This window comes from Miscanthus floridulus, chromosome 10, assembly GCF_019320115.1.
Source record: "Miscanthus floridulus cultivar M001 chromosome 10, ASM1932011v1, whole genome shotgun sequence".
Classification (NCBI taxonomy): Eukaryota; Viridiplantae; Streptophyta; class Magnoliopsida; order Poales; family Poaceae; genus Miscanthus; species Miscanthus floridulus.
Window position 1 is genome coordinate 109872928 of NC_089589.1, and position 72089 is coordinate 109945016.

The window sequence follows — 72089 nt, forward strand, 5'->3', positions numbered from 1 at the left end:
TAAGCAGTTATTCGATCCTGACCTAACAGGGTAAAAAGGTAATAAGGTAGGCAAGGATAGTAATAAATGCATCAACGGTTTCAATCAACTCCTACAACTTAATGCAACAATATATAAGTTGTATATAGAAAGAATTGCTTTTAATAATTAGGAGACTTATAATGCTCCGGGGCTTGCCTGGGATCCGACACAAGTCAGTTCAGTTAGCTTGCACCATCCTGGTGACATCACAGGTCCTAACACTTGCTTAGTCCTTCCATCTTCGGGATAGATCCTCCATACACCGTCTTTGGGTTCGGCTCCAACATCACGTCCTTCACGTGGTTCATCTAGCGTACCTAGATGAGATGCAATATGCAAGTGCATAAATATGAAGAATAGTACCATGAGACACATCACAAAATAGCAAGCAAGACAAGCATAGTTTACACTAACACACTTAAGTACTTTGCGATGCTTAACTTAAACATCACACAATCTATCATGCTAAGATGGCAAAGAAGACAACAACACCAATCATGACACAAGTTTCCCCAGATCTCAAGTGCTCTAACTCAGTCATCATTCAAGGCATACGTCACACTTAACAATATACAAGCAAGCACTATAATTGGAATCTGCCAATTTCTGGACATGCAAACAGCAGCTCCAAGATTTAGCTATAACTGGAGTTACTCAAATCCAAATGACTTGCAAGAAGACATTATGGAAAGCTTATGAAATTTTCTACAATTCATCTTTAATCATCTTAGCATGATTCTCAAGTTAACTAAGTTAAATATATCCATTTACAAAAACTGGTCCACAATTGATAGAAAACAGTCATTTCTGAAACCCAACTTTAAACAGCTGTAACTCTTAAACTACTTGGCCAAATGACACCAAATTTTAATAGAAGCTAGATACATGAATTATCTACAACTTTTGTATAAACAAGTTTCACAACAAAGCATATTATCATAAAGAACTTTGCTAAGTTCCCAGATCTGTCCATAAACCACATCGGCAAGAAAATAATTATTAACTTATGTTGCAAATACATAATTGGGCAAAACCAACTTTACCAACATTTCACACATGACTAAAGAACACCAGAAAACCTAGTGTCCATGACCAAATAAATTCTTTTAATGCATTTCTTAATTTATTTTAGATAACAAGGTGACTTAATGAACATATACCAAAAGTGCACAATAACTTCTACAAAAATTACAGTGGCTCACATATCCTCTCAATAGTCTACTGTATAAATTTCACTCCATTTGGATATGTATAGCAACCTCTATGAAAAAGACAAGTTGCTAAAGCAAGAATTCATGTGAGAGCAAGATAAACCAATAACTCACTCATACTTCATCCAATACTCATGAAATTTTTACCACACATCAACTATCACATGAGTAGCATGCCACAAAAATTTCACTTCATTTGGAGCCCTAGATCTACAGTTATGAAAAATAACAAATTCAACTAGCAGTACAACCTTACTGCACAAATCTATTTTTACCGCAAAATATTTAAACTAAAACATGCCATATTATAGATCCACTGCATAGACAATTTCACAAGGATTCCAAAAAGTCCTCATTTACTATTTTACGAATTTTCTACGATTTACTATGAATTTCCAAAGTTCCTGCAAAATAATTACAAACCAGTCCTTACGGCACTATTCATATGAGTCTATGACATTGCAGCTAGGCCCTTGACTTTCGTCGAATTGTCGCGCGAGGTCCCTGACGCGAATTTGGAGCAGAGGATCGCCGGGGATCGCTGCTCCGGCCGGAGGAGGCCATGTCGTCGGCGGCTGAGGGGCGGGGGAGCACCGGTGGGTCCACGCGCATCCGTAGGTGGCCGCAGCTTGCTCCGAGGAGGCCCGACGCGGCCTGGCCACGCACGCCAGCGGCCTGGACGATGGCGGGAGGCGGCAGCTTACCGGCGGCGGTGCTCCGGTGGCCGATGGCTTGGGTGAGCGTGCACGCGAGGTGCAGCACGACGAGGCAAAGGCGGTGGTGCACGTGGCTGTGGCCATGGGGGCTTGGAGCGGCGAGGACGCTGCGGCGGCCGGAGCTTCCACGGCGGCCATGGTGGACATGCACGGCGTTCGCAAGCTCTAGAGCGAAGGAGGGCGAGCGAGGGCAGCGAGTGAGAGCAGGGAGGAGTGGGGAGCGTCTGGGATAGCTCGGCCTCCACTATGGAGCAGCAGGGGCACGGCAGGGCGGCCGGGACACGTGGCGAGGAGGTGGGCGCGTGGTGCTTGCGCCTGGTCGCCACGGAGGCAAAACGTCGAGCACATGGCGTGCAGCGAAGTGGACAAGGTGGGATGCTATTTTGGGCTAGCTCGGGTCCGAATTAGACTTTGGGCCCAAAAGCAAAGTTGTCAATCTCGGCCTACTCTACATTTCATATTAAGAGTGCACAGCCATTAGAGCTACAGATTAGGAAATAATCAAGTGCCAATATGACATTATCAAAGTATCGGCAACAATTAACAATCTTTCCATAATGATGGGCAAAATGAAGTCCGACAAGTGCCATCTTCTTGCCTGCTCTTCTCCACCACATAAGCTCCAACTTTTGTCTTTGGACCAAGTTGAGTTGCTTAATGAATTTTGGAGAACGTGGAATGCCAACGTCGTTGCTTAGCGAAACTGACTTAGAATAATTCTAAGTGTTGAAATCAGCAGCAGGTTCCAACTTCGAGCCTCTGTTTGACTTATTTCCAAGTTGATCTAGCTCTTGGTCCAAAAACAAAGTTTGTTCTACATGATATGTACTACAACTTTCATTTAAGGTCCAACCTCAAAAATGGTATAGAACCTACTGTTCTACTTTGACCAAAGTAGGATCACGATGAAGCTTAAATTATCCTTTTTGATCCATTGGAGCGTTTTCTTGGCATTTGCTCAACATGAACCTTTCATGACTTTTGTTGTAGAGTTCATCTAGAGTCATTTGGGCATGGTTGCAAGATTTGGTTGACATCTCATGTTCTCATTCACTTAATAGTGCAATTTAAGCACTTAGCAAAGTCAGTCCAATAAGGATATAACTTATCATTTCATGTGACTTTTTGATTCCAAACTTCACGAAACTTTTCCATGGACCAATATAGATGGGTATTGATGTGAGACTCACAAAGATATTCCAATAACACCACCCAAGCATATATCTTGAAAAGGGGTCTATAGGCGAGCAAAGGTGCAATATCCAAGTTTAGGTTGGGGCTCGTTTCTATAGGTTTGACATTGACATCTTCATCATCACTTAATATACCATGTTTTAGCTCAAACCCATTGCTTAACCGGTGGCAAACACCTGGGGTGTTACAGCCCTTCCCCCTTAAAGGAATCGTGTCCCAAGATTCGATGCGAAAGACTTTTAAGGGAAGAGAAACATGTCATCCAGTTTCCAACATCAGTGATAGCATTAGGCTACTTGACTTCGGAGCATCAGAGAGGCTAATTTGGTCATGACACTTTCTGATCTTGCTCTTCGTCGTAAGCTGTTGTCTGAAGAATTTCCTTCTTCGGCCTTCATGAAGTATTGTTACTTTGGGAGGAATCCAAGATAGCAATGTCCTATGTACTTCGTCCTCGATGTATGAAGAGTGATACAAACGTAGACTAAATACTTGCAGCATCTACTTCCCAAGTGGATATAGCACAGACCATATGGGCTTTGCACTAGACCGTAGTCGGTTGACGGATATTCCTTGCAACGGTGCTATATTTGCTCCCAAGGTTTGAAAAGCAGTTCTCTATTAAAGTGGCTTGAGCACAACTTCTCATAAAGGATGTGATCATAACGGGTAAACGTCCTTTGAGGGTATGAAAAGCTAGTTAACCAATATCCAAACTGGTTGTAGCGGTGCAATCACTCAAATATCAACTGATGGAAGGCTACATAATGTTCCATGTGCGCAGTGCTCTTTCTTTGATAACAATATTGTATGGTCTGAGTCTGCTGAGTGAGTGGTAAACATAGTAGCTGACTCTATCGGCTCAACATTCTCGATGATCATTCCTTAGGGAGCCTTCGTATCCAAGTTGCAACAGTGATCTGGGTTGAATCTGATGCAACCTCTTGGGTAAAAACACATATAAGGTACCAAAGGCATGTCAGCATTGGAGAACCATTGATGCAGAAGGATGTTAGCGAGGCTTGGAGGACAACACAAGTTGCAAGTAATTCACAAAACTAGGGACTAGTTCACTACCAAGCAGGTTGAGTACAATTTGCCTTCGTGGTGCAGTTGCACAGCAAGTTGGGTTGACTTGCATCGTAGCAAAACCAGCTTTCTTGAACTATATTTGACCCCGAGGCTTCCATTCTTAGGCCAATCAATATCTCAAAAACCATAATATGAAAATCTGCGGTCTGACACCTTTCCAATTGCTTTCGAATTGCAAGGGCACAATTTTGACTTCTAGAACACTTTGACTGCTTATGCATTGCTGATCTAAGAGGGCAAAAGTAAGGCACATAGGGGTGCAATTAGTCTTCTCAAGGGTATGGAGGGTTGTCTAATCAGCAATATACCTACAAGTTGTAATTCCTTGGCATGAATTACAAACACCACCGTCTAATGCAAGTGATGATCGCAGTCACCGTGAAATTGCAGATTCTATACCCTTTTGTTTTCTATTCATATCTCACAAACTACTGCTCCAATATGCACAAAATTTGGTGGGCGGGTAGATCCATGGGTCTTCTAACTACTCACCAAAAATCAACTCAACCAGACACCATTGACCATCCAAACAATTTCATCTACCAAAACTGCTCTGTTCTGAAATGGCAGCAAACCGAGCCTGACAAGATATCTCTCAAATCCGATGTTTTACTCAACCAATACTCAAACCAACTTAAGACATTGAAGGGCCCTAAGCAAGGAATGAGATCACCAAGTTTGGGGTCAATCCAGCTCGTTTGAGTCACTAACCACCGGCTTGAAGATAACCGGTTTAGTGCCACAAAATCTGGACAGATTTTGTGTCCTCCCTTTTCTTTGCTCCACACGTTGAGGTGTGTGTTTGGCACTCTCTAACCTTTCTCATAGCAGCAGCAGTCTTTCTCTAGCTGAGGATGGAGGCTAGAGTTTTCCTTACATGCTTCTCTGGTAACACTTCAACCATCGTTCTAGACACCAACTTGACTATGCACAAGCATTGGACTTGTGGGCTGTTTTCGCATGGCACAAAACATTATTCCACAGGTAGGGCATTTCTACATTGACAAGGAACCATTCCTATATATCCTTCGGCTCTTCATCCAATAGAGTCCGGGCACATGTGTTAGTGGCACCTTGGGGCATAAAGATGCTGACTAAAGCTAGGGACGTGCTTTCGCTAGCTCCTACCTAGCCGACACAACGTCTTGTACTATATACGTGATTGTCCATGATGGAATTGACTTGATAGCACATTTGGAGAAGAAGTAGCACTTGCATTGCAGGGCCAGGTTTGCTGTTTCCTTGATCAATATTGTTCTGTGAGATCTGGCCTTCATAGTTACCAAATAGTCATTACTTAACTGAAGACTAACTTTCCTACTGGTAACAAATCAGTTGTCCCTCAACACTAAAAAGGTTCCAAATCTTCACTCTTGATAATAAAAATTTTAGTCGAAGCCTACAGATGGTCGCCATTGAAGTCAGCAGAAAGGGGTCACACCAAAGGAGGTCGGTTCGTCTACGTCATCCTTATGCACCTAAAGATTGAGAACTTGGACAGGAATCTCATATATACCAGGTGACCTATTACAGCACATAATCTCCTGGTCCATTTATCATCCAACTGATAACTTGTTCAACCTTAAGTGTGGTGCACCTTTCTGATCCAATGAAAATGACATAAGTTGCTCACTAGATGATCGACATCATTACAGGGACAGTCACGTCGAGTAGAGTCACTTGTCTACCCTCTTGCAGTCTGTTTAGGTTCCTATTAGTGACCTGCTCTTCAAAGGTTAACCATTGGACAACTTCACAAGGGAGTCCTATTGCATCTAGTTCGACATATAGATCTCTTGACATGATAAGGAGAGATAACCAAGGAAGAGCTCACATGAAAATAACACATCGGTGCCGTTCGGCAATGGATCACGACTAGAAACCTCAATACCAGCGCGTGCCGAGCAGCACAACCTTGTGTGCGCGCCCACAGGAGGCTCTCGGTTTCGTCGCGGCACCATAGATCGCTAATCGTGGCACCATTACTGAACATATAACCTATAAGAAATCTCACATGGCACAAATTGGGTTGCATAGGAGCAAGCACTATGCGAAGGAGGGATAGCAAACAAAGGTAGTCACAAGGTTAGGAGTCAACAAGCAGGGGATCCGAAAATCAAAACACAACGCAAGAGAGCATAGCTTAATTGCCAAAGACAACTGAGCAGGGGACTTCTTGCCAAATTTCCATATACGTCTTGTGTCCACCAAGTGATTACCAAAACTTGGACGTGGTTCTAGGATAGCGCTCTTCAACACTCGTATGCTTACCGAGGACAAAAGGGGTGATAACTATGGCACTAATTAGATAACAAGCATACATACCCACCACTTGGCTAAACTAGAGGACATTATAGGTTAAGCATGTAACCACAATTATTTCTAGCAAGGCTAAGCACACACTTTTCTCAAGCACTTCCTATTCAAGCAACATGGAACAAGGCATTCTTGTTTAACTCCACACAAGGAAGATAGTGCAATACATCGATCACAAGTTACTTAGTGCTTAGAACAAAGGAAGGGAAGCATATTTATGCACAAGCACAATCATGATGCATGCTCGTCCTATTCGTCCTCACGAAATTGCCAGCCTAAGGTGGCAATCACGTCCTATGTCGGTGGCATGACACGTACTCTCTCGATATATAGCTAGTCGTCAGCTATATTCCATCTACGCATTCGTGGTTAGCATACCTGCAGGCAAATTCATTGCAGCCCATCCCCACAAGAGATAAATAAGCGCACAATGAAACAGTGAACTAAGATACTCTCCATATATACATCCCCAGATGTATATACTTCGATATCCATAGCTACCCGATACATATACCCGCAATTAAGTACCTTCATATATACATGTGTGTAACATGTAAATATTCTAGTAGCCACAGCTAACTCTCCCCTAGACCGACAGTTGGACGGTCATACTCTCACAACTCACACTTACCTAGGCGTAGAGGCAATTGATCCATACAGTACCACTCAAGCGAATGGCATCCATACAATAGCACACCGTATGGACGACGAAAGAAAAATTGCAATAAAGCACATCCCTCAAAGTTAGTACTTAGATAGCCACCTAATAGTCCTTAACTGGGCATAAAGGAAGATGTCGCTAGCATAGTTTTACAAATAAGTTTTGACAAATTTGCCTGTAGCTAAAGTTTTAGTTAAAATAGACTTTTTAAAACCAAAACTTGGCTTTTAAAACTATGTACCTGACAGTATTATGCTTAATCTCGCTCTGATACCAGCTGTGACAGAACCGCTCAATTTATACAAGATCAAGTACGGTTGTCCCCGCTAACACATCGACACACCCATACTTTCACTCATATAAACCCGGTAGTCCGCCGAGTGTCCCGAAAGACCTCGGTAAATCAACATCACAACCAAGATCGCGTGATTAAGCAAATACACATCACATACATCGAGTTGCAACGGAAATAATATTACAAAGGGGTTAACAAATAATAGTACAAGTATGGGTTTCAAAACCGCTTAGTGAAAACAACATAGCTTTCAAATGATTACATTAATATAAGTTCCAAATATATTGCTAGCTTAGTGACATCATCCGACAAAAGCATATAGATGAGAAGTAAGTATAGAATCACCGAGCCCACCGGCGGTTAGCCACCATCATCAACAGGTCGAGAACATCACCTGCAACAAGGTGGGATAAACCCTGAGTACTCGAATGTACTCAGCCAGACTTACCCGTCGGAAACCAAAACAAATGACACCAAGGATCATGCAAGGCTTTCTTTAGTGGGCTAGCTGACTTGTTTGCGAAAAGCATAAGCTATCATGAAGAAACCATTTTAAGTACTTTGCATCATCTTTATTATGACCTATCCATCTAGGTAAGCACCTGTACTATAGCAATCACTTGATTAACCAATAACATCCAGTTACCAATTTAGATTTAGCATATCCCATACCATCCAGATAACCATCATTGTTCCATAATAATTACTACGATGCAGTAACTCGAGTCAAGTGCTCACTATCTAGGAGCGATGGCGATTCGAATCGATTCCTAACCAGCTGGTGATTTATTCCTTACACAAACCTCACTCACCCGCTAAAGTGAGATATTGATCACCGAGTCAACTTTCCAGGAATCTCGAGTTTACCAGGAACCACATGTACCCGGGGGCCGACCGACTACACTTTGGTCTTATCATCTCGCCCCCGTGTCCTACCACACCTGCTCCGGCACAGTGTGCTGCGGGCAATCTACTCGGCCCAAAAAATCTCCCAGCTTCGCGGTCGGAAGGTACTTTATCCGGCCAGCTAAATGTAAGGCATGCGTTCAACATGACTCGAGGCCCAACAACGGTCGGTCCTTAATCGACACAGACGGAAACTAACAGCACCCTAGAACCCTGTCTGGTTGCCTCCAACTTTTTCCGTCCGGTCTCCAATTATCCATCACACATGGTTAATTCCAGGATATCATTCTTTCCATAGCTAAATTCTTCCAGTAACCACCTATAATGTAGGTGACCGGATATCTCCGATCGCTACTGGTCTAAGCAAGGCTAAGCAGTTATTCGATCCTGACCTAACAGGGTAAAAAGGTAATAATGTAGGCAAGGATAGTAATAAATGCATCAACGGTTTCAATCAACTCCTACAACTTAATGCAACAATATATAACTCGTATATAGAAAGAATTGCTTTTAATAATTAGGAGACTTATAATGCTCCGGGGCTTGCCTGGGATCCGACACAAGTCAGTTCAGTTAGCTTGCACCATCCTGGTGACATCACAGGTCCTAACACTTGCTTAGTCCTTCCATCTTCGGGATAGATCCTCCATACACCGTCTTTGGGTTCGGCTCCAACATCACGTCCTTCACGTGGTTCATCTAGCGTACCTAGATGAGATGCAATATGCAAGTGCATAAATATGAAGAATAGTACCATGAGACACACCACAAAATAGCAAGCAAGACAAGCATAGTTTACACTAACACACTTAAGTACTTTGCGATGCTTAACTTAAACATCACACAATCTATCATGCTAAGATGGCAAAGAAGATGACAACACCAATCATGACACAAATTTCCCCAGATCTCAAGTGCTCTAACTCAGTCATCATTCAAGGCATACGTCACACTTAACAATATACAAGCAAGCACTATAACTGGAATCTGCCAATTTCTGAACATGCAAACAGCAGCTCCAAGATTTAGCTATAACTGGAGTTACACAAATCCAAATGACTTGCAAGAAGACATTATGGAAAGCTTATGAAATTTTCTACAATTCATCTTTAATCATCTTAGCATGATTCTCAAGTTAACTAAGTCAAATATATCCATTTACAAAAACTGGTCCACAATTGACAGAAAACAGCCATTTCTGAAACCCAACTTTAAACAGCTGTAACTCTTAAACTACTTGGCCAAATGACACCAAATTTTAATAGAAGCTAGATACATGAATTATCTACAACTTTTGTATAAACAAGTTTCACAACAAAGCACATTATCATGAAGAACTTTGCTAAGTTCCCAGATCTGTCCATAAACCACATCGGCAAGAAAATAATTATTAACTTATGTTGCAAATACATAATTGGGCAAAACCAACTTTACCAACATTTCACACATGACTAAAGAACACCAGAAAACCTAGTGTCCATGACCAAATAAATTCTTTTAATGCATTTCTTAATTTATTTTAGATAACAAGGTGACTTAATGAACATATACCAAAAGTGCACAATAACTTCTACAAAAATTACAGTGGCTCACATATCCTCTCAATAGTCTACTGTACAAATTTCACTCTATTTGGATATGTATAGCAACCCGTAGGTGGCCGCAGCTTGCTCCGAGGAGGCCCGACGCGGTCTGGCCACGCACGCCGGCGGCCTAGACGACGGCGGGAGGCGGCAGCTTACCAGCGGCGGTGCTCCGGTGGCCGATGGCTTGGGCGAGCGTGCGCGCGAGGTGCAGCACGACGAGGCAAAGACGGTGGTGCACGTGGCTGTGGCCATGGGGGCTTGGAGCGGCGAGGACGCTGCAGCGGCCGAAGCTTCCACGGCGGCCATGGTGGACATGCACGGCGTTCGCAAGCTCTAGAGCGAAGGAGGGCGAGCGAGGGCAGCAAGTGAGAGCAGGGAGGAGTGGGGAGCGTCTGGGATAGCTCGGCCTCCACTATGGAGCAGCAGGGGCGCGGCAGGGCGGCCGGGACACGCGGCGAGGAGGTGGGCGCGTGGTGCTTGCGCCTGGTCGCCACGGAGGCAAAACGTCGAGCACGTGGCGTGCAACGAAGTGGACAAGGTGGGACGTCGTTTTGGGCTAGCTCGGGTCCGAATTAGACTTTGGGCCCAAAAGCAAAGTTGTCAATCTCGGCCTACTCTACATTTCATATTAAGAGTGCACAGCCATTAGAGCTACAGATTAGGAAATAATCAAGTGCCAATATGACATTGTCAAAGTATCGGCAACAATTAACAATCTTTCCATAATGATGGGCAAAATGAAGTCCAACAAGTGCCATCTTCTTGCCTGCTCTTCTCCACCACATAAGCTCCAACTTTTGTCTTTGGACCAAGTTGAGTTGCTTAATGAATTTTGGAGAACGTGGAATGCCAACGTCGTTGCTTAGCGAAACTGACTTAGAATAATTCTAAGTGTTGAAATTAGCAGCAGGTTCCAATTTCGAGCCTCTGTTTGACTTATTTCCAAGTTGATCTAGCTCTTGGTCCAAAAACAAAGTTTGTTCTACATGATATGTACTACAACTTTCATTTAAGGTCCAACCTCAAAAATGGTATAGAACCTACTGTTCTACTTTGACCAAAGTAGGATCACGATGAAGCTTAAATTATCCTTTTTGATCCATTGGAGCATTTTCTTGGCATTTGCTCAACATGAACCTTTCATGACTTTTGTTGTAGAGTTCATCTAGAGTCATTTGGGCATGGTTGCAAGATTTGGTTGACATCTCATGTTCTCATTCACTTAATAGTGCAATTTAAGCACTTAGCAAAGTCAGTCCAATAAGGATATAACTTATCATTTCATGTGACTTTTTGATTCCAAACTTCACGAAACTTTTCCATGGACCAATATAGATGGGTATTGATGTGAGACTCACAAAGATATTCCAATAACACCACCCAAGCATATATCTTGAAAAGGGGTCTATAGGCGAGCAAAGGTGCAATATCCAAGTTTAGGTTGGGGCTCGTTTCTATAGGTTTGACATTGACATCTTCATCATCTCTTAATATACCATGTTTTAGCTCAAACCCATTGCTTAACCGGTGGCAAACACCTGGGGTGTTACACGTTGTCTCAACAGACCTCTGATAGCGTACACAAGTTTCCAACAACTTAACAGGTCTGTCGGGTGCTTCCTCCAAGAATGGAGGGCGGCCAAAGACCGTTACTCTAAGGTAACTAGGGAGAAAAGTTAGCTTGAGATCCGCCTCGAGGCCTCTCAAGACGCCCTCTATGGCAGAACCTCCTAAGAAATTGGGCCCACGTGCATCTATCGTTGTCTCAACAGACCTCTGATAGCGTACACAAGTTCCCAACAACTTAACAGGTCTGTCGGGTGTCCTCGGGAAACCTGAATCATCCACGAATCTTTTTCGAACAGGATCCCAATCACAGTCATTGTAGATTACAACAGTTTTCAATATACATATCAGAGATTATAAAGCGGAATACTTAAGTTTTAATATTACAAACCAGTTGTTTCAAACTTACAAAACCATAAGTGTCATACAACCATAGTAGCGGGATAATATTACATTAACATTATTTTTCACACAAACTAGTGCCTTGTCCAAAGGCCATTCATCATTCCTCATCGTCATCGACTTCAAACACTGACATGCAGCAGGGACCAAAACAAGCCTGCGCATGCGACTCACCTGCAACAAGGGTTAACAAACTCTGAGTACAAAAGTACTCAACAAGACTGACCCGACGTAAAAGAGGGTGAAGGACTTTAGAGATGCAGGTGTTGGGTCAAGGTAAGGATGTAGCAAGATTCAAAAGTTCTTTGCTAAAAGCTTACTATTCTTGATCCTATTTTTGAGTTTTACCCCTAAGTACTTTAGTTCATTATCTCAAACTAAGTGTTCATATCCCATATTCCAATCCTTCTCATTCCATTCCTTTTTCTCATATTTTAGTAATTCACCAGTCCTGCATTGCTTCTGTAATGAATCGAGTCTTTATATCCACGGAGCACCGGCAATTCGAATTGATTCAAGTCCCAGCTGGGGATTCCTTATCACACGACATGTGTAGAACTTAATCTTGCATATATCAACCTCGCTACCGGATCCTCCTATACTAAGCCGTCTCCACGCCACCCGAGAGCACAGCACACCTCAAATCCGGCCACATTCCAGCCACGAGGGTACACGCTACTCCCGCCATCTCTCCACTCCCAGTGCGTGGGCATTCGTCTTAGTATCGGATTAGCCAAAGTAGGCTTACTGGAGTATGTGACTAGTACTACAAAGTGTCTCGTTCAGAAGATCCACAATGAGTGGCCTTTAAGCGACATAGTCAGCAACATTACCCAACATTCAAGATAAGTCACCCGACTAGTCTCTAGTTCGTTCTACCTTCTTTCTTTCTTTGGCCAGGATGCCATCTTTGATTGTATCGAAACTTTTACTTTGAAAGCCTACCATAAAGCATACTAAGCATTCTATGCCTTTGTAAATGAAATCATCTTCACGAATGGTAAACAATTAACAAGGTAGGCAATGCATCAAGTAGGTAATATTTGAATTAATCAACTTAATGCAATAAGTAACATAGGTGATAAACTTTTCAAAGTAAACAAGGTAATGGTTTAATGCATAAACCGGGGCTTGCCTTCATTGACGATCTTGGGTTCTGGATCAGTACCACAAATATCGAATCTCGAGGCAACCGGGGATTCTTGCACAACTTGCTCAACTAGAATCGTTTCACTCTCGGATTCTACATGAAATAATAACATATGCTTCAACATGATGATAATGTAAACATGATGCTTTCATGGTGCATGAAATATAATAACACATTGAATACAACTTTCCTTCACGGTACAGTTGCAAGCCAACAAAACCAATTGACACTAACATCTAGGGTTTCGACAAGTTAACTTACTAATGACCTTTGTTATCACATGAAATGTCATTAAGATTTACTAATTATAAGTTAGGTATGAGCTCAAATAACTAATTAAGGTGCCAAAGATCATCATATGTTACTGACCCAAGGTCAACAATAAATTCCAAAGTCAAACAAACCCTAAATGATTAAGCATTAACTAAGTAAATAATTAATTAAATAATTAAGCCTAAATTAGGTATAAAATCAACTTTGTTCAATTAAGCTCAAAATTTTATGCAAGCTTCCTTATGACAAATTAGTGTACCAAAATAAATTTTATAATTTTTGGAGTTATACAGTGGCCTACAAAAATTATGGAAATTGCATTTATCAATTAATTGACTGAATTTTTTGAACATTAAAAATTTATTCAAATTTCAAGTTTCATATTTTTAAACCATAATGGAACATGTACAGAAGCTACACATAAATTTTTAGAATTTTTAGAGCTGTAATTATTTTCCTATAAATTTCCAAAGTTGCTGCACTATTCAAAATTCAGAAATTAACAAAATCTCACTGTTCTCTCTCTCTCACTGACAGCCAGACCCCGCTCGTCAGCGACATAAATAGGACACACGGCGGCGCTGTCGACTCCGGTCGACCAAAACGTGCTGGCGGTGAGGCTCCGGTGAGGCGGACCGTACCTGCATGACCAACACTACCTCGCGAATCTATCCCAGCCCTCAAAACAACAGCAGGCGCACCGGAGGAAGCTCCACGCCGGCCATGGCGGCCACGGGCACGGCGGCAAGACACTCCCCGATGTGACTGGCTCCGACAGGGAAAACGACCGTGCATACGAGCAATAGGATGACACTGGGAAGCTAAACCACAAGACGAATCGACGAGAGGCTCACCGGAGTGGCTTGACCACGGTGAGATGATCGTGGCGGAGCTCCGGCCAGTCATGGGGAAGAACGCGCTGCGCTGGGCGATTCCGGCCAACCCAAGCGATGCGAGCAAGCCAAATAGGAGCGCTAGGTCGAGGCCATCACGCTGGCTTAGCTAGGCATGACGGGAAGGGTTCGATGGCGGCTACGGCGAGCGGCGGAGCTGAGCGGTGGCGGAACAGAGCAGAGAAGAAAGGAAGGACGACGGCGGTGGGTGCTCCTATTTATAGAAGGGAAGGAGGCGTCCGGCGTCGACAGCTCCTGAACAAGGTCGCCACGGAGACAGCGGTGTGTCACCGCGCGAGAAAGCGGTGAAGACGGTCGACGGCAAGCAGCTGCGTGGCGCCGGCGGCTTCAATTTGATTTTTTTAATTATTTACAGAATTGCCACTGCGCTTATTTTGCAAATTACTCACAAATTTTCCAAAGAAGTTGAAAATCTCCAAAAATGAAAGTTTCTCAACTTTTCAAACTCTACAACTTTGCTTTAATGAACATTTTCAAATTCTGCCTCCATTTTGAAATTTGAATTTAGGGTGCATTAGAGCATTTGAATCATTTCAAAATTACTCCAAATTTTATATGTAAACTTTAAAAACTTTGAATACCAAAGTTGATCCTTATAAAATAAGATTCAACTTTTCTTTTTGCCACACCCCCAAATTCCAAATGGATTTTGAAATAGACAAAAGGGGCAAAAAGGACTTTTATGATTTGAATTTGAATTCAAATTTGATTTGTTTACCTTTTTACTTAACTTTGATTTTTTACCAGTAACATGGCTCATTAGGGTTATTTGAGTCAATTGACACATGGTCTCACATGATCACATGAAATTTGACCCTTGTGGACATGATATTTATTTAGAGTTTTGGATCACATACATCACATAAAATAACAACTTATGAAATAAAGCTTATTTAGTGAATGCATTCAAAATTTTCTACTTTATGAATGCTTTGCAATGCATATGATGACATATCAAGTTTTAATGCTAGGTCAAAACACCAGAGGTGTTACACCCTCCTCACCACCGAGGAAGAAACCAACGTCGCCCGAGCGTGGTTGGCTGAGTCCGATGCCTTGGTGGGAGGTAAGATGGATTCCAAGAAAACCTCTATTATTTTTTTTCTACCTTTATCTTGATAGTTTCTTTATTTCTATGATTGCCAGCCCTGATGGTGCAGTTGGAGAACCTCCAACTAGTGGCGAACGCGGCTATGGTGGCTATCAACGCCCGTGGCCCCTTACTCAACAACTGCCTGCACGACGTCCTAGCGCGTGTCTAGGAGATTGCCCTCCACAACGTCTGCCGTGGCGCGGCAGTAGTCCTAGCCGCAGCATAGGTCTAGACTGGACATGATCTTCGCACCATGGAACTGGGCTTCCCGATGGCCGACGACCCCAACATGCATGAGGAGTTGATCGAGGACTTCGACGATGCGGCTGCGGCCATCGTGGACATTACATCCGCCTAGGATGTGATTAATAAAGTTTTTGATTAGTTTGTACTTGGAACAAACTATCAATGAATAAAATTCCTGCTTCTCTTTATGAATGCATTTCTTCTGAATCTGCTGAAATATAAGTCTGATTGTTTTTGTGTGTGTTTTTGCTCTATAGTCGATACATATCATATCGGCTTTTCCCCTTAGGGTTGATTTTTGAACTAAAGGCCATACCCTTCTGGTACCAGCCATTAGAGCCGACGACTAAACAAATTGGCTATCAAGTATTAATCCAAACACTAGGATAATACTTCTTTAGGAATTTTCCATTGATTGTCCTATCAAACTCCTCTTCCCCTTCTAGCATTTCCAAAATATAAGCATTGCTAGGTGCACACTATTTAATCCGATAAGGACCTTCCCAATTAGGCGACCATTTACCAAACCTGTTGTCTTTAGACCAAATCAGTAATCTTACTTTCCAAACTAACTCTCCTTCGCAAAACTGTTTGTTCTTGACTTTTTTATTATAATGCTTTACAACCCTTAATTTATTGGCCTCAATATTTTCAAGAGTGCGCAGCCGATGACAACTTAAGTCCTCCAAATCATTCATCTTAAGGCTTTTATAGACTTTGGCTGTCAAATCATTTTGCAATGTAACACATCTTGATCTAGTCTGAATCTCCCAAGGAAGAATAGCATTATGCCCATATACTAACTTATAAGGTGATGATTTAATCGATCCATGGAAAGCCATCCTATATGCCCAAAATGCTTCATTAAGTGTTAGGTACCACTTTCTTGGTTGCTCTTTAATTTTCTTCTTAATTAACTTAATCAAAATGTGATTAGATGCCTCTGCCTGGCCATTAGTTTGAGCATAATAAGGAGAAGAATTTAATAATTTAATTCCTATACTGACAGCAAAATCTCCGAATTCCTCTCTCATGGACCATAAAACCCAAAAATTGTCCATCTGACACTCCAAAGGCATACTTATTAGGATCCATCTTTAAACCATGTTTTCTTGTGCACTCCAAAGTCTCTCATAGATCCGCTAGATATTCTTTGTACCCTTTGGATTTCACCACCACATCATCAATATAGATTTCAACAATCTTGCCGATCAACTTATGGAAAATATAATTCATCGCCCTTTGATAAGTTGCACTAGCATTCTCCTACGTCCGATCGACACACCAGACGCGTCCGATCCAACATGTTAGAGAGAGCCATTGGTGGCAATGACTAGTTTGAATGGGCCATGTGGCGATCAGGTAACAATCAAATGTAGACAACTAGACGTGTCCAGTCACCACCGGACGCGTCCGGTGCACATGACCTGCATGTCTGGTCATCCCGAAAAATGCTCAGTGAAGGGGTAACGGCTATTTTTCCCATGGGGCTATAAATAGAAGTGGTGGTCTGCCTTTGGCCAATAGCTGAGCACACTAGAGCCTTGGTGGCTTATGTGGTAGTGCTTGGGAGCCCTCTAACCGACTTGAGCTTCATAGTATTCATCCGATCGAGTGAGTGAGTGATTCTAGTGTGATTGCATCATGAGGTTGCATTGAGTAGCATTAGGTGGTCGTCTTGCAAGCCAGTGGTGCTTGTTACTCTTGGAGGTTGCCACCTCCTAGATGGCTTGGTGGTGGTCTCCGTTGAAGCCCACAAGAAGCTTGTGCGGTGCTCTGAAGAAGAGCTTTGTGAGGGGCATTATGCTCGCCTCGTGGGAGCCACGAAGAGCAACTCTAGTTGAGCATGTCATTGAGCTACCCTCACTTTCAGGGTAGGTTCTTGCAGTGCTCGACGTGTGGGCTTGGCGGGTGATGCCAATTTGCCGTCGAACCACCAAGTGAGCGGTCGACACAACGGGGACGTAACGTGTTGGCAAGCACGTGAACCTCGGGAGAAAATCATCGTGTCAACAGTGTTCTTCCTGTTGGTTTGTAATCCCCTTACACAAGTTTGTAGTTACTTTCATATACATTGTGCTTGTATAGTTGCTCTTGTAATTAGTTAGCTTGTGTAGCTCACTAGTTACCTTCTTGCTTGTGAAGCATAGAAGTAGGTCCCTTGCGTGGCTAATTTGGTTTGTGTAACCTTGTTAGTCACATTGCTTAGTTTGTGTAGCTAAGTAATTTGCGCTCTATAATTTAGTTTGTGTAGCCTTATTATTGAGCATTGCTAGTGAGCTTAGGTAGCATTGTGCTTTTGCTTACTAGCATGTGTAGGAGCTCCCTCGTTGCTTAAAGTACTAGTGGCATAGGTTTGTGACCTTGCTCCTAGAATTGGATAGGTGAGCTCTAGCTAGCCCAGCACCTTTGTTGCCTAATTAGGATCTTTATAAGGTGCTTATATACTTTGATAGAGGGGTGTTGTCTTGGCTAGACTGATTGTTTTAAATTCCGTATTTGTTTCGCTTAGCCGGCGCGATTAAATTTAGAAATGACTATTCACCCCACTCTAGTCGCCATCTCGACCCTACAGTATGTTCCTGGTTCCTTTTTATTGGGGGACAGACATATCACTGCCAGTTTTAAAACAAAACCGATATTGATGGTGTCCATCACTATCGGTTTTCTAATGAAAGCGACAGTGATGTAACCCTATCACTGTCGGTTTGGTATGAAAACCGACAGTGATGTAGCTGACAGCACGTACTTCTATGCATGCATCCATGCTGCAATAAAGGTCATTACTTACAAAAAAATAGTAATCCTATGATCTTTATTTAATGCTCAAATAATGTCCAAAAATTTTGTATCAATTGCATTATTTCATATATGGGTACAAAAACACCGTCGTCCACCCAAAAAATGCTTCATAATTAATTATTAGGGCACCATATATATGTAAAATATCCATACATGCATTGCCATTTGAAGACACAAACATCGATATATATATATTTTGGTTACAGAAATACAACATAAAATAAAAGAAACCTTAAAATAAAATTACATATATGATAATAAAGACATGACAATAAAATTAAATATACGATAACAAAAACCTATTTCTATCTAGATTAATGTTACAATCTAAGTGTACAAACACATTATAAGATAACCATCTTAGAAGCATTCTTCTAGCACCCAAGTAGGGTCAAATAGCCATCAGAGAATGCCGGAGATGGCTGATGAGCTACGCCTTCGGGAGACAAATGGAGAGGTTGTTGAATGCCTCTCCGCATAGACAATCCAGAGCACATCAGACGATTGCTGAGCATCGATGAATCCATGCCGCTCTGGTCAGACAGTCTAGAGCACACCGCATAGGATGACTCTGTCAACCTCGTGGCATCCCCAAGCTTCGGCATTGCTCTATCTTCAGAAATATTCTTCTAGTACCTTTGGTGTGCACCATCCTTGCGGATGACCATGCTTATTAAAATTTGTATGTGGAGGGCTTTCTCCCACAGAGAGGCCATAGATGTGTATACTAGCTAGAGAAAACGAAGTGAGAAATAAGCAGCAAGAGGGTGGCAAGACTTGGCTGTTGAGAGGCTCCCGGCCGAGGGCCATTTTATAGGGGCTAGCAGTCGTGGTACATTTTTTTTGAAATAAAGCTATCGGGGTAGGTGGGAGCAGTGCTCCTGCTATGGTGGTCAGCGGGAGCACTGTTAGCTTGTGAGGAGAATCTAGACATCACTGTCAGTTACAGTGAAGGTGGCCTTCTGTGCTGGTTATGGGAACCGACAGTGATGGGCCCTGCCATGCTGACACCTAGCAGCTGGGTTGCCTGCCGTCGCAGCATTTTATAAAAAATATAATTTTTTTTGCTGCGCCTAGGATTTGAACCCAGGTCTCGGGGTTCTTAGTTTGGAGTCGTAACCACTATGCTAAAATAGGGATTATGTTAGAATTAGTTGTATGTTTTCTTTTATCCCGTAGTAAAGCACTACTACTACATAATAAATATAAAATCAAAAAAGTTTGGCCCTCCTGAGATTCGAGCTTGGGTCGCGGTGTCGAGAGTGTGTGGCCTTAACCGCTGAGCTAGGATAGGGAGTTCGATTAGATTGGTTTTATTTTCTCTTTTATCCTGTCATAACACACTATTAAAAAATAAATTAAAAATCAAAAAAGTTTGGCCCGCCTAGGATTCGAGCACAGGTCTCGGAGTATAAAATGCGCGGTCTTAACCACTAAGCTTGGATAGGGAGTTGGGTTAGTTTGCTTTTCTTTTTTATTTTTTAATAGAAATAATGTAATAAGTTTATATTAAAAAATTAGACAAAAATTTATGTCTTGATTATTTAATTCTATGATAATTAATTAATGGTCTATAATTATTAAATAATAGTGTTTGTGAACATCATCTCAATATTTGATTACATAGTCAATAATTTAATTATGGAGATGCGCACAAAATATAAATTAGATATTCAATGCGAATTATTGACACAACGTCTGAATAATGATTGCATAGTTAATAATAATCTAACTATCTTCGTCGGGTCCAACAATGAGGGCCTCAGCGTGATCACGCCAGACGTAAGCAGGTTTGTCACCCTCTTCAAGGATAGGTTGGGGTACGTTCGCCCCAAATGCAGGCATTTTCTGATAGCCCCTATAGTCTTCTTCATCCGTCACTCTATCGACACCGACAATCTTCCTTTTTCCTTCTAGGACTACTTTTAGCTTTCCTTTTGTCTTATTGTCTCCTGCATTGAAGATTTGCATAACGTCTTTTGCAAGGACTAAGGGGTTGTCTCTGTATGCGGTCTTGGTGAGATGAACGGAAGTAAACCATTCTCTGTTGGTGGTGATTTCCTCAGGCCAGACCCACTAGCGGTGAAAAAGAGTTGCCTTCAACCGATCGTAGTCTAGCTCATATATCTCCTCTATGAAACCATAGTACGTCGCCTACATGTTGCCTTTTTTTGTTGTGAGCATCGAAACGAACACCACTGTTTTTTATGTGCTCTTTCCATCTTGCTTTTTTCTGTAAAATGTAAATCCATTGATCTCATACCCTTGGTACTTAAGCAATGTACTCAAAGGTCCCTTGGCTAAGATATCCAGCGGATTACCCAATGTTGTTCCGATCAAGCAGCATCGCAACCAGCTGATAAATTCCTCCTTATGTTTTTTATCAAGCCAAGCTCGCGACCTGCTCGAATACAAAATTTGCAGCGATTGCCTATGCTCGTCAATGTATGGCATCACATCCTCTGCTTGCAGGAGAATAGCAAACTATGCCTATCTGAAAGAAATAGGGTCGTCTACTATGATAGATTTCTCCCCGATCATTCCTTTGCCACCTAGTCTTCCCTCATGATGAGATTCTAGAACTATGACCCTATTAATGTCTAGATTATATGTGCATAACTCAATGGCCTCCTCCATTGACCATCCTTCAACCATGCCCCATTTTGGCCCGAATCTGTTCCTAACATACCTCCTAAAAACTTTCATCAACCTTTCAAAAGGGAACATCTGATGCAGGTACATTGGGCCAAGGGCTCTAATTTGGTCAACAAGATGAACGAGTAGATGCACTAAGATATCAAAGTAAGTCAGTGAGAAATGCATCTCAAGCCTAACGAGAGTTTTGGCTATGTCCCACTGCAGCTGGTCCAGCGTGGACACAACAATGACTTTTTTGAGATCGTGTTGAAGAACGAGCACAGCTTTATGATTGGGGCACCGACCTTTGGGGGAGGATACCACACAGGGAATAGGGAGCAGCTAAGTCATAATGACATGACAGTCATGGGCCTTCATATAGCCATAGTTGAACTTCAGTTCTCTCATGTTCACTAGCCTCTTTGGGTTCGCACAGTAGCCCATCGGGAATTTGAGTTCATTGAAGAAAGAAATAAGCACACACTTTTGTTCCTTCTTCAGGGTCCACGATGCAACCGGAAGTTCGAACTAGCCATCCTCTAGCCCCATGGGATGCAGCTCCTTCTTGATTCCCAAGTGTTGCATGTCTAGACATGTGGCTAGTGAATCCTTCGATGTCCCCCTGGTGTCAATCAAGGTGTTAAGCATATTACCGCACACGTTTTTCGTAATGTGCATGGGATCAAGACAGTGGCATACACTCAACACTGGCTAGTAAGGTAGTTTCTAGAAAACCAATTTTTTCTTCCTGACACTCCCATCAGGCGCTGCTACTATATTGTCCGCCTTCCCAAGGACAACCTCTAGTTTGTTGACTTCTCGAAGTATTGCATGCCCGTCTCGATATTTTGGAGGTAAGCATTTCTCAATAGTCCCATCAAAATCTTTTCTATTCCTGTGGTAAGGGTGATCCTTAGATAGGAACCTACGGTGTCCCATATAAACTATCTTTGAGTTCTTCGGTAGATGTACGGCATCGGTGTCATTCAAGCACTCGACACATCCAGTATAGCCTTTTGTCTTCTCTCCAGACGAACAACCTCGACCTGGTAGGTTGGTGATTATAGTGATAAGTATTGCCTTGATCGTGACATGTTCCTTTTTGTACTCGTCCCAAACATCCTTCACACCCTTTTCAAACATCTCCACTAGTTCATCGATCACTGGTTTCAGAAATACATCGATGTCATTCTCAGGTTGTCTTGGCCCTTGTATTAGTAGTGGCATCTAGAGGTATGACTGCTTTATACAGAGCCAAGGTGGAAGGTTTGTATCTACAGAGCTTCACTAGTCACGTGCTATGATTGCTTCTAACCTGGTCAAAAGGATTCATCCCATTTGTGCTCAAACCAAACCAAAGGTGCCTTACCTCTCCACCGATGTTCTTATAGAACATAGTATTGATTGTCCTCTAGTCCTTCCCATCGGCGGGGTGCCTCATTATTGTATCTTTCTTATGCTCTTCGCCATGCCAGCACAACATCTTGGCTGACTTTGCACATGCAAACATCCTATGCACCCGGGGAGCTATAGAGAAATACGAAACGACCTTAATAGGACCTCCTCTGGTCTTGGTACCCTCATGTGACGGCCCTTCCTTGTACCATGGAGCTTCACACTTGGGGCACATATCCAAGTCTTTGTATTCGTCTCCATGGTACAATATGCAATCATTGGAGCATGCGTGGATTTTTTAAACCTCGAGGCCGATGGCGCAAATCATTTGCTTGGCCAGGTATGTCTTTTCTGGCAACTCATTTTTTCTAGGAGCATTTTCCTTATTATACCTAACAACTGATCGAAGCCTTTATCGCTCAATCCGTTTGTCGATTTGAACTCTAACAGCATTATGTCGGCTTCCAATTTGTTCATTGGACAATTCTTATACAATGGTGTTTTGCCATCTTGTCTTATTTTCTCTAGCTTTCTTAGTTGTCTTTCACTAAGACATCTAGTCTCTACATTATGTAACAGCTGAGAAATGCCATCGTTATCCTCGGTGTCATCAGCTAGCGTGTTCCTAAACATATCATTAACTATGGTCATAGTTCCATATTGGCACTGGGTTCCTCGTCAGCATCGTGGATGGCTACGTTAGGCATGGCCATGTCATCATCGTTTTCCTGCGGAACATTCACACCAACCTCGCTATGCATAGTCCATATCATATAATTTGGCATGAACCCCCTGGTAATCAAGTGCATTTGTACAGACTCAATTTGAGCCCATTTCCTTTGATTCATGCAATCTTTGCATGGGCAGAAGACAAGGTTCCCATTCCTAGCTTGAGCTTTGGCATTGGTGATAAACTTGTTGACACCATGCATGTACCACTTGTCCATTCGGGACAGATGCATCCACTCTTGATCCATCTCTGCATAAAAAAATATTAAGACATTAATTATAGAGAAATTAATAAGAAGTCGAGCTTCATGAACAACAATTGTAGCTTGAAATTACTATTTATTCTACACTTATTTAATTTAGTCACCCCATTTTTGGAAAATATTATTGTACACTAATTATTGGAAAATTAAAATTGGTAGCCCCGGCCATATAAATTGAAAATTGTAGCCCCATAAAAAACAATTATTGCACAATAATGAAGAACAATTATTCTACTCGATGCCACATAAAAATGGACACACTAATTTTTTAAAAAAGACTAAAATTGGAGACATGAGCATGAACAACAATGTAGCTCCAAACAATGTGTTGGTAGGTGACACATGGATTAATTTGCTCACCAAAATTGTAAAAGAATCTACTCTACTCTTATCAAGAATTAATTATAGCATCACATACTAACAATGATCTTGACCACCATGTAATTAGCTAGGATTTTAAATGTGTTCAAAGACACCAACCTTTTGGATGATGGATTCACCACAATTTGCTTGGAAGCCTCGCACAAAGTCCAATTGAAAAAGTGCTCTCTAGAATGGAGAAAGAACTAGAATGAGAATCAGGCAATCTAGCCATCAAAACAACACTAATTAACCTACAAAATCAAAGGAGTGGATGCTTGTTATTAACATTAAAGCAAAAAAGATCAAGCCATTCTTCCAAATCCAAGAGCTAGCTTCACGGTGAAGAGCAACCGCAACAATAGAGGGAGTATCCCAAACGCGCGCCTCTATGCTCAGGATGGAAGAGAGGAGGAAGGAGAGGATGGTGCCGGCTTTTTGTACTGCTATTTATCTCCGTTGGTTTTTGGCTTGAACCGACAGTGATAGCACCAAATCACTGTCGACTATTGGTTAGAACCGTCAGTGATAAGTGTCTGCCAATTCACTGCCGGTGCAAGCCACAAATCGACAGTGATGTTGTCCTTCGCTGCCGGTTTTAGCCCAGCCCCAATCATTTTCTCATTTTCAAGCTCAGAACCGGCAGTTAAGGTACATCACTGCCAGTTCTCATGAATTCGGCAGTGATGAGGCTAGCAGTTATCTCCAAATCTATAGTAGTGCACCGTCACCTTCGCTTCCACCTTCACCATACCCGGTGGCTACGACCAAGGGCATCACCCTTGACAGTCACAACAGCGCATTCAAGATTTTTGTAGTCTCGAATAGCGTCGCCATGTGCAACTCCATCATCATCATCTTCTTGCTCATCTAGGCAAGGTAGGAGAACATGATTCTACGGCTCCACTACCTCGTGTGGAACCAAAAGCTGACCATCCTCACCTACCTCGCTATGCTCGTCTCGCTCATGACCGTCGTCTATATCACCGTGGCGCCGACAACGCCGTGGCCTGCCTATGCTATCATAGCCATCGGCATTTGCAGCCCAGGCCTCTTCTTTGTCATATCATGGATGGGGAAGGCGATGATGATCAATGTCCGCTAGAAACTAGTCATCAACATATATATGTGCAATGTGCTAGCACCATGCCGTGACTATGTATGAATTCAACCAAAACAAATGCAACTTATTCTAACAAGCATTTATGAATTTTTTATTGCATTGTCCTCTCTTGTCATTCGAAGAATATGAGAATCATGTATGGCTTACCTCCTTCAATATTGCTTAGACTCATATTTGTTTGAGTAAATTTCACTGGCGGTCCTTAAACATGTCCCAAATTTTTATTGGTGTCCCAGTACTTGCAAATTGCAAACTCAACTTCCTCAAGTTGCATTATTGTACCATTTTGGTTCATCTACCCGGCACCTCACCGTCCTCACCCTCACCACATTGCATATGCCTACCTCACTCATGCCCATGCAATAGCTACAGAGGAAACTTTATACGAGGCTCTTATGCTCATCTGGATGGAGGAAAGCGCAGAGCAACTCTAGTGGATTGGAGGCTCGTGGAGTGACTTGCATTGTGATCGGCTGGCTCATAGTCTAGTGCTCACATCAAAGCCTGCCTTGTGAGATAGTTGAGGTAGCGGAGGAGCGATGATCCTTGAACTCACGATGATGTGAAATAACTAATCAATAAGTCACCGAACCATGAGATATATCGTGTGCCATCCCCCTTGTTGTTTTGCCCACTCTCTACTTGTGCATTTACATTATGTTGTTCTTTTCAATAGAGTAGAGTTCCTAGCTTGTTCACTAGTATGCTTATCTTGAGTAGTTGATCTTTGCTAGTGTTGTTGTTGTTCAATTCTAGTTGTTCTACCTTCTTGTTTGAGCATTACTAGAATTGTGTGGGCGTGCTCCTTGATTGCTTGTCACCCTTAGTAGCTTTATCTTTCATCTCTTCTTAGGGTGCAAGTGATCTTATGCTTTGGGGTGAAGTCATGTCTAGACTATTAGTCTTATTTCTGCATTCTTATTTAGCTAGGCTTCATAATTAGTTTTAAAAATGACTATTCAACCCCCTCTCAAGTCATCCTCCTCATCCATCGGTGGGGAACCATTGTGAGGAGATAGAGAGAACGAGAATAAGCATGAGATCCTACATCATAGGGGAGTTGAAGGAGTGTGGTGGTGAGAATGGCAGTGTTTGGTGTAACTGCCATAAGGCTGGGGGACAACAACGTGGTGATGAGGTGTGGTGTATGAGCGGTCGAGTGGAAGGGAGGAGGGCTATGGTGGTGGCTCGTACCATCATATGGGACTTGCGTAGGGAAAGCATGACACAGATAGCCAAGCGGTGTGGTAGGTCCTAGAAAGCTAGGTTTCACTACCAAAATGGTGGAATTCTCCTAGTGTTTTTAAATAGTAATAAAACACTGCCACTAGTCATGCACATGGGAATCCTCACTAGGAGACATTTAATAGGGAAAGTTTATACTAAAAATTGAAAGGTAAAACACTAGAAGTCCACCACACTAGGAGAAGTTCAAAATGCTGGTTGTGTTTGCACATCTCGTTGATCCCTTGTTACATGTCCCAATCCCAGTGTGCTACACCCCTATGGATGGATGAATGCGGTTTAGTGTGATGTGGCCACACGGGTGCAATGGACATGTGAAACATAGTGTGGGGGTGCATGGGAGAGGAGGTGGACCATGATGGTATAGTAGTGCAAGTTTAGGGAGTTGGCAGTGTATTTTGTAAGTACTAGGATTGAGATGAGAACATGGGACAAGTTTAAGGAGCTGAAAGTGCATGCTTAGGGAGCCATGTGTGCAAATTGTAAGTACCAGGACCAGAAGGAGAACTTGGGACAAGGTTAGAGATAAAAATGTGGAATTTTGTAAGTATCATACCTGGATGAAAACTCAGAAGAAGTTCAAGAACCGTGTCAGTGTTTCGAGTAAACAGCAACGAGTAAATTTGTATTATTGTGCATTGGACCCGGATGGTGTGCTAAAAGACACAAGGTTTATACTGGTTCGAGCAGAATGTCCCTACATCCAGTTTGTGGCTGTTGCTCGTGTTATTAGCACTGAAAGGTTCGTAGCAGGGGTTACAAATGAGCGAGAGAGGGACAGGTCCCAAGTATCTAATGGAAAGGTTGAAAGGATGCTAAGAGCTTTGTTGTTGCTTAGCTATGTGTTATCTGATGCATGGTGTATTCTATTGATCAATCCCCCTAGTGGGGTGCCCTGCCTTCCCTTTTTATAGACCAAGGGGAAGTAGGGATTACAGACAGGAGAAAGAAGAAAAACCAGAGGCAAAGAAGGTCCTTCGAAGGTGTCGGTCTTCCTTTTCCTCTGAGCGAGCCCTACTGACATGGCAGACGGTGCCAGGGATAGCTCCATGCTAGGTGTCCACCCACTGATGATGCAATGATCTAGCTTGTTCAGCAAGTGGTCACGTCCCATCCCACCCCGACGGGTGGGGCGACGGACCAGGGTGTTGATTCGCCACCCTACGGGGAGCAGACAATGCAGTGACCACACGTCTGTCACTATAGAGGATGTGAGTCTCCTCCTAGACCATAGTGGTTGTTGTATTCTTCTGTCAGGATCCGCGCCCAAGGGCAAATGGCAGCGCCCACAATACTATAAAACAAATATTGGTGCCCACAACACTATTTAGGCTCTAACATGTCCGGAAGGGATTTAAAGCGCCCATCTTGTCATATCATGTTGGTACTTTCCTATAGGCATGCAGGGTATGGTCCTCGGTATTGCGATTGACTTGAGTGTCCAGCATTATCTACGCACGTAGTTATGAAGGAGCGGCACGTAGACGTCGGGCGAGGTGGAGCCAGTCCCTAGGGGTCGGGCGAGGTGGAGCCAGCCCCTAGACATCGAGCGAGGTGGAGTCAGCCCCCAAATGTTGGGTGAGGTAGAGCCTGCCCTCACTCAGACATCGGGCGAGGTGGAGCCAGCCCCCGGGGGTCGGGCAAGGCAGAGCTAGCCCCCGGACATCGGGCGAGGCAGAGTCAGCTTGGGGTAGGGCCCATGGTCCTGGTGGACGGGCAAGGAGTGACCTGGTAAGTGGTGTAGTCGTGCTCTTGATTGTGTGGATGATTCGACGTTTGACGGGCGTTAGCTCCTCCTCTTTGGGTACCCTAATATTGGTCCCCGATAGTAGCCCCTGAGCCCCCGGGCGATTCGAGCATAATTGCCTGGGGGATTTTTGACTTGCCAGCGGGTGCGTGTAAGCGCACCCGGTGGGTGTAGCCCCTGAACCTGTGGAGGAGTAGGATACTCCTTCATAGGGTTTTCCAAAAGAGAGGATTCTGAGAGCCCTGGCCTTCCATTGTTGCCCACAACATGCCCTGAAGATGTGATTTCTTCTTCGCCGAGGTCGGACCCTATGCGGGTATGGTCATGAGACTTGGTTGTTGTTCAGCCGGATAGCCCAACTGGGATCCTAACATCCCATTCATGGGGATCTAGTCAGTGTCAGCCTAGCTGAGACTCGATTGCAGGTCGAGACTCCCATGAAGCTTGTGCGCCTGAGTTTTGGCCAATCGTGGGCCCATCCTTTATCGTAAGAGTGCCTTGGGACAGCCGTCGAAACCATTGATGGGCTAGCCTTCAAACTCCTGGGCCTAGATGGGATGGAAGAATGTGTTTTAACCTGTATCCTTTTGCTAGTAAAGAGTCCTAGTCTGCCCAGGGAGGCGAAATATCCAGCGCGACTTTGGAGGGAAAGGATAGGGATTGGGGGTGCATATCCCATGTCGTGACGTGGTGATAGATCATGGCAGGTCAGAGATCTAGGCAGAAAGTTGCCTTCCTCGTGTCCGTCGCCCCTATAAAACAAAAGGGTTTGTCCCTAGGGTTTCGTACATTGCCTCCTTGCCTTTGCATCTACAACCTCCGCCGCCAATCACCTAAGCCTCTCGCATCCGCATCTCAGCCATTGTCGAATTTGCCTCCACTCTCCCCAATCCTCCAATGGAGCCATGGTGCCGCTTCGATATCACCCTCCAGCGCCTGGAGGGCCTCGTTCATCGTGGTCTTCTTTGCGCTTGGACTGCCACCGAGGAGTGGCGACTACCTGACGATGAGGACGCACCATCTCCGCACGATGGCTATGTCATATCCTTCGCTCACTTCCATAAGCGGGGATTCACCACCCCTACCCATAAGTTTCTTCAGGGATTTCTACACTACTACAAGGTGTAGTTGCAGCATCTTAATCCCAACAGAATCCAACACATTGTGGTGTTCGTCGCCCTATGTGAGGGGTTCCTAGGGATTAGTCCCCACTTTGACCTATGGCAGTACTTCTTCGCCATCACCCTCCCGAAGAAGCAGGAGCTGAACGTGCTGATGGGATGTGTTGGCATTCAACTCCATAACAACTGCGTCAATGAGTATCCGCCGATGCGTCTGTCGACCTCCAACAAGGGGTGGCAATCGCATTGGTTCTATGTCAAGAATGACACAGCCACCCCCTTGCCAGAGTTCATCGAGCGCCTCATCGAAGAGGTCCTAGAATCATGGAGGAGGTAGGGAGTCCCGGAGAAAGAAAAGAAGAAAATCCAAGACCATCTTGCCACCGTCTAAATTCTGAAGGAGAGGGGCGTGATGGGGTTGGGGGTCATCGGCTCCTACCATGCATGGAGGGTGGCGCCACTGATGAGGCGCGCACTTCCCCTGCACATGATGGCACCGAGGCATCACTTGATGGGACGACGCTCACCGAGGGAGCACTCTCCCCCTCCGAAGTGGCGCAGCGCATCAAGGAGGCAATGGAGCCACCACAGATGACATTGGCGCTGTCCTTGATTTCGTATACCTGGTGCCAGGGCATCCCCTAATGTGGCCAGAACTAGGGTACATTGTCTTCATAAGTTTTCTTTCCTCATCCTCTTTTTTAATCAAACTTCCGACCTCTTGACGCTGATATTGAGATAGGAGGACTAGCCGAAGAAGCTCGTCTTATGGATCTTTTGGCTCCACTGTCGAAGGACCCGGCCGTGATGGCGACCAACCGCGCCGTGGCCGAGCGACAGCGGAAGGCGAAGGAGGACGAGCGGAGGAAGAAGCAGCAGAAGCTGCGCATGCGGGAGCACAGGGAGGAAACCGACAGTGATGATGATGATGACGAGGAAGAAGAAGAAGAGGTAGTTGTCGACACCGAGTGGGATGACCTGGAGAGCGAGGATACACTGACAGGTATCCACTCGTCCATGTAGGGACCCTTCCCATTTCATGCGGGAGGAAGTGAGTCTATGAGGACGGTGGAGGCAGGCCAAACTGTTAGCCCATCCTCAAAACAAGTAGGGGCGGGCGGATCAGCCACCGCACCCGAGGTGTCAGCAGAGGGGAGCGGCCCCGCCGCCATGCCTCAAGAGTTAGTGGGGGTAGGTGGATTGGCTAGGCGGATCTGCCACCACACCCGAGGTGCCGAGGGAGGGAGATGGCTCCGCCACCGTGCCCTCGAGTGTAAGAGAGGTGTCGGTGTTTTGGACCGGGGGGTCCTCAACCAACCAGTGAATTTGTACTGCGTGCCCCTAATCCTGGATGGTGATGCAAAGAGACACAAGGTTTATACTGGTTCAGGCAATAGGTGCCCTACATCTAGTCTGAGAGAGCGATCTTGTATTCCTTGCACCGAGGTGCTTGTAGTAGGGGTTACAAGCTGGGCGAGAGAGGGAGCTAGTCCCAAGTCTCTGCGTGGAGCGGCCATGAATTTCTTGAGATGTTGGTCTCAGGCGATGGGGAAGGGCGTGTGAGTGCGAGCGTTGTTTTGATTTGTTCGTGTCTATTCGTCTGTGCGCGTGCCTGTGTCTAGAAATGGCCCCGGTCACTCCCTTTTCTAGTCGAAAGGGGGGCCAGGGTGATACATGTGTTCGCTACGCAGCGTCCTATAAGCGGAGATGGCGTGTCCGAGCCCTGTAGCTTTCTACTGTGGCGGTATGGTCGATGGAGCGGCCCTATCCTTGATGTGCTAGAGCAATGCGCCAGTCACACCTGATCCTGTGCGACGTGGGAGCTCCAGTGATAGCTTGACGCAGGGTATGGCGGACGACATGCCGGTCGTTGTGCGTTGATGATGTAAAGAGCCGAGACTCAGTTGGTGCCGAGGCCGAGCCACCATGGGGGCTCGACGAGCATGAATCCCAAGGCTGCTGAGACCCTAAAGTGGATTGCCGAGGCTTGGAGGGAGCAGTTGGTCCTGCGCACTGATTCTAAGGTTACAGTGACCCAGACCTAACTCCCCACGCTGCGTCGTTCTAGGAGCAGGAGTTGGTGGCACAGTGCAGGACGGGCGTCAGGTTTGGGCACAGTGCTGAGCACAGTGGCCGATAACCCCTGCCTAGTCTTGTCTCCTGTCCCATCGGCCACTCTGCTGTACTGCGCCGATGTGAGGCTGACGCGACGTTTTGTCAGAGGAGTCGGTTGGGACGGAGGCGACGAGGTTATTGCTGAGCCGGACTCGCACGAGGTGGAGAATCGGTGCTTTGTCTGAGGCCCTTTGGGCGGGGTCTCGGGCGAAGCGGAGAGCCGTTACTTCATCCGAGGCCTTGCGGTTCGAGGCCTCGGGCGAAGGGGCCTCGGTCGACATGGGGAGTTGGTACCTCGTCCGAGGCCTTGCGGCGAGGGGGCCTCGAGCGAATCAGAGAATCGGCTGAGGCCCATGGTCATTACCTGGCTACGATACTTATGAGGTCTAAGCAGTTTTTTTGGTTCTTGCTTAGGGTACCCCGTTTTATGGTATCCGACAGTAGCCCCTGAGCCTCAGGGGGAGTGTGAGCACTCTGCCTGAGGTTTTGACGTGATTTGGCTCGTGGCAGTTCCTGGCGGGATGGTGTTTCATATTCGAGGCTTCGGTGGGTGCGCGCGAGCGCACCCGCCGGGTGTAGCCCCCGAGGCCCTGGAGGGGTGGTTTCATTCCTTTAGGGGCTTTTTTCCTTTTTGAGTGAGGGGTTTTTATTGCGTTCGTCGAGCCCACGATGCGAGTTCGGATCGCTGGATCTTGGCTTGGTGCAGGAAGAGCCCTCGAGCCTCAGCATGGAGCTAGAGGGCAATCAGGAGTTCCCCTAGCTTTTTTGTGCGGCCCTCGCGCATCCTTTTCATTCGGAAGGAGGGGTGGAGTATGCCATGCTACCCTCGATGGGCGTGAGCAGTGACACCTCTGGTGAGCTGTTATAGGGTAAGTCCGAGTGGAGGCCCGTGCCCCATTCGATAGGGGTCGGCTAGCGGTCTAGAGACACACTCCAAAAGTACCAGAGGGCTTCTCTAGTGGATCCCAGGGCCGTTCAATTGGCCTTGGGGGCTCGATGCCTCCCTACGGTGGGATCCCATTCGAAGACTTCCCTGTCGGTCTCGGACACGACTTAGGGCATCCCAAGTAATTGCTTGCTCAGGCCTCGGCCATGTACGGGCTCGCCCATAGTCATCCCTGACTCTGTTTGTCCTAGGGCAGCTATCAAAACCCTTGGGGGCCCAGCCTTCGAACCCCTGGACCGTAACGGGCTCGGTGCCCTTCGTCGCATTTTTCCGAGCCTCCGAGTGCGAGCTTAGGTTGCTTGTCTTCGTCTTGGGTGCAGTTTTTACGCGACCCTCGCGCATCCTTTTTAGAAGGAGGGGTTGTTTGCCGAGCCCTCGGGTATGAGCCTAGGTCGCGAGGTCTCGGCATGGTCGCAGGAAGAGCCCCCCTCTGCATGGAGCAAGAGGGCGATCAGGAGCTCTCCCGACTTTTTGTGCGACCCTCGCGCATCCTTTTCGTTCGGAAGGAGGGGTTGTTTGCCGAGCCCTTGAGTGCGAGCCTAGGTCATGGGGTCTCGGCATGGTCACAGGAAGAGCCCCCGAGCCTCTGCACGGAGCGAGAGGGCGATCAGGAGTTCTCCTGGCTTTTTATGCGACCCTCGCGCATCCTTTTCGTTCGGAAGGAGGGGTTGTTTGCCGAGCCCTTGAGTGCGAGCCTAGGTCGCTGGGTCTCGGCAAGGTTGCAGGAAGAGCCCCCGAGCCTCTGCATGGAGCGAGAGGGCGATTAGGAGTTCCCCTGGCTTTTTGTGCGACCCTCACACATCCTTTTCGTTCGGAAGGAGGGGTGGAATATGCTAGGCTACCCTCGGTGGGCACGAGCGGTGACACTTCCGGTGAGCTATTATCGGGTAAGTCCGAGTGGAGGCCCGTGCCCCATTCGATAGGGGTTGGCTAGTGGTCCGGAGACACACTCCAAAAGTACCAGAGGGCTTCTCTAGTGGGTCCCAGGGCCGTTTGATTGTCCCTGAGGCCTCGATGCCTCCCTACGGTGGGATCCCATTCGGAGACCTCCCTGCCGGTCTCGGACATGACTTAGGGCATCCCAAGCGATCGCTTGCTCGGGCCTCAGCCATGTACGGGCTCGCCCATAGTTGTCCCTGACTCTGTTGTCCTAGGGCGGCTGTCGAAACCCTCGAGGGCCCAGCCTTCGAACCCCTAGACCGTAGCGGGCTCGGTGCCCAGTTCCTTCGTCTAAAAGGAATCGGGTGGGGGATATTTCCCTCCCGTCGGCTGACAACGGCAGGCGCGCCTTTTGAGGTAGTTTTTTTGGGGAGGTGGAACAACGCCTACTGCTGCTGTGGTCAGACGTGACACGGTGTTAGCGGATGGGACATAACTGTGCGTGCGATTAATGAGGAAAAGGTGGGCGCGTGGGCGATAAAATCGGATCTAGATAACTGTACCAGATTTGAGGGAAACTTCCCCGATTTCGTCGCCCATCCGTTTCGCCCCCCTTTCTGCATAAATAAGTAACGAGCCTCGCCCCTCTCCTCCTTACCTTGCCTGCATCCACCTTTGCTGCCCTTGAGCCATTGCTAAGAACAGAGAGCGTCGGGGAGAAGAAGGGGGAAGGGGGAGGAAGAGAAGGAGAGGGCGAGCCTTACCGCCGTAGTTGCATTCTCCATCGTACTCATGGCCGGCGTTGTTCTCCTCTCGGCGGATCCTTGGGATCGGTCCGATGTATCCGTGGAGATGCTGTAGTCGCTCATCGACGAGGGTCTCCTCCGCCCGGTTACCGACCACAGCAGGCCAGAGTGGATTGCTCCGGGGGGGCGAGCCGGAGCCGAGGCCACACGATGGCTATGTTGTGAGCTTCGTGTCCTTCCATGAGTGCGGTTTCAGCCTGCCGATGGACCGGTTCATGCAGGCGCTCCTGCACTACTACGGCGTGGAGCTTCACAACTTCAACCCCAACTCCATCGCGTAGGCGGCCATCTTCGTCGCCGTCTACGAGGGGTACCTAGGGATTGCCCCCCATTGGGGGCTGTGGCTCCACCTTTTTCGGGCGGGGCATACCACCAAGCCAATAGGCACGACGGGCATGAGGAAGGTGATGAGGGCCGGCGGCTGCACTCTCCAAGTGCGCCAAGATCGGTGGCACCTTTACATCCTGGCCCAGCTCACGTCATCCAATCGCCGCTAGTACACCAGCTGGTTCTACCTCTGCAACGATGACGGCAGACTTCCCCCCTACACCGGGTGGGTCGTGGAGAGCCAGCCAGAGAAGTGGCGGTACAGCGTCCCGAAAGACGATTAGCCCAAGCTACAGCCGCTCCTAGAGGGGCTGGAGAGGCTTCGCAGTCATAGCCTTACGGCGGCTGTGGTCGTGGCGGCCTTCCACCATCGGAGGGTGCTACCGCTGATGGCTCGGCGACGGCACCTGTTCGAGATGACACCGGACGAGCCGATTGAGGGCATCCGGATGTCCGCTGTCCCCCTCTCCGACGAGGAGATTGAGAGTCGGGTGAGGGAGATGGTGGAAGGGCGGCTGAAGATCGGTGGTCTAAACCCCATCGTGATGCGCCTGTTGCGGGGGTACCTCTCCCTGGTAAGTCACGCACCGCTGTAGCCCCTGAGGCCTCCTCGCTCCTCGCCATTGCCTGTTCCCTTATTCGTGTTCGCCGTTTCTGCAGGGGATGAGGGACATGCAAGCCACCCCGCCACCCGTTCCCGAGGACACGGAGCGACGGGTGGCGAATCGGGCATACGCCGAGGCACAAAAGAGGCGGAAGGATGCCGAGGGGGGCAAAGCGCACGAGGAAGAACCTTGAGCGCGAAGAGCTGGAGAGACATTGCCAGAAGTAGAGGCACGAGGGTCTCCCGGTAGAGCCGTCTCCGTCATCGTCGTCGGTGGATCCTTCGAGCAATGACGACGCCAGCGAGGCAGGGCGGGGTCCCCTGGACCACCTCCCTGATGTTTGGGAGACAGCGCCCGGGGCATTGGCGAGTGGCCCGGCGTCTTCGGGAGGAGGAGGAGAGGGTGCCTTGGGGTCGGCGATCGCTAGCCCTAGGGCCGGGGCCAACACGCCCGAGGCACGGGTGTTAGGGAAGCACGCCATCAGCCTGGTGGGCTCGACGACAGAGGTGGAGCAGGCGGCGGCGGGGGCGACACAAGCGCCTCCGCAGAGGGTTGAGGGGGTGCCGGAGTCCGGCGAGGGCCGCCCGGCACTGGCGGACACGGGGTCGTGCCACCATCGCCGTTGCGGAGGAGGGACACGGTGTTGAAGCAGTTGTGTCTCCGTTCGAGGTGAGTGTTTTGTTAGTGAAGTTTTTAGCATCTCCCACTCATCCCTTGGTCATACGCTGACCGTGCTTTGCCTTTAGCCAGAAGCATCAGGCGGAAGTGCCCGCCCTGGCGCCACGTAAGGCGCTCAAGGTGAGCACCGGCTCCACTGCCCAAGGGGTGGTGGAGGAGCAGGCCGCCATGCAGCGTGGCGCGGCTTCGGCCAAGGCTGACCCGAAGGGGCCGGCCGTCCAAGGAGAGAAGGCTACCGAGGCGGCCGTGGAGCAGGCGGGGGAGGAAGTGCCTTCAATGGCAGAGGCCACTGAGGGCGAGACCGAGACCCCTAATGCCCCCGAGGCCGAGGTGGTGGAGACTAGGGCTCCCATGATCACCGAGGCCGAGGCGGCGGAGGCCGAAGCCCCCCGTACCCCCGAGGCTGAGGCGGTGGAGACGGAGGCAGGGGAAGTTTCGGTGCCGCCCCCGGTCCAAGACCTGCCGCCGTCGTAGGAGAGCGCCCGGGAAGCGGAGGTTCAGACGATCTCCTCCGCCGATGCTTCCTGGGGGAAGGAGGCTGCGGGCACCGAGGCGGCCAGCATCGCGGAGCAGGCTCTCCTGACTCCGGGTGAGGGGAGTTCGTCCCTTGTCTGGGTCCGACCTGAGCCCAGCGGTTGGGACTGTCCGCGTGTCTGGTGGTGGAGCCGGGACGATCCTGAGGGGGAGCCCCTGTTTGCCCTCGAGGACGTGGCTGAGGGGGGGCGTTGGGACACCTTTGAGTAATACCGCCATTTGGCAGAGCAGTCGCTACGGACGGCGCTGACCGTCGTGGCCGAGCACCTGCCCGGTGTTGCCCAGGTATGTGCTTTTCACACTTGCACCGCGTTGTCCTTCCTCCGAGCCCTCTCGTGGTTCTTTGACGTACGTTCTGCTCATCAGGAGCTCGAGGCCCGGTACCTTGGGAAATCATTGTTCCTCCGGTGGGAGAGGGACGTCTGGGACCAGCTCCGGCAGTAGAAGGACCTGCTCGCCCATGCCAACGAGCTTCTGTCGGCGCGGAGCGCGGAGCGCGGAGGACCTCCGCCTTCGCTGTGCTGATATGAAGGCCGAGGCAGCCACGGCTTGGGAGCAGGCCGCCCCTTTGGCGGTGTGGATCAAGGAGTTGGAGGAGAAGCTGACTCGGGTGACCGGCGATCGGGACACCTCCAGGTCCCGGGCTGCAGAAGCGATGGCCAACGCCAAGGCCACTGCTGGGTAGCTGGGTGTGGAGCAGAGGGCGCATGTGCTGATGAAAGGTGCCTTGGTAGAGGCCCTTAAGGTGGCCGAGGCCTCCCGGGTCGAGGCCTTAAAATTGAAGGAAAAGGCCGAGGGTGAGTCCTATTCCCCTTGTTTTATTTGTTTTTCTCGCGTTCGACCCCTGACTCCCTGACGTGATGTAGAACTGGAGAAGGAGGCCTCTAGGGCGGCCGAGGCCTCTCGGGTCGAGGTCCGGTGCTGGAAAGAGAAAGTCGAGGCCTCTCGGGTCGAGGTCCAGCGCTAGGAAGAGAAAGCCAAGGGTGAGTCCCGTAGGCCTCTTGCCCCTGTTTGGCTTATTTTCTTTTACGCTTAACCCCATCCTGCTTGTTTTGGCATAGGGTTGGAGAAGGAGGTCTCCCGGGTAACCGAGGCCTCTGTCGCAGTGCAGGCGGTGCTCGAGGCCGAGATCGAGGAGCACAACGCGTTGCAGAGCACCGCCCGTACCGTCTGCGAGGCCCTGGAGGTAGAGGGGGTCGAGTCGGGCAGCTCCCTTAGGAGCCGCTTGATTGCGTTGAGCAACCAAGCGCGCCAGTGACTCCGGGGGGTGTTGCATACGGGCGTCAAGCGCGCCCTGGCCGTCGTCTCCTCGCACTATGCCGGCATCGACCTCGAGGCCGTCAGTGACGGTTATGTCTTGGCCGAGGATGCTGAGGAGGCCGAGGAGGAGCTCATGAAGCTGGAGGAGGCGGCTGAGGTCCCTGGCACGGCGCTGGCCAGTTTGTTCGAAGAGGAGGTGATTCCTCCCTCGCCATCCGCCGACGCAGGGGACCCTGAGCCTTGACCTAGGCCAAAGGGGCCATGTAAACAGATTAGGATTTTGCGCTGTTGCGCCATAACGTTTGTGGCCGTTGAGGCCCCTTTTAGTACTTGTGTACATACGCTTTTTAATCATTTTATTGTATTTCCGAGCCTCTGTATGTCTCGCCTCTGATCATATCATTTGCAGAAAACTTCCTCGGAGCCTAAGCTGCCCCTCGGGTAAAAGGTGGTGAGGGAGTTGCCGTAGCCCGGAGGCGTAGGCCGTTCTCGTGGCTTGGCCAGCCTTTTGGCCCTAAGACAGACTTTCGTTCCTTAGATTTTTTTACAATCGATTTGTCAGAGCACGCTAGAGAGTTTAGCGTAGAAATGTATTCAAAAAACGATTAAAAATGGTGTCTGGGACTTAGGGGGGTTCCGCCTTCTAGCCCCCGAGGGAGGCTCGGTTCTACAAAGGCAGAGCCGAGTCTCCCTTGAAGCATTATCGTAAAGCCTTTGCCCTCTGCCCCATTTTTTAGACAAGTCCTTTGTAAAAAAAACTTCCTCGGAGCCTAAGCTGCCCTTCGGGCGAAAGGTGGCGAGGGAGTTGCCGTAGCCCAGAGGCGTAGGCTGTCTCGCAGCTCGGCCGGCCTTTTGCCCTCGAGGCAAACTTTTGGTCCTTAAGTTTTTTACAATCAACTTGTCATAGTACGTGACAGAGTCCCATCGATGGGGGGTTTCTCAAAAAATTAGAACAACTAAAGAACGCTTCTTTAATGTATTTTGAGAAACAAAGTATTACAATGCTTGGAAATTTAAGGGTAGAAATGACATAGCTGTTCTATGTTCCAAGCGTTGGTGAGGATTTCGCCCTTCTTGTTGGCTAGCTTGTAGGTTCCGGGCTTCCGCACTTGGGCGACGATGTACGGCCCTTCCCATGGTGGGGTCAGCTTGTGGTGGCCCTTGTTGCTCTGCCTCAGTCTCAGCACTAGGTCGCCTACCTTTAGGTCTCAGCTTCGAATGCGTCGGGCTTGATAGCGTCATAGGGCTTGCTGGTATTTGGCCGAATGTAGCAGCGCAACGTCTCGGGCTTCCTCTAGTTGGTCGAGGGCGTCCTCGCAGGTAGTGCAGTTGCTTTGCTCGTTGTAGGCCTGTAGCCTCGGGGAACCATATTCTAAGTCGGTGGAGAGGATGGCCTCGGCTCCATAGACCAGGAAGAACGGTGTGAACCCCGTGGCTCGACTCGGAGTGTTCCTTAGGCTCCAGATGACTGATGGGAGTTCGGCAAGTCATTTCTTGCCAAACTTCTTCAACCGGTTGTATATTCTTGGCTTGAGGTCCTGTAGGATCATGCCGTTGGCACGCTCTACTTGGCCATTTGTCCTAGGGTGTCCTATGGCCGACCAGGCCACATGGATGTGGTGGTCGTCGTAGAACGTCAGGAACTTGTGGCCGGTGAATTGTGTCCCATTGTCAGTGATGATGGTGTTTGGAACCCCGAACCTGTGGATGATATCAGTGAAGAACAGCACCCCTTGCTCGGATTTGATTCGACTGATCGGTCGACCCTCGATCCATTTGGAGAACTTGTCGATGGCTATGAGCAAATGGGTATAGCCCTCGGGGGCCTTCTGCAGAGGCCCAACCATGTCCAGCCCCACATGGCAAATGGCCACGTAATGGGGATGGTTTGGAGGGCTTGAGCCGGGAGGTGCGTCTGCCTCGCATAGTACTGGCATCCCTCGTAGGAGCGTACTAGCTCAGTGGCGTCGGCAACCGCTGTTGGCCAGTAGAACCCCTGGCGGAAGGCATTTCCGACGAGTGTTCGAGGCGTTGCATGGTGCCCGCAGGCTCCTACGTGCAAGTCCCGAAGTAGGGCTTGGCCTGCCTCGGTGGTGATGCACCATTGGAGAACGCCAGATGGGCTTTGCCTGTACAACTCGCCGTTGCAGAGGACGTAAGTTTTGGCTCACTGCGCAAGCTGTCGGGCTTTAGTCCTGTCTATAGGAAGCTCTCCTCGAACGAGGCAATCAAGGAACGGGACTCGCCAGTCCATACCCTGGTCGGCCTCGGGAGGCTCCGTGTTGGTTTCCATGACTTCGGGCTCAGCCACAGGGGCCTCGGTGGAAGAGGGGGCCTCGGGCCCTTCGATGGGCTCGACCGGTGGTCCCTCTTCCGCTGCCGAGGCGAAGTCGATGGAAGGCTTGTGGAGGTCCCTGGCAAAGATGTTCGGGGGGACTAGAGCCCGTGCCGATGCCTTCTTTGCCAGTTTGTCCACGGCCTCGTTGAATTTTCGCGCAATGTGGTTGAGTTTGAGACCGTCGAACTTGTCTTCTTGGTGACGTACCAATTTGTAGTATGCCTCCATTTTGGGGTCATGACAGTTCGATTCCTTCATCACTTGATCGACGATGAGCTGTGAATCGCCTCATACGTCGAGACGCCGTACTCCAAGTTCGATGGCGATCTACAAGCCTCGTATTCGGCCACGTTGTTGGAGGCGGCGAAGTGAAGCCGGATCATGTAGCGCATGTGCACTCCGAGGGGTGAGACAAAAAGCAGACCCACGTGTGCCCTAGTCTTCATCAGAGACCCATCGAAGTACACGGTCCAGCATTCTGCCTGGATTTGAGTAGGTGGCAGTTGGGTGTCGGTCCATTCAGCCACAAAGTCGACCAAGACTTGGGATTTAATTGCCTTTCGAGGCGCAAAAGATAGGGCTTCCCCCATGAGTTCAATAGCCCACTTGGCTATTCTACCCAAGGCCTCCCGGTTTTGGATTATCTCTCCTAGGGGGAAAGACGACACCACGGTCACCGGGTGGGACTCGAAGTAGTGATGCAACTTGCGTCGAGCCAAGACTATGGCGTAAACTAGCTTCTAGATGTGGGGGTAGCGTGTCTTAGTCTCGGAGAGCACCTCGCTGATGAAGTAGACAGGTCATTGGATGGGTAGAGCATGCCCCTCTTCCTGCCTCTCGACCACTACGGCCGCACTTACCACTTGGGTAGTTGCGGTGACGTAGAGTAAGAGGGCCTCGCCCTTGGTTGGCGGTACCAGGACGGGAGGATTGGTGAGCAGTGCCTTGAGCTTGGTGAGGGCTTCTTCGGCCTCGGTGGTCCAAGAAAAGCATTCAGACTTTCTCAAGAGGCGGTATAGGGGCAAGCCTTTTTTGCCAAGGCACGAGATGAAGCGGCTCAGGGCCGCAAGGCATCCCATAACCCTCTGTACGCCCTTGAGGTCTCGGATTGGACCCATGTTGGTCACGGCCGTGACTTTCTCTAGGTTGGCCTCGATGCCACGCTCCGAGACTATGAATCCTAAGAGCATGCCTCGAGGGACCCCGAAGACACACTTCTCGGGGTTGAGCTTGATGCCCTTCCAAGTCGCCAACGAGATCACCGGCCTTCCTGGACATGACCACGATGTCATCCACGTAGACCTCGATGGTTCGCCCGATGTGCTCACCAAAGACTTGGATCATGCACCGCTGGTATGTGGCCCCTGTGTTCCTGAGGCCAAACGGCATAGTCACATAGCAGTACATGCCGAATGGAGTGATGAAAGAAGTCGCGAGCTGGTCGGACTCTTTCATCTTGATTTGATGGTAACCGGAATATGTATCAAGGAAGGAAAGGGTTTCGCATCCCGCAGTGGAGTCGACGATTTGGTCAATTCGAGGTAGTGGGAATGGAACTTTTGGACATGCTTTATTCAAACCAGTGTAGTCCACACACATCCTCCATTTGCCACTTTTCTTCTTAATTAATACAGGATTAGCTAACCACTCTGGATGGGACACTTCCTTGATGAATCCGGCCACCAAAAGCTTCTGCACCTCTTCGCCGATGGCCCTACGCTTCTCCTCGTCGAATCGGCGTAGGCACTGCCTCACTGGCCTGGAGTCAGCACGGATGTCCAAGGCGTGCTCGGCGACCTCCCTCGGTATGCCCAGCATATCCGAGGAACTCCACGCAAATATGTCGACAGCAAATAGGAAGCCGGCATATCCGTGGTAGAGGGCTCGGGCATTGCCCGGACTAGCATCGCTGCTGCCGTGACGTTCTGGCTAGCGTGATTGAAGATTAGGGGTTGCACGCCCCCCTCGTCGTTGTTGATGCAGTGGTGGACATCGCGAGCCCTCCGCCAGGCTCCTCTGCCATCACCGCGCTCTTGCTGCTCCCGCTCGAGAGTATCTCGGAGCTGTTGCAGAAGGAGTCGGTCTTGTTCGACCTTGGCCTGAAGCTCACGGAGCTGCTCCAGGTCTAGGCATCGAAGTTCCCCATGGGCAGGATTCTCATTCCGCGCTGTCGGGGCCCCGAGTCATGGAGGTGTGGTGTCACCCGCCCCTTCGTGGGGCGAGGAGTGATTGCCTGCCCCCTCGTCCTCTTCACCCACTCTCGGCATCCCGAGCCCGATGTGGAAGCACTCACGAGTGGGATCATAAGTGCCTTCGTCATCAGAGTCGGAGTAGCCGAAGCAGTAGTCGTTCGTGGCCATGAAGCGACGCATGGCTTCAGGGTCGCGGAGCCTGGAGAAGTCCGCTCTGGCCCACGCCTCGTCGTCCTCCGAGGAGTCAGCGTGGGTGTGTGCCGAAGTTGTGGAGAAGAGGTCAAGGGCGAAATGCTGGTGGCGTTCTGAGGGTTCCGCGTGAGGGAAGCATAGGCGGAAGTGAAGGCGGCGGCGGCATTGATCAACCCGAAGGGGTACGGGGATGGTGCCATTGCTGGGCTCCGCTCCGCCGAAGCTGACTCCTCAGGAGGTGGCGGGACAGAGCTCGATGACGGGGCGTCGCCGTGCGCCACCGACGTCTTTCCCTTGCCCAGGCTTAAGTCAGACAGGTCCCCAGCCAGGGACTCTATATCGATAGCCGAGCACGGGATGCCGGCGGAGCGCGGTGCGTTGCCCTAAGTCCACGTGGTGTCGGGGTGGACTTGCTCGCGTCATGCCTGGCAAGCATGACGAGAGCTGCGGCCCGGGTGCCGCCTGCGCCTGGGCTGCTAGTCTGTGACGTCGTCATTGGTTGGTGAGGCTCGGGGTGTGAGGAGTACCATATTGTACTCACTTCCAAGAGACATGAACTCTAGGCTCCCGAACTAGATCACTGTCTCGAGGCGTAGTGGTCAGATGGGGTCTGCCATCTGGAACTTTTTAGGATGATTTAAGCTAACACGCAGTATAGCCCCTACCTAGCGCGCCAACTGTCGGTGTTTTGGACTGGGGGGTCCTCAACCAATGAGTGAATTTGTACTATGTGCCCCTAATCTCGGATGGTGATGCAAAGAGACACAAGGTTTATACTGGTTCGGGCAATAGGTGCCCTATGTCCAGTCTGAGAGAGCGACCTTGTATTCCTTGCACCGAGGTGCTTGTAGTAGGGGTTACAAGCTAGGCGAGAGAGGGAGCTAGTCCCAAGTCTCTACGTGGAGCGACCGTGAATTGCTTGAGATGTTGGTCTCAGGCGATGGGGAAGGGCATGTGAGTGCGAGCGTTGTTTTGATTTGTTCGTGTCTATTCGTCTATGCGCGTGCCTATGTCTAGAAATGGCCCCGGTCACTCCCTTTTATAGTCGAAGGGGGGGGGCCAGGGTGATACATGTGTTCGCTACGCAGCATCCTGTAAGTAGAGATGGCGTGTCCGAGCCCTGTAGCTTGCTACTGTGGCGGTATGGTCGATGGAGCGGCCCTGTCCTTGATGTGCTGGAGCAATGCATCGGTCACACCTAATCCTGTGCGACGTGGGAGCTCCAGTGACAGCTTGACGCAGGGTATGGTGGGCAACGTGCCGATCGCTGTGCATTGATGATGTAAAGAGCCGAGACTCAGTTGGTGCCAAGGCCGAGCCACCATGGGGGCTCAGTGGGCGCAAATCCCGAGGCTGCTGAGACCCTAAAGTGGATTGCCGAGGCTTGGAGGGAGCAGTTGGTCCTGCGCATTGATTCCGAGGTTACAGTGATCCAGACCTGACTCCCCACGCTGCGTCGTTCCCGGAGCAGGAGTTGGTGGCACAGTGCGGGACGGGCGTCAGGTATGGGCATAGTGCCGAGCACAGTGGCCAGTAACCCCTACCTAGTCTTGTCTCCTGTCCCGTCGGCCACTCTGTTGTGCTGCGCCGACGTGAGGCTGACGCAACGTTTTGTCAGAGAAGTCGATTGGGACGGAGGCAACAAGGTTGTTGCCGAGCCGGCCTCGCGCGAGGCGGAGAATTGGTGCTTTGTCCGAGGCCCTTTGGATGGGGTCTCGGGTGAAGCGGAGAGCCATTACTTCATCCGAGGCCTTGCGGTTCGGGGCCTCGGGCGAAGGGGCCTCGGTTGACGCGGGGAGTTGGTACCTCGTCCAAGGCCTTGCGGCGAGGGGGCCTCGAGCGAATCGGAGAATCGGCCGAGGCCCGTGGTCGTTACCTAGCTTTGATATTTATGAGGTCTAAGCAGTTTTTTTGGTTCTTGCTTAGGGTACCCCTTTTTATGGTATCCAACAAGAGGCGAGCCCCTCGGCCCAGGAGCAGGGGCGGGCACCAAACGACCCCATCCCGAGGGGGTGGAGCAAGGACCTAGGGGTTCGTCCCCCAAACGTATCCTGCACCCAACGATGCCTATGTAAGTCATTGAATTCAATGTTTTTCTCTGTTTTTAGTGTGACTCATGCCTTTTTATTCTTGTAGTGTCCTGAGATAGGGCCACTCTTTGGCGCTGGTGCCCAAGAAGAGTGTCGCCATTCAGGCGAGACATCGACCATCGTCCGATGTCGCTCTTGTTTTGGGCTAGAGCAGAGCTGGCATCACAGCCTCGTCGGCTGGTCAGGTGCCACCTGCGATGGTGCCCTTGCCCTCGATGGGTCAAATGGGTGCTAGGGCTGAAGGAGCGCCCTCGGAGGTCGCTGAGCAACCAGCGATGGAAGCGATTCCGCTACTAGTATCAGAGCCGATGGAGCTACCGCTCAGACTCATGGCACTGACTACTCTAGGCGTGACACCACTGGTCGAGGCCCCTTCGATGTAGATGGAGGCGGCAGCGACTATGACCATCCAGGCATAGCCGATAGTAGCTTTGGCGGTGCCTAAGGAAGCAGTGCGATCCACGCCAACGGCGGCCCAAGTGATGGCACCCGACGCGGGCTAGTCGGAGGGAGGCACGATTGAGAGGTCCCCGAGCGCTGTGGCGGTGGTGGAGGGGACCGGCAGGGAGTCACCCTTGGCCCTGATGTTGGGGTCAGCCACTCGCCCACGCAAGGCGAGCCACTGCTCTAGTGGATGGATCCGTAAGACCTGACATCGATACTCTTCTCGCTTGATTATGCTACCGAGAGCATAGAGCAGGAGAGTCTCAATGAGGGGATCTTGGCCATGCTAGAAGATCTGAACTAGGCTAGGGGCATTCTACGCGACGTCGTCGTCCCTACTTGCCAGGTATTCATTTATTCTCTCCTTTCACTTTCTTATTTCTTCATGTATCTTTGTGTTTTGACATTGATCTTCTTTCAGTCCCTTATCGCTCGTAGCTAGGAGAAGCCCCGATTCCTTCACGAGCAGAAGGGGAAATGGGTCCACCTCGCTGAAGAGGCCCGACTGCGTGGGGATGTAAGCGCCCAGCTTGCTATCGCCCGATAGAGGGTGGACGAGCTAACTCCTCTGGCTAAGGAGGCGGCCAGTCTCTGACAGTAGGAGACCGAGACCCATCGAGACACGGAGGATGCCAAGAAGGCGTTCCAGGATCTATCAACGAGGGGGTGGTAGGATAAGGAGGAGGCCACCAGAGTCTGAAAGGACCGGAGGAGCTGCTCCTAAGGGGCGCCAAGGCCCGCTAGTGGATCCTCGACCTCCTAGCCAAGGTGGAGAAGGAGCGGGAGCTCAAGCTGGGAGCCGAGGAGAGGTCTGCTGTCCTATAGCAGAGGGCGAACCTAGATGCCAAGACGGTTGCTCGGCTATGTAGGGAGCGAGATGAGTTGGGCCAGACTATGGAGAGGCTCTGCTCGGAGCATGGCATGGCCTACGGAGAGCACGACCAGGCCATCCAAGAGCGCGACAAGGCACAGCAGAGGATCGGCTCCTTGTAGGCCAATATCAGAACCGCGGTAGCCCAAAGGCTAGAGGCCGAGAGCATCTCCGCTGGGCTAGCCACGGAGCTCGCCAAGGCATGGAGGGGCATTCAGGCGGAGAGCAATGAGCACGATCTCCTTTGTGCTACCCTCGGGGTGGTCCTCAATGACCTGGAGGTGGTGCGGTTGGAGGGAACCAGCTTGCTTGTGACCCATGCCGTAGATATCACGGCACAGGTGCGCCAGCTTGAGAGGGAAGCTCTCTACTCCGGGATCACCCAAGCCTTCACCATCGCCCGCTCCCACTACGCTAATAGTATTGACTTGGAGACAATGAGCCTTGGCTTAGCGCTTGGCTATGAAGCCTTTGAGCGGGATGAAATAGAGACGGTGGTGGCTCCTCTTGCATGGGACCTGGCAGATAGAGTCGAAGAGATAGTTCTCCCCTAGAGGGGATGGTTAGTCAATTAGGTTGGGTTATCTCGGATAAGTGTCATTGTACTCTGGACAATTGCCGATCCTTACGCATTATAAGAACAAATTCATAACTTTGTTATTTTGTTTTGTTTGATTAAATTTGTTTCCTTCCCTTTTTGTATGCGAAAAGGGAAGGCTCACGTATTCCGACCCTTCCATACGTTAAGACCATAGGGCCTGAGATGTAAGGGGAGAACTTCGAACGTGCCGGTGAGCAAAGATACCATAGCTGCCGAGGCGTAGGTGTTTTGTAGCCCAACCAGACGTGATCAATTTATTCATTTCCACAAACCTTGCCACTAGGCTTAGTGTGAAGAAGAGGTCTGACGCAACAACTGTTTCAGAAAAAGTATACTTATTCCTTTATCAGCCCCCGAGTGAGATCCGCCCCTTTGCCGTTGCTGGGGACGGATGTCACTGAAAATCAAGGGGAGAACAACAAAACTTAGGAGAATGCATCTCTTGTATTCGCACGTACCCTCTCCCTAGAATCTTAGCTATCATTCTACGACCACGCGTTAGGTCTCCTTGTAAGTCCAACCTTCCTTGAGCACCCACGTGTGGTGGGGATTTGGTCAAGGGTCAGCTTGTTTTTCATGACTGTTGCCCCATCCATAGTTTCTACAATAGGAGGGGTTGAGTTAATGTCATTTGCCTTGACAGCCCAGGTGACGTGCTCGATGAGCTCGTCAACGGGCGTGTTCGAACAAAATTCAGTTCCGTTGCTTGTAACGGTGTCGACAAAGCCCTCGGGGGGTATTCCGTTGCTTCTTAACCCACCTTCCAACAGATTTCCCTTTAATGGGGAGTCTATGGGCTCGGCTCGAGGTTTGGGTCAAACCTCGGTCTCTCAATCTAGGATTGGGCGGCTCGAGCCCTCGAGCCCCTTAGGGTTCGATAGGGGTCGGCCATGTTTCATTCGTCACCCTGTCCTCAGTTTTCGCAACCTGAGGGGCTAAGCTAATGACACTTGCCTCGACGGCTCGAGTGTTGCGCTCAATGGGCTCTCTAACGGCCATGTTCGAGTGGAATCTAGGTCCGCCATTCGCTGACGGGGTCAGCAGAGCCCTCATGTGGCATTCCACTACTTCTTAACCCGCCTCCCGGCAGATGCCCGAGCCGTTCGATAGGCTCGGGTGGCCCGTTGGCCTCTCCTCGATGGAGATTCTGTGGGCTTGGCTCGAGGTTAGAATCAAACAAGAAAGGTTGAGATGTCCCTATCTGCTTCTGAGTGGGGTCGAACAAGGCCGCTGGGGCTTATCTTGGTTTTTCTCCCTTGGCTCTGTTTGACGCGAGGTGGCCTCGAACTTTTCATGGGCCAGCCTTCGAACCTCGGTCAATCACCGTTCATATTGAATGAGATGACTACCACTTCGTGATGCGACATGAAGCATTGTGACATGGCAATCACATGTGAAATGCTTGGATGTATGGGATGATTGAATGGATGAATGTGTGAATGATCATAGTTTAAGAAAAAATGGGGGTCGATAATGTTACCTCGATGGCATGAGTGAAGGGTTCTGGGAGCTCTTTACCAGATATGTCCATGCGGGGTTTGGGTTCGATGCCTGGCGTAAACTGCACGAGACTCCCATTCTTCTATATCTATCTCTAGGCAGTGGCCCGAGCCATTCGGTCGATTTGGGCAACCTAACAGCCTCTCCCTGATGGAGATTCTGTAGATAGGCCCCTCCAACCCCTTCTCGAGAAGGTGGAGGTTTAAGGTTTGGAGTGCGAAGACAAAGACTCTGATCGCGCTGGTGGATAAAAATGCCATAGCCACTGGGGCATAGGGTCCTAGCGGTCCGACCAGGCCTACTCAAAGTTTGCGTCCGCACACCGTGCCTCTAGTTTTTAAACGTAAGGAGGGACCGGGCAAAAAGAATGTCTAGCGAATAGACACCCTCGCCAGCCCCCGAGCAATTCCCGACCCCCCGCCATCACTGGAGTCGAAGGCTCGATAATGAAGTGAATACGTAAAGTAAGCAAGAAAGGATGCTTATCTTTCGGCAGTGGTCTTAAGCTGTCCGATCGACTGGATCACCAGTTTTACCTTGATGGTAAGAGTGATGGGTTCGAAAAGCCTCCCCTAGATATGAGCGTGATCCTGCTTGTTCCTTATCCATTTCTTGTTAGTGGCCAAGCCATCCGATCGACTTGTGTTCTTGCAAGAATTGAGTTAGATAGATAAGCCGAGCGTCGAATTTGTGCAAAAATGGATGAGCTCCTTGTTTATAGCAAATAGCTTTTTAGCTTTTCTCCATCTTTTTGTGAAAGAGGTTTAGTGCATTCTGACCCTTCCCACCGTTAAAGTCATAAAAGCTCAGAGTGCGGGTGAGCTAGCTCTGATCACGCTGGTGAGCAACGGCGCTGTAGCCGCTAGGGCATAGGTTTTTTGTAGTCCGCCCAGTTTTACTCAGAGCTTGTTCCCAAAAGTCCTGCTCCTAGGACTTAATCGTAAAGAGGGCAGGCATAGAGAATTTTTGTAAGATAAATGTACTTATATCAGCCCCCAAGTGAGGCCCGACCCCCTAGTGTTTTGTCGGGATCGGATGTCATGAAGGATCAGGGAGTTTTGATAACAAAACCGATAAGTAAAAAATGTGCATTTATTAGGGGTAAAAGTGACGTAGCTGCTCGATGTTCTAGGCGTTGGTGAAGACCTCGCCGTCGATGGTCTTTAGCTTGTAGGCGCCTGGCCAGAGTACCTCCGCGATGATGTATGGTCCCTCCCATGGTGGGGAGAGCTTGTGGCGGTCCTTGTTGCTCTGTACGAGTAGAGGACTAGGTCCCCAACATTGAAGGCTCAGCCCCGCACTCGTCGACTGTGGTACCGTCGTAATGCTTGTTGGTACATGGCCGAGTGGAGGAGGGCGATGTCGCGCGCTTTGTCTAGCTGGTCCATGGTGTCCTTATGGGATGCCTCGGCTCTCTTTTTGTCGTATGCTCTGATCCTTGGCGCTCCATAGTCAAGGTCGATTGCAAGGACAACCTCAGAACCATAGACCATGAAGAAGGGCATGTAGCCTATGGTTCGACTGGGGTTGTCCTCAGGCTCTAGAGTACTAAAGGAAGTTCGGTGACCCAGCACATGCTGAATTTGTTCAACTGGTTGAAGATCCTGGGCTTGAGGCCCTGAAGGACCTTGCCGTTTGCGCGCTCAACCTACCCGTTTGTCCAGGGATGCGCGAAGGTGGCCCAATCGACCTGGATGTGGTATTCATCGCAGAATTGAAGGAACTTCTTTCCGATGAATTGTGTGTCGTTGTCCGTGATGATGAAGTTTGGGACTCCAAAGCGATGGATGATGTCGAGGAAAAATAGCACGGCCTGCTCGGATTTGATCGTGGAGATCGGCCGAGCTTCTATCCATTTGGTAAACTTCTCTATGGTGACAAGCAAGTGAGTGTAGCCCCTGAGTGCCTTTTTGAGTGGTCCAACCAGATCGAGTCCCTAGACTATGAATGACCAGGTGATGGGGATCGTCTGGAGCGCTTGTGCTAGTAGATGAGTCTGTCGAGCATAGTCCTGGCATCCTTCGTAGGTGTGTACGATTTGTTCAGCATTGGCTACCATGGTAGGCCAGTAAAATCCCTGTCGGAACGCGTTTCCGACAAGATTCTAGGCACGGCGTGGTGACCGTATACCCCACCATGGATATCGCTCAGCAAACACTTCCCCTATTCAAAGGGGATGCAGCGCTATAGGATCCCGGTGTGGCTTTGCTTGTAGAGTTCACCCTCCACAACAACAAAGGACTTGGCGCGATGTGCAAGCCATCGAGCCTCCATCCTCTCTGTCAGTAGTGTGTCATGGAGGAGGTAGTCGAGATAGAGCGTCCTCTAGTCGACCGAAGGGTCAGGCTCTGTCGTTGGGTCCTCTTCGAGCTCTAAGACTTTGGGGCTGGATATAGCCAACGGTTGGTTAGCCCCCGGACCGGGATTGGACAGACCATCACTGCCTTGTTCTAACCACTCATAGTGAACCAAGGGCTTGTGCTGGTCACTGGCAAAGGCACCCGTTGGCACCGGTTCTCGGCTGCATGTTGCCTTTGCAAGCGCATCGGCTGCCTCATTGAGGTGCCTTGGGATGTGATTGAGTTCGAGACCATCAAACTTGTCCTCCAACTGGCGGACTTCTCGATAGTACGTGGCCATCTTGACATCATGGCATTTTGACTCCTTCATGACATGTTCAATGACCAGCTAGGAATCTCCTTGAACGTCGAGGCGTCGGACGCCCAACTCGATGGCAATGGGTAGGCCATTGATGAGCGCTTCATATTTGGCCACATTAATGGAGGAGGGGAGTGGAGACGGACCATGTACCTCATGCGTACCCTAAGGGGCAACACGAAGACCAGACCTACGTCGGCGCCCTTTTTCATCAGTGATCCATCGAACTACATCATCCAGTACTCTTCATCGATGACTGCTAGTGGCATTTGGACCTCGGCCCATTCCGTGATGAAATCAGCCAACACCTAGGACTTGATGGCTGTTCGGGAGGCATATGCAATGCCCTGACCCATCAGCTCGAGCACCCATTTCATGGTTCTTCCCATGGTGTCCTGGTTTTGGATGACCTCGCCGAGGGGGAAAGACATTACAACCATCACTGGATGTGACTCGAAGTAGTGGCGTAGCTTCCTCCTGGTGATTAGGATAGCGTATAGAAGCTTCTGGATTTGGGGGTAATAGGTCTTCGAGTCAGATAGCACCTCGCTGATGAAGTACACAGGGCATTGTACTTTGAGGGTGTGCCCCTCTTCTTCCCGCTCTACTACTAGGGTGGTGCTGACCACTTGCACGGTGGCCGCGATGTAGAGCATAAGCGGTTCTCCCTTGGTAGGAGGAACCAAGATAGGGGCTTTCGTCAGGAGTTGCTTAACCTTGTCAAGTGCTTCCTTGGCCTCGGATGTCCATTCGAAGTGATCGGCCTTCTTCAGGAGTCGATAAAGGGGGATACCTCAATCGCCGAGGTGTGAGATGAAGCGGCTGAGTGCGGTGAGGCACCCTGTAACCCGCTGCACCCCCTTTATATTCTGAATCGGACCCATCCTTATGATAGCTGAGATCTTCTATGAGTTGGCCTCGATGCCACGCTTAGAGACAATGAAACCAAGCAACATGCCCCTTGGGACCCCAAAAACACACCTCTCGGGATTGAGTTTGATGCCGTTCGCTCGAAGTCTTGCAAGGGTCTGCTTAAGATCGGCTACGAGATGGTCGGCCCATTTGGATTTGACCACGATGTCATCAACATAGGCCTCAATGGTCCGCCCGATGAGGTCCCTAAAGCACCTGAGCATACAGCACTGGTATGTAACCCCAGTGTTCTTCAGGCCAAACGGCATTGTGACGTAGCAGAACAATCCGAAGGGGGTGATGAAAGATGTCGCGAGCTGGTCAGACTCTTTCATCACAATTTGATGGTACCCGGAGTACGCATCAAGAAAACAGAGGGTTTCGCACCTCGAGGTAGAATCAACTATCTGGTCTATGCGCGGCAAAGGAAACGTATCCTTTGGGCTTGCTTTGTTGAGACCCGTATTGTCAACACACATCCTCCATTTCCCACTCTTTTTCGTACAAGAATGGGATTGGCTAACCACTCTAGGTGGTACACTTCCTTGATGAATCCAGCCGCCTAAAGTTTTGTGATTTCCTCGCCGATGGTCCTGCGTTTCACCTCGTCGAGCCTGCTGGGACCCGGTATCTTTAGTTTGAGGTAGGTATAGTTGGGAATGGCCATAAACTTCGTGTAGCATGGACGTCCTAGGATGGCGTGGTAGGTTCCGAGAAACCTGACCACCTCGAAGGTGAGGATTTCCGTACTACAAATGGATGGATCCCCAAAGGTAACGGGCAGATCGATCTGCCCAAGTGGCATGGCCTGCTTTCTAGGCACGATGCCGTGGAAAGGTGCTCTTGTTGGGCAGGCGCGTGTCCGGTCGATGCCCATTTTGTCGAGCGTCTTGGCATACATGATGTTGAGGCTGCTGCCTCCATCCATCAGTATTTTGGTGAGCCGCTTTGTGCTGATGATCGGGTTGACCACGAGCGGATATCTCCTTGGATGCAGGATGCTCTCTGGGTGGTCGGTCCGATCAAAGGTTATGGCGGATTTTGACCATCGGAGGAAGGTAGGTCTGGCCGGTTCAGTCGTATAGACCTCACAGCACGCGATCTTCTGACGGCATCTGGAGTCATAGGCCGCCGATCCTCCAAAGATCATGAGGCAGCCGTCTAGTGTTGGAAAGCCACCGTCCTTCCCCTTAGCGTCATCCGTGGTGGGGTCAGGATCCTTCCCGTGCTCCCCTTTGTTGGAGCCTCCGGACAAGAATCACCTCATTAGGTTGCAGTCCTTGTATAGATGCTTAACCAGAAAGGCATGGTTCAGGCATGGCCCCTTGAGTAATTTTTTGAAATGGTTCGGAGTGCCCTCCATGGGCTTCCAACCACCCCTGCGGTCAGCGGTGGCCATGAGCGAGCCCTTGCGCCATTACTTCTTGTTCTTCCTTTTCGGGGAACAATTGGAGGTGCCTTCGCCGGTGCCCTCATCCCGCCTTGTCTTGCCATCAAGATGATCGAAGATCGCTCTGACTGCTTCTTCTCCAGAGGTGTGGCTGGTAGCGATGTCTAGGAGTTCCTTGGTGGTTCGTGGGCCCTTGCGTCCTAGCTTATGAACCAGAGACTCGCTGGTAGTCCTGGATAGGAAAGCTCCTATAACGTCAGCGTCGGCGACTTTAGGTAGCTCGTTGTACTGCCAGGAGAAGCGTCGGATGTACCCACAGAGGGTTTCACTGACCTTATGTCGGTAGTTCTTGAGGTCTCATGGGTTCCTAGGGCACTTGTATGTGCCCAGGAAGTTCCCCACAAACATCTCCCTCAAGTCTGCCCAACTCTGGATTCTGTTGGACGGCAGGTGTTCCAGCCACGTTCATGCTGAATCAGCCAAGAATAGGGGAAGGTTACGGATAATAAAGTCATCATTATCCGTACCACCGGCTTGGCAAGCAAGCCGATAGTCTTCGTGCCATAGTCCGGGGTTTGTTTCCCCAGAGTACACGTCTGCGGGCATCGAGGGTGTTGCGTGCGTCACGGTGGTGGCCGAGGAACTGACGCACTAGGACCATGGTGCGTTGCCTACTTCCATGTGGCTCCTGGTGGACCGACATGTCCCTACCGAGGTGCTCCGAGGGTGTGCGCTAGCTGGCATCTAGCTAGCGTAGCTGAGACAATGAGCTTTTGGCCTGCTGCGCCACCGCATGCTCGAGCAGTGCGCGAATCTCATGGTGGACCCTATGATCCTCGGGCGTCGTGGCCTCTGGAAGGCCATGGAGCAAGGCCGCCACGGCGGTGATGTTCTGGCTCGCATGGGCAAAGCGAGGGAGGGCTTCATCGTCGGTGATGATCCTCCAGTTCATGTCGTGGGCCATGGCGTGGGCACGCCCACTATCTCCATGGCGCTCGATCTCCTGATCAAGCTCCGCACATTCCTGCTCGAGCTAGAGTCATGCTTCCTCGATCTCTCGGTGTTAGGCTTTTAGCTGCTCCACCAGCATACGTGGCGGAGCCGCTATCTCCATCTCTGCTTCGTCGTCGAGGTTGTTTGTTGGGGTAGCTTCCCCCTCACGGACGCTTTCGACGTGTCCCTTAGGGGTACCCGTCATGAAGCATTCGCGAGAGGGGTGATGGCTTCCCCTGTTGGAGTCAGAGCCCGTGGGCAATTGTGGCTCCTTGGCCAGGAGGTCGTGGAAGGACTCCATGATGTGTTCGATCACCCCCATGAATTCGTCATTTGTGGGAGGTGGAACCATGCGTTGTGCCACAAGGTGGCTAATGGTTGCCGCGGCATTGCCGAGATCGAACGGAAGCACTATTGGGGCACTTCGTATGTGGTGTTCTATAACACCCTAAAATTTGCACTCTTTTGAAATAGCTAAATTGATTTATTTACGCAATTATGTGTGCATACAAATGTAGGAAAATAATAATTTTATAAAACTAAAATCAAATATAAGATTAGCTACAAGTGATGCATACATGCTGCTGCATATTATTTTGTGAATGTTTGGAATTTATTAAAGGTTTCAAAGAGAATTGAAATTTGAATTTAAAAATGGATTTGGAAAATTGTTAAAAAAAAAGAAAAGAATCATTTCCCTCTCCCTCCCTTCTTGATTTTTGGCCCGCAGGCCTTTCCTTCTGCTGGCCCAGCTCCCTCCCACTGGCCCAACCGGTCGCTGGCCCATTTCCTCCCCATGGCCTAGCTCGCGGGAGGCACGCCACCAGCCCAGCACCTGCGCCGGCCCAGCCCCGCTCCGGCCCAGCCTTCCATGGCCTTCCAGCAACCGCCGCGCCTCACCCTTTCCCCGGCTGCTGACCGACCGGGCCCGCCTATCGGCGCCGTCCCCTTCCTCCCGTGCGACTCGGAAACCGCCCGCGCGTGCACCTGGGCAACCGCCGCCCACGCCTCCGATCGTGGGAGCGCCTCCCCCCACATCCGGCCTCTTTTTAAGCGAAGCCGAGCCTCCCCTGCGCGTCCCTCTACTGTTCCCCACTCCGTTTTTGCCTCGCTCTCGCCTCGGAAGCCCCAGCAACCGCTGCACAGAGGAGCTCCGTCGACCGCCATTCGCCGTCCGCGTCGGCCGTCTTCCCCGAGCCGGCACCGACCCTAATTTCCCCGCTGTGAGCCTCCCCTTGCTCTCCTCTTTCTCCCTGGCCTTTTTCTTTGGCGTTAGGTGGTTTCTAGCGCTGTTGCCACGAGTGCCGTTGGCCCTTGGATGCCGTCCATGGAGACCGCCGCCTCGGCCTTCCCCTTTGGCCACTTCTTTGGCCTAGCCGAGACCCCCTACTCCCCCCCGCTTGTGTCGCAGAACCGACCAATTTATAAGAATTCAAGTACAATGGCAATCCGCAAGTGGTCGCACTGTTATACTTGAACCCATATAAACCCGGTAGTCCGTCGAGTACTACAACGGGTCTCGATAAACGATTTACAACAACCAAGATCGTACAGGATTCAACGTACATACCACATATTACATAAAGTTCATAGATACTTTTCATCATCAGAGTACAAATAAAAAGTTATTGCAAACTGAGTTTGATAATTAAAGCGGAAGCAAATAAGTTCGAAGATAAAGTTTCCAACATAGTTTGATACAGTGCCAAGCCAGATCACGGTCCACAAAAGCAAAGATAGGAATTACTAAAGAAGCCTGCCCAAGGCTTACTCCTCATCCACGGTGGGATAGAAGCAACTCTTGCAATAACCATGATACACAGTGCCATCTACAACAATGGGAAAATAAACCCTGAGTACAAGAAGGTACTCAGCTAGACTTACCCGTCATAAACCAGAAATAAATTGACTCCAAGGATTATGCAAGGCTGTATAAGTGGACGTAACTTGACAACATTTTGCGAAAAAGGCAACTTACCCGTTGAACGATTATGATTCCTTTATCAAGTTAATTATAACTATTCCTCTCTAGATTAGCAACTATCCTGTGCCAAACATGTGGTATATCATTTAGAAGCATACAATAGTAACCATAGCCGGTATTGAAATTCCAATTTCCTCCGAACCATCATGTTTCATAACATAGTTACTACGATGTTGGAGCTAGCCAAGTTTCTCACTATCCGGGAGAGACGGCGATTCGAATCGATTTCAACCAGCTAGGAATTTATTCCTAACACAAACCCAGATCTACCAGCCACGATAGTCTTAGGTCACCTTTGGTACAACTTCGGTACATATTTCGCGGGTCCATACTGCGCCGCACAATCTGGAACACCAGATGCCAGGATGCTCAGGCCAAGCCTGCCCTTGGGCTCAGTCTGATCGTTCCCCGGAAGGAGCGCACAATAGAACAGTTCCCGGCCTGAGTTGAATTACTCGGCTTCGCGGTCGGAACGAGTTATCCGGCCAGCTAAGTGAGAGGCATGCGTTCAATCTCGTCAAAAGTTCCAACAACGGTACGGTCCTTGATCGACACAGACGGGGATAGATCCACACCCAAGACCTCCATGTCTTGTTGCTTTTCCATCGACATCCCGTCCAGTCTCAATTTACTTTTACCTCATGGTTCTGTTCCACGATAGCAGATATAGCCAACCGTGCTCCGGTATCCACCTATATCTCGCAGTTGATAGGAAATCACCCGACTTCTACCGGTCTAAGCATGGCTAAGCATATATTCGATCCTGGACCTATACCGGTTAAAGGTGTAATATCTGGACAAGGAATGTACATGCATCAAGTGGTTTCAATCAACTCTTATAACCTAATGCAGCAATCATAAGTACGTAAGTAAACAGTTGTAAATTACTGGCAGACTTATAATGCTCCGGGGCTTGCCTCGCAGAAAGGAAGTAGGGCGATGGTCAGGACACTCTGGAAGCTCTTCAGGGTTCTGCTCCACGCCTTCGGGAGCTGCGGCTTGCGGATCCTCCTGCGGGTTCCCTTCCTCTGCTTCTTCGAATTCCAGCAACGTGATCTCTTCCTCTGATCCTAGATGCATGAGTATGGTATAAGTATTACGAATGCATATATGTTAATAAGTGCATTACGTTGTTTGAGTAGGTGCATATCTCTTCTCGATTACTACTTAACTATTTCTACAATGCATCGACTAGGCCACAAATAGTAGCTACTTGTTTCACTCATAACTGGAGTTTTACAAATCCAAAAACAGTGATCCTGGACTTTCTGGAAAGCTTATCAAATTCTCTACGACTTTGTTATTAACCATTTTTACAGTACACATCAGTTTCAACATGCAACTCATCACACCCTAGAATTAGTCCGGAAACTATTTAACATGCAATATAAGTAATAACACCTCTACTTCATGTAATCATTCAAAATTTGACAACCTAGAACCTACCAACAGTTTAATCCTACCAAATACAGTTAAGATGATATAATGGTGAAGCCCAAACTATTTATTAAATGGCCTTTATTATTTTATTTAGATATCTAGGTTAAATAGTAAATATATATCAGATGTGCTTAATAAATTCTCAAAAATTTACAGAGTCTTACTAATGCTATCAAAGGACTACTATAAAAATTTCATGTCATTTTACTAAGTAGAACATTCTATACAAAAATGATAAGGAAGCAAGGCTTGAAATAGCATAAATGGAAAATCCTATTGAAAAGTGTCAAGCAACAGATTTCCTATTTTTCTTAACATCCATATGGTACTAGGATTACCTCCAACAAATTTCATGAATTTTGGACTCATAAATAATTTATACAAATTCATGCAAGGATTGACTAGCCATAAAAGAAAAATCTATAACTATAGATCTACACATGCACTGGTCCTCAAATTTTTACCCAAGCTCATATATGCTAAGACTAGCTTACCACAAAAAATTCATAATTTTTGGAGCACAGGAACTCTAGATATAAAATAAACAAATTTAAATACATTCAAAAGCACATTTCAAATCCTGATTTAAATCTCCAGAAATTTCTACTGTTGAAACCAAGAACATATTTTTATTAAATACTACACTTCCTAAGCAACACAACCATATTTATTTCACAATTTTTGGAGCTACCAAACTAAAGATACAAAAATAACAAAACACATGTGAATCTGCATTCAAACTGAACTGGATTTGAAATACTGAGTCGCTCACACGCGGGACCCACTGGTCAGCGAAACAAAAACAGAGCACAGCGGCGCTGCTCGACGGACACGGCCAAAACTCGACGGCGGCGAGTTCGCCGGCGGTGACATCATCACTAGACCTTCTACTCGACCTAGCGCGTCGATTGGTATACTTGGCCGGCCCTATCGTCGACACCAGCGACGACGACGGCGGCCATGGCGGCTCGGCGAGGCGGGACGTCGGCGGTACGCTGGTGGGGGCTACGATGGCTCGACCTAAAGCTCGGACGAGCACCAGTGGACTACGGCGGTCCTAGCGCACCAGCTATCGCGCGGAATGGTAGACTACAACGGCGTGGCCACGACGACGGACACGGCGGTGAAGCTCCGGCGAGAGCGTGTGCGCTGCTGGGGCTTACCAAGCTGGAACAGCGGACACGGGAGGAGGTAGTAGGTTGCTGGGGAGCTAGTGGTGCTACTGCGGTGAAGAATGGATGGCTAGGCGCGAGCTGTGCGCGGCTATGGTGACGGCGGAGCTACGGGCTCTCGGCGGCTGCTGCAGCGAGGAAGAAAGGGCCGAGGTGAGGCGACTGGTGAGCTCGGCTGAGTGCGGACGGGCGCTGGGAAGGTAAAGGCGCGAGCTGGCCTGCCCTGGCCACACACAGTAGGGCGCCGGTGACGCGCGGCCGGCCGCTGGCTCCACGCAGTGCGCACGCCCTGACGGTGTCGGCCACTGAACGTTGCGATTCAGTCAATTCAGAACCCGAACAGGACGCCTGACAGTGCGTTTTGATGTTGATTTATCTGCTAATTCGTAGCTCTAACGTGCAAATACTTTAAACCAAAATGATAAACCAAAGTACCAGCTACAACTTTCGTTCAAGGATCATGCTCCAATTCTCAACAGAAACGGAGTAAAATCATGATCAAGTTCGGCTTGTCAGGCTGTTCAATGAACTTGACTTAGAAAAATTTCTTAAGTGTTGAAATCAAGATTTTGATGATTCTTGTGATCCAATTTCAAACATGTTAGGAGCTGAATCAGTCAAGGACCCAAAAATCAAAGTTGTTCCTTATGTCAAACTCTACAACTTTGCTTTAGTGAACTCCTCCATGCAAGGTCTCTAACACCTAGTTCAACTTTAGTCAAACATGTCACTTTGAAATCATGATACATATTCAAACCATGGCTAAATGACCAAACTAGCCCTAGCCTTAAATACCAAAGTTGTTCATGATGATATCCTAAGCATGTTTAAGAAATTTCCAAGGTCATCCTATCATTTTATGTAGTGGTCACTCATAGAGCTATCCAGGTCAACACATGTAATATTACTTAAGTGCTTGATCATGAAAGGTGACCTTCATGAACAAGGTTCCTTTTGTTAACCTAAGTGTAGCTAAGGTGTTTTAGTGACCAACCTTACCCACTTGCATTCATTTGCACATAATCATATGCATATGTTCTAAGAAACACGAGATAACAAGCAATGTTTCATATGTTTCGATCAAATGTTTCAATTGTAAATGATGATTTATGAATGCTTGATGCTCATGCTCATGTTATGCAAGTCAAGTTATGCAAGGCTAACACCCGAGGTGTTACAGCCCCTCCCCCTTATAAAAATCTCGTCCCGAGATTTGCAAGACCTACCATTCTTGGAAAAAGGCGGGATAAACTTCTTGCAGATAATCTTCTCTTTCCCACGTAGCATCTTGTTCACTATGATTGTTCCACACCACCTTATAGAACTTAATAATCTTACTCCTTGTTACTCTCTCCATCTCTTCTAATACTCGAATTGGCTTTTCTTCATAAGTCAAATCCGATTGAAGCTGCACATTGGTGGGTGCAATAGCTTCTTCCGGTACTCGAAGACATTTCTTTAGCTGAGAAACATGGAACACATCAAAGATTGCACTCATCTCTGGTGGTAGTTGTAGCTTATATGCAACATTTCCTTTTCGTTCCAAAATTTTGTATGGCCCTACATATCTTGGTGAAAGCTTCTTTTTCATCCCAAATCTCTTCACACCTTTCATGGGTGATACTCTTAAGTATACATAGTCACCCACTTCAAAAGTCAGTGGTCTTCTTCTTCTGTCGGCATAACTCTTCTGTCTTGATTGAGCTGCCTTCATGTGTTGTTGGATGATACGTACTTGTTCTTCGGCTTAATTGACAAAATCAATACCAAAGTATCTCCTTTCACCGGGCTCAATCCAATTCACTAGAGTCCTGCACTTTCTGCCATACAAGGCTTCAAATGGAGCCATTTTGATACTCGCTTGATAACTATTATTATAGGAGAAATCGGCTAAAGGTAACCATTTCTCCCATGAACCTTTTGAAGATATAACACAAGCCCTAAGTAAGTCTTCCAGGATTTGGTTCACTCGCTCTGTCTGTCCTGAAGTTTGCGGATGATAAGCTGAACTTTTGATTAGCTTGGTTCCCAAAGCTTGGTGTAAGTGCTCCCAGAAACGAGCTATGAACTGTGGTCCTCTATCTGAGATTATGGTCCTAGGTACTCCATGCAATCTCACGATCTGGGCAACATATATTTCAGCGTATTTCCCCGCGTGATATGTTGTGTGAACTGGTACAAAATGTGCTGACTTGGTGAGACGATCAACAATGACCCAGATTGAATCATGACCTTGTGGCGTTGTTGGAAGGCCTGTGATAAAGTCCATACTGATCTCCTCCCATTTCCATCCTGGAATAGGCAGTGGCTGAAGTAATCCAGCGGTTTTCATATGGACGGCTTTCACTCTACTGCAGTTATCACACCTTGCAACATAGGCTGCGATCTCTTTCTTCATCTTAGTCCACCAAAAACAGGTTTTCAAATCTTGATACATTTTACTACTACCCGGGTGGATAGACAATTTGGATGAGTGAGCTTCATCTAAGATTTGATTTCTTAGCTCACGGTCTTTTGGTACCACTAACCGGTCCTCAAACCATAATACACCTCTTTCGTCCAATCTAAAATGTTTGGTTTCTTGCTCTTGCATTTTTCTTTTGATGTGACTTATTCCTACATCAGTCTGCTGTAGCTCTATGATTTTGCCCTCAAGCGAACAACTGATTGTGATATTGTGTAGTACAGCAGGATGTAGCAAGTTGAATCCATCTTCCAATAGTGCTTCCATAGTGTTGCAATGGGACTTCCGACTAAGTGCATCGGCTACTACATTAGCTTTACCCGGATGGTAATGCACTTCCAAATTATAGTCCTTAATCAATTCCAACTATCTACGTTGTCTCATGTTCAGTTCTGGCTGGGTAAAGATATACTTGAGGCTTTTGTGGTCAGTATAGATATGACATACATTGCCCAACAAGTAATGTCTCCATATCTTTAATGCATGGACAACGGCTGCAAGTTCCAAATCATGTGTAGGGTAGTTGACTTCATGTTTTCTCAGTTGCCGAGAGGCATATGCAATTACTCTCCCTTCTTGCATAAGTACACATCCCAAACCTATTCCTGATGCATCACAAAATACATCAAAAGGCTTTTCAATGTCTGGTTGTGCTAGCACTGGTGCTGTAGTCAACAAAGTTCTGAGGGTGTGAAAAGCTATTTCACATTCTGGTGTCCACTTGTATTTCTCATCTTTCTAAAGTAGTCTGGTCATAGGCTTAACTATCTTTGAGAAGTCTGGAATAAATCGACGATAGTATCCTGCTAACCCTAGAAAACTCCGAACTTCATGCACCGAAGTTGGGGCTTTCCAATCCATGACCTCTTGTACTTTTGATGGGTCTACTGAGATTCCATCTCTTGATAAAATGTGACCTAAGAAAGGTACTTTGCTCATCCAAAATTCACATTTGCTAAACTTGGCATATAGCTTATGCTCCCTCAGTCTGGATAGGACAATCCTCAGATGCTCTTCATGATCTGACTCATTTTCTGAATAAATCAATATGTCATCGATAAACACAACCACGAACTTATCAAGTTCGGGCATGAATACTGAGTTCATTAGGTACATAAAGTAAGCTGGAGCATTTGTTAGTCCGAAAGACATAACCAAATACTCGTATAAGCCGTACCTAGTAGAGAAAGCAGTCTTAGGTATATCCTCCGGTTTGATCTTTATCTGATGGTAACCTGATCTTAAGTCAATTTTGGAGAATACCTTTGCCTTCGCTAGCTGATCGAACAAGATGTCGATGCGGGGTAACGGATATTTGTTCTTGATGGTCACAGCATTGAGTGGTCTGTAATCTACACACATCCTTAGTGACTTATCCTTCTTTTTCACAAACAATGCTGGGCATCCCCACGGAGATGAGCTAGGTTGGATAAGACCTTTGTCCAATAGATCTTGCAATTGAACCTTGAGTTCTACTAACTCATTGGGTGGCATTCTATAGGGCCTTCTGGATATGGGTGCGGTACCTGGCACTAATTCGATCTTAAATTCCACGTCCCTATCCGGTGGTAGACCTGGTAATTCCTCTGGAAATACATCCGGAAACTCACAAACCACTGGAATATCACATATGGTGGTGGCTTGGATAGCACAGGCTAAATGTTGGGGTTCGAAGTCGCAGGAGAGCGGGACTAGAAAAGCATTCCCTCCCGTGGGTTCTCTCAACATGATAGTACGGGTGCTGGTGTCAATAAGAGCACCATGATACTTCATCCAATTCATGCCTAAGATTACACTTATCGACAACCCCGGCAATATTATCAAATCTGTGGTGTACTCCCTCCCTTGTATCAAGATGAGTACATTTTTTACTATCTTTTTGGTAGTAACAATTCCCCCTGCTGAACTTATGTTAAAACCCCCTTTGCTTACTTCAATTATTTCTTGATCATGTCTAGATGCAAATGCTTGACTCATAAATGAATGAGAAGCTCCCGAATCAAATAAAACAACAGCGGGATGCTTGTTGACAAGAAACATACCAGCCGTGACAACTTCTCCGGCGGGCACTTCCTCCACAGCGGCATAATGCACTTGTCCCTGACGTGCCCTGGCATTCACCTGCCTCTGATTGTTCTGATTTGGGTTGCCATTCCTCTTGGGGTGGGGGCACTCCTTGGACCAATGACCCAGTTGGTTGCAGTTGAAACATGGTTGATTACTTCGGAATCCTGTGGAGCTGTCCTGATTGCCATTTCCTTTTGGTAAGGCAATAGTGAACGCCTTACGAAATGGTTTCTGTGGCCTATTATTCTGAGCTTTTGGTGGTGGAGGCCTAAACTTGGGTGCAGGTGGACGGAATTGTGGCCTAGCTGTGATAGGCGCTTTCGACTGGAAAGATCCGGATGCACCGGCCTCATATGCCCTCTTGCGACCTTTAGCAACTGCATGCATGTTGTTGTGGTTTTCTTGGGTCAAGGCATCACTAATAAACTCATTGTACGTGGCACATTGAGAATTTGCCATAGTCTTCATTAATTTGGTACCCAACCCTCGCTTGAAACTCTCAATCTTTTTCTCTTCAGTATCCACGAAACTTGGAGCATATCTTGACAAGTTGTTGAATGCATGCATATATTCTGTGAGTGACTTTGTTCCCTGAGTGAGCCTCATAAATTCTGCTGCTTTCATGCGCATCAGGCCCAGGGGAATATGGTGTCCCCTAAAAGCCAGCTTGAATTGATCCCAGGTCACTCTCGCATTAGCAGGCAGAGACGACAGAAAGTGCGTCCACCAGATTCCTGCTGGTCCTTGCAATTGATGAGAAGCATATTCTGCTTTCAGGTGCTCTGTGACCCTTAGCAGACGAAATTTCTGCTCGATGGTATTCGGCCACTCATCAGCCTGCAGTGGTTCCTCAGCCACCTTGAAGATCGGAGGCTTCGTGTCCAGAAATTCCTTGAATGAACTGTGCTGATTTGGCTTGGCCCCCGGTTGCTGTGGGTGGCCACAAGCAGTGTTTTGCGCGATGAGGCGCAAAGCTTCTTCCATTGTCCTCTGGCTCCCCAGGAACTGGGCAAAGAACTCCTGAGCAGACGGTGGCGGTGGGGGTGGCAAGTCATCGTGGTTGCCATCCTGGCTACTACTAGCTCCTGCACGGGTGCGCGTCATCTGCGAATTTACAACAATAAGCGATTATTGGTTGATGTCAAGAGATTGCAGACGAATTAGGTACTCATGCCAAACTGAAATTACTAGAGAAAATTCTCAAAAGCACAATAAAAACAGAGGCATAACAATTCATTCTCGCAACATGACATCACCAATTTGACCACTTATCGTGCTCATAACGCATGCAAATTTAAAGCGTGATTACCGACAAAGAACTGGAATTGCATTGACGTTCATCCAAACATGCGATTGACATTACATGATAGTCTGGTTACTAATGCCAAATTCAAACTATAGGTCCATTACATAAATAAAGGTGATACATTAGTCCTTCCACTAAGTGCTAAGCGATCTAATCCTCATCATGATCACTATCGAGGTCAGACGCAGAATCATCTCCATCCTCAGGTTCTACTTCTTCTTCAGGCTCCACTTCTTCTTCACCTTCCTCGTACCCTTCTAGATCCATTTCTGCGGCTCCAGGTGGGACATAAGGGTGGAGCTGATTGTTCAGTAGATGAACCTCTTCATGCAGATTATCGTTGTATTCTTCCGCATTAGCCAGCTGCTGTCCCAGCTCAAACTGTCGAGCTCTCAGGACATCTTCTCGGGACCAAGCTGCATTTCGCTGGTGAGTTAACCGAGTCATCTCTTCAGTGAGCCTCTCAATCTCAGCGTCGTGCTCCCTCTGAAGCTGACGTCGATCCTCGTGGGCATGACCAAGTGCACCAGACACACGTCTGAGGCTACCCTCAACTCCATCTAACACTCTCATCATTGCGAACATGGCGCTCATGGCAGGGTTATCGCTGTTCTGCCCTTCTGCTACACCAATCTCCAAAGATCTTCCTCTTGCCTGTTGCCATGAGTCAGTGGATGGGTTACCTCTTGGAAAGACTCCAACCAAAGCGGCTGCCAGCTCTTGAGGAAAATGATCCATGATATTCCTCAAGATCCCAAAGGCTGCCCTACCAGCTGCTTCTTCAGCAGTCCTGCCAGTTGACTCATAACACTAGCCTGTCCACTCAGAATCATCACCTCGGGGACGAACAACGGCCTCCACAGTAACTAAGAGACCTTCTCCCAACCGCTCATTCGCCCAGAAGTAGCGGGGTTCCATTCCATCAGGATAACCTACATAGCTGAGCACTCTCCATAAGAGTGTAGGCATCCCAAACTCTCCAAGGAATGTGTGACGTTGATGGGTACGTGGAGCAAGCTGACGACTAGGAGCTCTGGCTCCGGTGGACTTGCGAGCAGTCTGCTTGGTGCGTGCCATCTGCACCATTAACATGTACCCCTTGGTGAGACAATGCCATAATGGATAAGAGTTACATAACCGAGTAAGAATTTTATAAGGGGAGGATCAATGTAGTTATGTGAATGGTAATTTAACATGATGCATGCTCGTGCCGTACGTCCTTACAAACTTAGGAAAAATTTGTTTCTAACGGTAGACACGGTGGCATACATACGTTCTCTCATAAATAGCGTAACTAGTCGAGCTACACGTTTCGTTGTTAGTGTACCTGCATAAAATTTCATTTCAGCCCTAAACCCATAATGAAATATGCAAAATGTAATTGTAAATACTTTCATATATGTATACCCATACATATACTTCCGTATCAATCTACCCGACAAGAATTTAAACCCACAATTAAATACGCACCATATACACATGCAAGCATGTATACATAGCCGTACCAAAGCTAACTCTTCCCGACCGCACGCTCACATCTTGCGATCATACACTCATCTTACCTTGGCGTAGAGGCATTTGATCCATACATTACCACTCAAGTGAATGGCATCCATACAATAGCACGCCGTATGGACGACGAAGTAAAAACCCCCATGTTAGTACTTAAATAGCCACCTAATAGTCCTTAATTTGGGCATAAGGAAAGTGATCATTGGCACACTTTAGATTTCAAATACCTATTAAATAACTATTAGTTGCCAGCGAAGGGTTTTTGGAAAACAAAAACTTTTGTTTTAAATACACTTGTGACAATTAACGTTGAATCTTGCTCTGATACCAGCTGTCGCAGAACTGACCAATTTATAAGAATTCAAGTACAATGGCAATCCGCAAGCGGTCGCACTGTTATACTTGAACCCATATAAACCCGGTAGTCCGTCGAGTACTACGACGGGTCTCGATAAACGATTTACAACAACCAAGATCGTACAGGATTCAACGTACATACCACATATTACATAAAGTTCACAGATACTTTTCATCATCAGAGTACAAATAAAAAGTTATTACAAACTGAGTTTGATAATTAAAGCGGAAGCAAATAAGTTCGAAGATAAAGTTTCCAACATAGTTTGATACAGTGCCAAGCCAGATCACGGTCCACAAAAGCAAAGATAGGAATTACTAAAGAAGCCTGCCCAAGGCTTACTCCTCATCCACGGCGGGATAGAAGCAACTCTTGCAATAACCATGATACACAGTGCCATCTGCAACAATGGGAAAATAAACCCTGAGTACAAGAAGGTACTCAGCTAGACTTACCCGTCATGAACCAGAAATAAATTGACTCCAAGGATTATGCAAGGCTGTATAAGTGGACGTAACTTGACAACATTTTGCGAAAAAGGCAACTTACCCGTTGAACGATTATGATTCCTTTATCAAGTTAATTATAACTATTCCTCTCTAGATTAGCAACTATCCTGTGCCAAACATGTGGTATATCATTTAGAAGCATACAATAGTAACCATAGCCGGTATTGAAATTCCAATTTCCTCCGAACCATCATGTTTCATAACACAGTTACTACGATGTTGGAGCTAGCCAAGTTTCTCACTATCCGGGAGAGACGGTGATTCGAATCGATTTCAACCAGCTGGGAATTTATTCCTAACACAAACCCAGATCTACCAGCCATGATAGTCTTAGGTCACCTTTGGTACAACTCCGATACACATTTCGCGGGTCCGTACTGCGCCGCACAATCTGGAACACCAGATGCCAGGATGCTCAGGCCAAGCCTGCCCTTGGGCTCAGTCTGATCGTTCCCCGGAAGGAGCGCACAACAGAACGGTTCCCGGCCTGAGTTGAATTACTCGGCTTCGCGGTCGGAACGAGTTATCCGGCCAGCTAAGTGAGAGGCATGCGTTCAATCTCGTCAGAAGTTCCAACAACGGTACGGTCCTTGATCGACACAGACGGGGATAGATCCACACCCAAGACCTCCATGTCTTGTTGCTTTTCCATCGACATCCCGTCCAGTCTCAATTTACTTTTACCTCATGGTTATGTTCCACGATAGCAGATATAGCCAACCGTGCTCCGGTATCCACCTATATCTCGCAGGTGACAGGAAATCACCCGACTTCTACCGGTCTAAGCATGGCTAAGCATATATTCGATCCTGGACCTATACCGGTTAAAGGTGTAATATCTGGACAAGGAATGTACATGCATCAAGTGGTTTCAATCAACTCTTATAACCTAATGCAGCAATCATAAGTACATAAGTAAACAGTTGTAAATTACTGGGAGACTTATAATGCTCCGGGGCTTGCCTCGCAGAAAGGAAGTAGGGCGATGGTCAGGACACTCCGGAAGCTCTTTAGGGTTCTGCTCCACGCCTTCGGGAGCTGCGGCTTGCGCATCCTCCTGCGGGTTCCCTTCCTCTGCTTCTTCGAATTCCAGCAACGTGATCTCTTCCTCCGATCCTAGATGCATGAGTATGGTATAAGTATTACAAATGCATATATGTTAATAAGTGCATTACGTTGTTTGAGTAGGTGCATATCTCTTCTCGATTACTACTTAACTATTTCTACAATGCATCGACTAGGCCACAAATAGTAGCTACTTGTTTCACTCATAACTGGAGTTCTACAAATCCAAAAATAGTGATCCTAGACTTTCTAGAAAGCTTATCAAATTCTCTACGACTTTGTTATTAACCATTTTTACAGTACACATCAGTTTCAACATGCAACTCATCACACCCTAGAATTAGTCCGGAAACTATTTAACATGCAATATAAGTAATAACACCTCTACTTCATGTAATCATTCAAAATTTGACAACCTAGAACCTACCAACAGTTTAAGCCTACCAAATACAGTTAAGATGATATAATGGTGAAGCCCAAACTATTTATTAAATTGCCTTTATTATTTTATTTAGATATCTAGGTTAAATAGTAAATATATATCAGATGTGCTTAATAAATTCTCAAAAATTTACAGAGTCTTACTAATGCTATCAAAGGACTACTATAAAAATTTCATGTCATTTTACTAAGTAGAACATTCTATGCAAAAATGATAAGGAAGCAAGGCTTGAAATAGCATAAATGGAAAATCCTATTGAACAGTGTCAAGCAACAGATTTCCTATTTTTCTTAACATCCATATGGTACTAGGATTACCTCCAACAAATTTCATGAATTTTGGACTCATAAATAATTTATACAAATTCATGCAAGGATTGACTAGCCATAAAAGAAAAATCTATAACTATAGATCTACACATGCACTGGTCCTCAAATTTTTACCCAAGCTCATATATGCTAAGACTAGCTTACCACAAAAATTTCATAATTTTTGGAGCACAGGAACTCTAGATATAAAATAAACAAATTTAAATACATTCAAAAGCACATTTCAAATCCTGATTTAAATCTCCAGAAATTTCTACTGTTGAAACCAAGAACATATTTTTATTAAATACTACACTTCCTAAGCAACACAACCATATTTATTTCACAATTTTTGGAGCTACCAAACTAAAGATACAAAAATAACAAAACACATGTGAATCTGCATTCAAACTGAACTGGATTTGAAATACTGAGTCGCTGACACGCGGGACCCACTGGTCAGCGAGACAAAAACAGAGCACAGCGGCGCTACTCGACGGACGCGGCCAAAACTCGACGGCGGCGAGTTCACCGGTGGTGACATCATCACTAGACCTTCTACTCGACCTAGCGCGTCGATTGGTATACTTGGCCGGCCCTATCATCGACACCAGCGACGACGACGGCGGCCATGGCGGCTCGGCGAGGCGGGACGTCGGCGGTACGCCAGTGGGGGCTACGATGGCTCGACCTAAAGCTCGGATGAGCACCAGTGGACTACGGCGGTCCTAGCGCACCAGCTATCGCGCGGAATGGTAGACTACAACGGCGTGGCCACGACGACGGACACGGCGGTGAAGCTTCGGCGAGAGCGTGTGCGCTGCTGGGGCTTACCAAGCTGGAACAGCGGACACGGGAGGAGGTAGTAGGTTGCTGGGGAGCTAGTGGTGCTACTGCGGTGAAGAATGGATGGCTAGGCGCGAGCTGTGCGTGGCTATGGCGACGGCGGAGCTGCGGGCTCTCGGCGGCTGCTGCAGCGAGGAAGAAAGGGCCGAGGCGAGGCGACTGGTGAGCTCGGCTGAGTGTGGACGGGCGCTGGGAAGGTAAAGGCGCAAGCTGGCCTACCCTGGCCACACGCAGCAGGGCGCCGGTGACGCGCGGCCGGCCGCTGGCTCCACACGGCACGCACGCCCTGACGGTGTCGGCCACTGAACGTTGCGATTCAGTCAATTCAGAACCCGAACAGGACGCCTGACAGTGCGTTTTGACGTTGATTTATCTGCTAATTCGTAGCTCTGACGTGCAAATACTTTAAACCAAAATGATAAACCAAAGTACCAGCTACAACTTTCGTTCAAGGATCATGCTCCAATTCTCAACAGAAACGGAGTAAAATCGTGATCAAGTTCGGCTTGTGATCCAATTTCAAACATGTTAGGAGCTGAATCAGTCAAGGACCCAAAAATCAAAGTTGTTCCTTATGTCAAACTCTACAACTTTGCTTTAGTGAACTCCTCCATGCAATGTCTCTAACACCTAGTTCAACTTTAGTCAAACATGTCACTTTGAAATCATGATACATATTCAAACCATGGCTAAATGACCAAACTAGCCCTAGCCTTAAATACCAAAGTTGTTCATGATGATATCCTAAGCATGTTTAAGAAATTTCCAAGGTCATCCTATCATTTTATGCAGTGGTCACTCATAGAGCTATCCAGGTCAACACATGTAATATTACTTAAGTGCTTGATCATGAAAGGTGACCTTCATGAACAAGGTTCCTTTTGTTAACCTAAGTGTAGCTAAGGTGTTTTAGTGACCAACCTTACCCACTTGCATTCATTTGCACATAATCATATGCATATGTTCTAAGAAACACGAGATAACAAGCAATGTTTCATATGTTTCGATCAAATGTTTCAATTGTAAATGATGATTTATGAATGCTTGATGCTCATGCTCATGTTATGCAAGTCAAGTTATGCAAGGCTAACACCCGAGGTGTTACAGCTTGCCCCAGTGCTCTCGGTTCTTCAAATCATGAACCCTAGCCTCCTAACCGTGCTCGCCAGTGAGCTCTCGCCGCCATTCATGGCTGAGCCGCCACGGCTGCCTCTGTTCCCCGCCGGCGTCTCCTTCTCTCTCCCTCGGATTCGTTTCTAGCCGTTCCTTTCTAATCCGACGGCTCTGATTGGCCGATACCCCTTTGGGGGTCAATTTGCTAAAGAGACCCTGTAATTTTCTAAGTCCTAACCCGCAGTCCAAAGCACATTTCCCCGATTGCGCATTCTCGTCTTGAAAACGTAAAGATTACTCCTTTAGTCTAAAATATGTTTTCAGTATTTACAGAAATGCCATTTGAACTGTTTTGCTTATAAAATTGTCGTTTTAGCTCCGAATTGATCCGTTCAAATCGCGTTAGCTTCGTAATTCCATAATCTACATGTTAGAACCACTGTTAGTCAAGTTTGGAACTTTTTAATTTCATGGTTAGATTTAATTAAATATATTGCTATAGGAAATCCCGTTCAAATCATAACCTTCGTATTTTAGCTCCGTTTTTCATGAACTTCGCGTTGACGTGATCGTAGCGAGACGTAGATTATTTTCACAAACATTTTATCTTGTTTTCTATACTGTTGGTGTACTGTTCTAATGATAGGAATGTTTGCTTTGCATGAATGCTTTTGGAATGTTGTATGTTGTCGTGTTGGTCACGTTCAGACGGTGAGGAGAACGTTGGAGACCAAGAATTCTTCGATGACCAGCAGGACCAGCAGGAGTTTGTGAACCAAGGCAAGTATAGCATGGGCCTACCTTGATGTCCTATTTCACTTTAATCAATTACTCATTTGCATGTGTCTAATTTGATACCCGTAAGGACATCCTAGTGATTGTTTATCCTATTCCTTGTCTCCTATGGGGTATTTGCATATGGGTAGATTGCTAGTGCTCTAAATGAACATGATCTATACGATGATGAATGATTCTATGGAACTAAAAGTATAACATGATTTATAACAACTGTTCCATAGGGCGACGGTGCAAATGACTTTTGATCATGTTGCTCTCGGCCCTCCATAAGGACTTATCTGTCGGCAAAAGCTAGGACTGACAGTGCAACCGGAGAGTCATATGGCTCTGACTTTAGCTCAGTAATAGGACCTTTTCTAGCTAGTTAGAGGTTACCTTTTTGGTGCAAATGGGGCTTGCCACGTTGGGTATAGGGCTGCCTTTGTTCCAATGAGTATAGCCGCGATGGATATGTGCCATAGGAAAGGGGGGTTCCTACATCTGCCTGCCAGGGAAACCTAGCGGCCCTAACTTGTTAGAGAAACCTATGAAATGGCTTCATAGTGTACCCTTCCCGCTCACCTTGGCAGTGACATGGGAGTAATTAACCCGGGCATATGGGAATCAAAACTCGCGGTGAATGTGCACCACCTCTGCAGAGGGTAACAAACTGTTATAACAACCGTGCTCATGGTTACGAGCGGCCCGGAAAACTCATAGAATAACTGGATACTTGTTGTTGATCATTTAAGTTGTTCTATGATGATACGTGGTACACTTGACCCTGATATATGTTCTTATGGGATTAAATGGGAGCTTAAGCATAAATTGATAATACCTGAGAATAAAAGCTTGACTTACTAAAATTGCTAACTGCAGTAAACCAGAGTCAACCTTTTTGAGCTTCATAACCCCATGTTAACTTGTTAAGTACGGGATGTACTTACGCTTGTTTATTTTCTTTATTTGGATAAAAATCCCCGGATGGGTAACAGATGACAACGGGTACGAGGAATTCCAGAAGGATTTTTAGGCTTGTGGTCAACCAGTTGACCTTCCCTGTGATGATGCCACGAGAGTTTTATTATCTTTTTATTTTCCGCTGTGTGATGTAAGACTAAGTTGTATTATGGATCTGATGTAAGGACACCGTGATGATACTCTATGTAATTTGTCAGCTTGTGTGTGTGATGGATCCTTGGGCACACACGAGTTTTGTGCATTCAATTTTATCCTTAAAATTGGGTGTGACAAATTGGTATTAGAGCCGTGTTGACTGTAGGACGCAAGCCTAGTTAGAAAACGGTCGTTTTAGCATCTTTGCTCCTCTG

General features: G+C 47.9%; 1 protein-coding gene across 1 annotated transcript; it reads left to right on the forward strand.

Moving 5' to 3' along the window:
* The first annotated feature begins 35030 nt into the window (after positions 1–35030).
* On the forward strand, positions 35031–35894 carry LOC136489277 (uncharacterized). Its single transcript, XM_066485962.1, has 2 exons — positions 35031–35107; positions 35489–35894. The coding sequence occupies exons 1-2, from the start codon at positions 35031–35033 to the stop codon at positions 35892–35894; spliced, it is 483 nt and encodes a 160-aa protein (XP_066342059.1).
* Positions 35895–72089: the final 36195 nt, after the last annotated feature.

Coding starts and splice junctions, on each gene's coding strand:
- LOC136489277 (XM_066485962.1), top strand. CDS start 35,031: ATGACGACGCCAGCGAGGCAGGGCGGGGTCCCCTGGACCACCTCCCTG. Junction 35,108..35,488: donor AGACAGCGCCCGGGGCATTG/GCGAGTGGCCCG, acceptor CTTTGCCTTTAG/CCAGAAGCATCAGGCGGAAG.